Source organism: Calypte anna, unplaced genomic scaffold, assembly GCF_003957555.1.
Source record: "Calypte anna isolate BGI_N300 unplaced genomic scaffold, bCalAnn1_v1.p scaffold_183_arrow_ctg1, whole genome shotgun sequence".
NCBI classification, from domain to species: Eukaryota; Metazoa; Chordata; class Aves; order Apodiformes; family Trochilidae; genus Calypte; species Calypte anna.
This window is the reverse complement of record NW_022045469.1, coordinates 87,536-157,901: the sequence shown is the minus strand read 5'-3', so window position 1 is coordinate 157,901 and position 70,366 is coordinate 87,536. Positions and strand designations below refer to the sequence as shown.

Genomic DNA, 70,366 nt, shown 5'->3' with positions numbered 1-70,366 from the left:
AATCTTCTGGGCATCAGCTGGAGCTCTGAGCAGCCCTGAGCAATTCACCCCTCTCTCACCAGCACCTGGAGCCTGCCCTGTGCTCCCTGTCTCCTGCCAGCCACAGCTTCTGCCAGCACCAAGGAGCTCCCCGGGCAGGCTGAGAGCTGCCCCTGGCAGGCAGGCAGGCAGCAGAGTCCCTGCCCCAGCACACAGCCCCTGGGCTGCAGGACCCTGCTCTGAAGGACAGCCCTGGGCACCCCTGCCTGCACACACCCCCTCACTCCTCTTCACAATTCCCCTTCCACCTCCAGCCCCTTCCCCCCTTCCAGCTCCCAGCAGCTCTGGCTCTGCAGCTTTAGGAGATGCCTCCAGGAACTGCACCAGCTTCACTGCCCTGCACCAGCCACTCACCATGTCAGAAGCTGGGAAGGTTCTCCTCCACTCAGCTGGCACTTATCCCCTCCCATCTTCACCTCCTTGAAGCTCTCTCTGCCTTGCTCATCTCCCCCAGATACCCTGGCAGTGCCCTCAGCCCTGCTGCGCTCTGCAGAGGAGCTGCTCCTGCCCAGAGCTCTCTCTCTGCAGCACTGCCCACTTGCCAGCAGCTCCCTCCATCCCAGTAGCCCAGCTCACAGCTGTAATGGGCCCTCTGGGGGGTTGATGCTGAGCCCATGACAATTGCTCAAGAGGTAAGGAGAAGCTGCAGAAGCTTCTTTCTCCACAAGAAAGTCCAAGGCAGACTCCAAGTCCAAAGTTTCCAAAGTTTCTTGGCATGTGCCTGGGTCCCCCTGAGGGACAGCCCTGAGAAAGCAACATCCCCTGCAGGGTGTGGGGGGGTCAGGAAGAAGGAGGCAGTGATGGCAGGTGGGGAAAAGGAAGGTGCAGGTGGCTCTGGTGCTGAGGAAGCCTGGCTGTGTGTCAGGACTGCAAAGGGCCCAGCCCTGAGCCCATTCCCCAAAGGTGCCAGCCCTGAGCCCCAGCCCCTGGCAAGGGAGGGAGATCCTGTCCCTCCCTCAGCCCTCAGGGCTCTCCTGGCAGCACTGGCATGTGGAGATGGGCAATGCCAAGGGCAGGACTATGGCACAGCACCTCCCAGCCTCGTGCACGTGGACAAGGAGGCCCTGAGCCCCAGTGCTGCTGGAAGCTCCACTTGTTTCCCCATGGCCATCAGGGACAGAGACAAGAGCCATCAGCAAAGGCATGGAGAGCTTGGCTCTGCCAAGTGTGCCTCCAGCTTTTCCACAGCTTTTCCCTCTCTCCTCTCCAGCACAGTCTGTCCTGGGCTGTCCCATCCCCTGTGCCTCTTGCCCTGCAGGCTCTGCTCCTTCACCCGCCTGCCCCACCTTGCTGTCCCCTTCCTCTCCTGACATCTCTGTGTCCTCCCTGCCTCTGCCTTGGCACACAGAGCCTTGGGCTGATCCAGGCTCCCCCTGGGGGATGTGGTGTTCCCCAGCATGGCCCTTGCACTGACATTTCTTTCTTCTGCTCTCCACTCCAGGCATCCTCAGCTGCACCTTGGGCCATTCTTTCATGCCCAAGCTGTTTCCCACTCTGAAGAAAAGCTCCACTATACCCAAACCCACCCTTCAGGCACTCCCAGGATCCTTCTGTACTGCCCACAGAGTCCACAGCACTGAGCCTTGACCCATCAACTTCTGCAGACTGGGCATCTCTTGGGTTCTCCAGACCCCATCTTGGGAGAGCTCTGGGAATTCCCCATGGTAACTGAGATGGCTGAAGGTCGTATCATCAGAGAATCACAGAATTTTTTTGTTTGGAAGGGACCTCACATGCTCATCCATTCCAACCCCCTTCAGTAATCAGGGACACCCTCAACTAGATCAGGTTGCTTAGAGCCGCCTCATGCCTAACCTGGAATATTTCCAGGGATGAGACCTCAACCACCTCACTGGTCAACATGTGCCATTTTTTCCACTACTCTCATGATGAAGAACTTTTCCCTAACATCCAATTCAAATCCACTCTTTTCTAACTTCAACCCATTGCCTTTCATCCTATCAGTCCAGGCCCTTGCAGGCAGCTCCTCCTCAGGCTTCCACTAGGAATCCTACTGGAATGTCCATTGTGCTACAGTCAGTACCACACAGGAGGATGAAAGAGGGGAAGGAGAAAACTTGTGTTGAAACTGAGGGGATTTCACATCTCTGCAGTGGTAGATGTAGCTCTCAATACTGAGTAGGAAAGGAGAAGTCTTCCTCATAGAATATTCAGTACTCTGAGTGTGCAAGCACAAAGAAGGTTCTCAGGAGCAGCCAACATTGATTTACTAAGGAGAAATAGTGCTTGACTAGCCTGACATCCTTCTACAGAGGGATGACCAAATGGGCAGATGAAGGGAGAGCAGTGGATGTCATATACCTTGACTTCAGTAAAGCTTTAGACACTGTCTCCCAAAACATCCTCATAACACAACTCAAGAAATGAGGAACAGATGATTGGACTGTCAGGTGGATTGGTAACTTGCTCAGCAACAGAGTTCAGAGAGTTGGGATGAGTGGCAGAGTCAAGTTGGAGGCCTGTGACCAGTGGTGTTCCCCAGGGATCACTACTGGGTCCAGTTTTGTTCAATCTCTTCATCAATGACCTGAATGAGGGGATGGAGTGTATCCTCAGCAAGTTCACTGATGATCCAAAGCTGGGAGAGGTGGCTGAGGCACCAGAAGCTCTCCATGAGATCTGGAAAGCCTGCAGAGCTGGGCAAAGGTGAACTTCATCAAGTTCAATAAGGACAAGTGTAGAGTCCTGCATCTGGGAAGGAAAAACACCAACCACCAGTGCAGATTACGGGGCATCCTGCTTGAAAAGAGCTCCACAGAGAAAAATCTGGAGTCCCAGTAGACAGGAAATTCTCCAGGGGTCAACAATGGGTCCTTGTGGCCAAGAGGGCAAGGGGTGTCCTGGGGTGCATCAGGAAAAGTGTGTCCAGCAGATCTCGGGAGGTTTTCCTACCCCTCCACTCTGTACTGTGGGACCACACCTGAAATACTGGATCCAGTTGTTCAAGGGACAGGAATCTACTGGAGAGTGGGCAGGGCAAAAAAAGGCGTAAGGTGTACCTGGCCTTTAGCAAGCCCTTTTCCATGCTCTACCATTGTCCTGTTGTAGCCAGACTGGGGATGTCTGGATTGAAGAGGTGGGTGATGTGGTGGGTGGGAAGTTCACGAGATGATGAGGGTCACAGTGCCATCAGTGATTCAAAGTCCTCCTGGCAAGCAGTGATGGTGCCTCAGTGTCCAGAAGTTGTGCCAACACTGTTTCCTGTCTTTATAATCCCCCTGTGGGGTGGGACAAAAGGCACTTTCACTCCCTTAGTGGATGAAGCCACGCTGGGAAAGCCCTTGAGCAGCCTCATCTGGTTCATCCTGCCTTGAGCAGGGCACTCAGACAAGGAGATGCTCAGGGGTCTTTTCCAGCCTGAGGTATTCTGTGATTCAGAATGATCTGGAGGGTCATGGGAATGATCTGTAAACCCCATGGGAAAACATAAACCCCAAGGGGAAACATAAACCCCATGTTCAAAAAGGGAAAGAAGGAAGATCCAGGGAACTCCAGGTTGGTCAGTTACACCTCTGTATCCCGTAAGGTCATGGAGCAGATCCTCCTGGAGGCACTGCTGGAGCAGAAGAAAAATGAAGAGGTGATTTGGTATAATCAACACAGCTTCCCCAGGGGGAAACCGTGCCTGACAAACCTTGTGGCCCTTCTATGGGAATATCACAGCATCAATAGATAAGGGAAGAGACACCAAGGTCAGCTACCTGGACATGAGCAAAGCCTTTGACACTGTCCCACACAAGACCCTGGTCTCCAACCTGGTAAAAGACGGGTTTGATGCATCTGATGATGGACAGACCACTGGGTAGATAAAGAACTGCCTTGATGGCTGCACCCGAAGTGTGGCCACAAGGATGATCAGAGGGCTGGAGCACCTCTCCTATGAAGACAGACGGAGAGACTTGGGGTTATTTGATCTGGAGAGGAGAAGGCTCAGAGCAGACCTCAGCCTTCCAATACCTGAAGAGGGCTACAAGAAAGCTGATTAGGGACTTTAGGATGTCAGGTAGTGATAGGACAGGGGGGGACGGATTCAGATTAGAGGAGAGTAGATTTAGATCAGATATAAGGAAGAAGTTCTTCACCATGAGGGTAGTGTAGTGAGCCCCTGGTGCAGGGTGCCCAGAGAGGTGGTGGAAGCCCCATCCATCCCTGGAAGTTTTTAAGGTCAGGCTGTATGGGGCTCTGAGCAACCTGATCTAGTGGCGGTGGGAGGTGTCTCTGCCCATGGCAGGGGGGTTGGATAGATAAAACTGGGCTTACTAGAGAGGAGCCTGGAAGCGGCACGTCAGTACCCACTGGTCAGCTTGGGGAGGGGGGCTTTAAATTGAAGGACCTGCAGGGAGGGATCCAAGATGGCAATGATCACCCCACCATCACCACTACAACTGAGCTGGGATGAAACCAGGCCAGCCAGAGGAGTGTAAAATGTTCCTTGGCTGTCTCCTTAAATAGGAACCAGAAGATCAGCCTCCTGAAGTGTATGGATACAAATACAAGCAGCCTGGGAAATCAAATCAAGAGGAGGAGCTGGAGCTCCATGCCCAGTCAGGTAGTTCTGATATCATAGGAACAACAACTGAAACATGGTGGGAACGGTCACAGGACTGGAGGATCATGACAGAAGTCTATGGGCTGATCTGTAAAGACACAGTGTAGCGGGAGGAGCCTTTCTTGCTCCTGAGGCTCGACAAGCTGCTGGTCTCTCCATGGCCTCACACAAGAGTGAGCTTCTCACTGTGGGTGTGTGTCCCACCTTTATTGGCCCCCTGGTAATAGGGGGCCTGCCCTAACCAGGCACAGGTGGACTCACACCCACTCTTTGGCAACTTGAGGCACCTGGTTTATCTTGTTTCTCTACAACACAGAAAAGAGAAAAGCCTCAGAATCAGCTCCTCAAACACCAGAGCTTTTGCCGGCTGTGCTACTCGAGCATTTCAAGCACATAAAATTCAAACACAGCTCTCACAGCAGCCACAGTGCCTCTGCCATCAACATCTTCAAGCAGGGGAAAGGAACCGCTCTGAGAGCTGCAGGGCAGAGGAGAGGGGCAGCTGAGAGCAGTCCCCGAGGGGAGAGCAGTGCTGGAGCAGAGACACCTTCCCCTCTGGGGAAAGGAGAGAGAAGAAGGGAGAGAGACTGAGGGGCTGGAAACTCAACTGCACAGCTGGCATGGAACAGCACTCCTGGAAAGGAAAATAAGGAAATCTAGACACAGAGAGACAAAAGCCATCTCACTTTCCTGCCCCTTGCCCCAGCTTTGCTCACGTTGCTCAAATGTGACTTTTTTCTAAAATTTTCTTTATTTTAATTAATAACTGATCTCACCGTGATACAGAGTGCTCCTCCATGAGCTGCAGATGCACATCTGCCCCTCCATGCTCCTCCATGGGCTGCAGGGGACAGCTGCCCTCTCCCCACAGCCTGCAGGGGAACTTCTGGACTGGCCCTTCCCTCATTCACTGACCTTGGGGTCTTGTGGAGGGCTGGCAGCAGGCTTCCACCTCCTTCTCCAGGGACATCTTGGGCATTTTCTGCCACAGACATTCCATGATCACCCAGGGCAGCTGCTGACTCCTGAGGGAGGTGCTCTCCCAGATATGGGCACCCCAGGTCTCCAGACCCCTTCTATACACACAGGGTCACCACGGAGACCCCCATGACAATGGTGTCCAGGCACCAGACCCTGCATCACAAAGCCCTGGTGGTGGCTGTGGAGACTCCTATCATAGAATCCTAGGGGTTAGAAGGGACCTCGAAAGATCATCTAGTCCAACCCCCTCTGCCATAGCAGGGCCACCTAGAGTACATCGTGCAGGAACGTGTCCAAGCGGGTTTTGAATGTCTCCAGTGAAGGAGACTCCACGACCCCCCTGGGCAGCCTGTTCCAGGGCTCTGTCACCCTTACAGGAAAAAATTTTTTTCGAATATTCAACTTGAACCTCCTATGCTCCAATTTACACCCATTACCCCTTGTCCTATCACTGGTCATCACTGAGAAAAGCCTAACTCCATCTCCCTGACACTCACCCCTTACATATTTGAAAACATTGATGAGGTCACCCCTCAGTCTCCTTTTCTCCAAACTAAAGAGACCCAGCTCCCTCAGCCTTTCCTCAGAAGGGAGATGTTCCACTCCCTTAATCATCTTAGTAGCTCTGCGCTGGACTCTTTCAAGCACTTCCCTGTCCTTCTTGAACTGAGGGGCCCAGAACTGGACACAATACTCCAGGTGCGGCCTCACCAATGCAGAATAGAGGGGGAGGAGAACCTCTCTTGACCTACTAACCACCCCCTTTCTAATGCACCCCAGGATGCCATTGGCCTTCTTGGCCACAAGGGCACATTGCTGGCTCATGGTCATCCTCTTGTCTACCAGGACCCCCAGGTCTCTTTCACCTACACTGCTCTCCAGCAGGTCAGCCCCCAACCTATACTGGGACATTGTGTTGTTCTTCCCCAAATGCAAAACTCTACACTTCCCCTTGTTGAACTTCATCATGTTTCTCTCTGCCCAACTCTCCAGCCTGTCTAAGTCTCTGAATGGCAGCACGGCCTTCCAGTGTGTCAGCCACTCCTCCCAGCTTAGTGTCATCAGCAAACTTGCTGAGGGTACACTCTATACCCTCATCCAAATCGTTGATGAAGATATTGAACAACACCGGTCCCAGTACCAACCCCTGAGGGACTCCACTAGTCACACACCTCCAACCAGATTCTGCCCCATTGACTACAACTCTCTGACTCCTTCCTTTCAACCAGTTCCTGATCCACCTCACTACCTGATCACCAAACCCATACTTGGTCAACTTATCTACAAGAATGCTGTGAGAGACGGTGTCAAATGCCTTACTGAAATCAAGATAAACCACATCTACCGCTCTTCCATCATCTATCCACCTAGTAATTTCCTCATAGAAGGCTATGAGGTTAGTCAAACATGATTTACCCTTGATAAAACCATGCTGACTGCTCTTGATGACCCCCATGTCCTTGATATGCCTGGAGATAGTGACAAGAACAAGTTGTTCCATCACCTTTCCAGGGATGGAGGTGAGGCTGACCGGTCTATAGTTACCCCGGTCCTCCTTCTTGCCCTTCTTGTAGACTGGGGTGACATTTGCTATTCTCCAGTCCTCAGGCACCTCTCCTGTTACCCATGACTTACTGAAGATGATGGAGAGTGGCCTAGCAATGACCTCCGCCAGCTCCCTCAGCACCCTTGGATGCATTCCATCTGGACCCATCGACTTATGGATGTCCAGATTACTCAGCTGATCTCCTAGGCCTGGAACTGCCTGGGACTGTGTCACAGAATGATGGAATCATGGAATGGGGTGGGTTGGAAGGGTTAAAGATCATCTAGTTCCAACCCAACCCATTCCATGATTCCATGATCCCACCCAACTGAAGCCAACCCTGCCCCTGTCCCCAGGGAACTCACTTCTTAATCCCATCCACAGCATCAGCCTCACTCAGCAGTAGTGTCTCTTGGAGCTGCTCCAGGATAAGCTCCCCTTGCTCATCCTGCTCCATGATCCTACAGATCATTCCCATGACCCTCCAGATCATTCTGAATCCCAGAATACCTCAGGCTGGAAGAGACCCCTGAGCATCTCCTTCTCTGAGTGCCCTGCTCAAGGCGGGATGAACCAGATAAGGTTGCTCAAGGGCTTTCCCAGCGTGGCTTCATCCACAAAGGGGCTGAAAGAGCCTTTTGTCCCATCCCACACAAGGGGGTTATAAAGACAGGAATCAGTGTTGGCACAAGTTTTGGACACTGAGACACCATCACTTCTTGCCTGGAGGACTTTGGATCCCTGATGCCCTTGTCTGTGGGGGGGAGAAGTGGCTGCAGAGGCAGAAGTGGGGTTGCTCTCTGTGCCAAGGGCAGCTCTGCATCTCCCAAGAAGAGTGCTCATCCTCACCAGTGTGGTTTCTGTCTTACTCCTCATTAATATATGAGGAAAATTAACAACACCCATCAGGAGATTCAGAAATGAAATTCTATTGCTATTTAAATCTGGTGGAGTCAGCTTGAAATAAGATGGAGTGCTGGATACTTCAGTCGACTTATCCTGGAACAGACTTGCAACTGCAACGGTGGTTCAATTGTTTGATGCGATGATCTCTGAGGTCCCTTCCAACCCAGCCAATTCTATGATTCTATGATTCTATGATAAAAGTGATTATCTGTCTTGTCATTTTGCTTTCAGCTAAGTCTCTCCTAAGCAGCTGCACTTGCTGAAATTAACAGCCAGTTTCTCAGTCAGTGTCTGCTTCAGGGACTGAACCAAGGACACTGCTCAGTGTTTCATTCTATGTTCATTCAGTGTTTCATTCTATGAATGAAACAGAGCACTATCATTTTCCAAATTAAAACTGAATATGTAATTACCAACCAAATTCTTTATCTCTGTGTGAAACACCACTGTACCATGTACCACACTGTGTATCAGTATTGAAACCATATCACAACTGCAGTTCTTGAGCAGTTCTCACCTAGAATGAACCACAGAGCAAAACTAATCCCAGATTAAAAGCCACAGATCACACACCCTGAATACCAAAGATACAGCGTGATTGGTTTAATTTCCAACCCTGTGAAATTTCCAAAGGCAAGGGTCTGATTCCTTCTCGGAGGAGCCATCTGGGTATCCTCGCACTGGAGTTGGAGTTAAAACTATTCAGGTAAATTAGTCAAAATTTTGATTGGGCTCAAGCCAAATAGCTTAAGCCCCACGTTGAGCACCAAAAATCTGTCACAGTTTAATGCAGGGCCAGCATTGGGGGATTTTGGGGTGGAGATAATGGGGGTTGGAGGGATTTTGGGGGGTTTAGGAGGGAGAGAATGGGGGTTGGAGGGATCTTGGGGGATTTTGGGGTGGGGATAATGGGGGCTGAAGGCATCTTGTGGGGTTCAGGGTGGAGGGAATGGGGGTTGGAGGGATCATGGGGCCTTTGGGGGGAAAATAATGGGGGTTGGAGGGATCTGGAGGGATTTTGGGGTGGAAATAATGGGGGTTGGAGGGATTTCGGGGTGTTTAGGGGGGAGGGAATAGGAGTCGAGGGATCTTGGGGCCTTTGGGGTGGAAATAATGGGGGTTGGAGGGATCTGGAGGGATTTGGGGTGGAAATAAGGAGGGTTGGAAGCATCTGAAGAGTTTTTGGGGTGGAAATAAGGGGGGTTGGAGGCATCGTGTGGGGTTCAGGGTAGGGGGAAAGGGGGGTTGGAGGGATCTTGAGGGGGGAATACTGGGGGTTGGAGGGATTTTGGGGGCTCTAGGGGGGAGGGAATAGGGGTTGGAGAGATCATGGGGCCTTTGGGGTGGGGATAATGGGGGTTGGAGGGATCCGGGGGTTTTTTGGGTGGGGATAACGGGGGTTGGAACCCTCCGGAGGGTTTTTGGGGTGGAAATAAGGGGAAGGCTTTTGGCACTGTCTCTCATAGCATCTTCCTGGATAAAATGTCCATCATACAGCTGGACAACCCTGCTATGTGATGGGTGAGCAACTGGCTCACAGGTGGAGCACAAAGAGTGCCAGTGAATGGGGTCACATCAGACTGGTGACTGTTCACTAGTGGGGTCCTGCAGGGCTCCATCCTTGGCCCAGTCCTCTTCAACATCTTCAGCAGTGACGTGGGTGCAGGGCTGGAAGGAATCTGAAGCAAGTTTGTGGATGAGAGACCTCAGAAGGTTAGAGAGCTGGGCAATCAGCGGGCACAGGAAGGACAAGTGCTGAACCACAAGTTCAGCAAGTGCTGAATCACCAACCACAAGGGCAAGTGCTGAATTCTGCACCTGGGATGGGGCAACCCTGGGGGCAAGTACAGACTGGGGAACGAGTGGCTGGAGAGCAGAGAGGGACCTGGGGGTCCTGGCTGATGGCAAACTGGAGATGTGCCAGCAGTGTGTCCCGGCAGCCAGGAGGGCCAACCGTGTCCTGGGGTGCATCAAGCACAGTGTCACCAGCCAGCCCAGGCAGGTGACTGTCCTGGTCTGCTCTGCACTGGTACGGCCTCACTGTGAGTACTGTGTGCAGTTTGGGCACCCCAGGATAAAAAAGGCCTCAAGGTGTTGGAGAGTGTCCAAAGGAGAGCAACAAGAATGGTGAAGGGTCTGGTAGGGATGACTTATGAGGAGCAGCTGTGGTCACTTGGATTGTTCATCTGGGAGAAAAGGAGGCTGTGGGGAGACCCCATTGCAATCTATGGATCCTCACGAGGGGAAGAGATGGGGCTGGTTCTGATTTCTTCACTCATACGACCAATGAGGGTACTTGGGAGAATGATAGGAATCTGAATTATGGAAGGTTTAGGTTAGATATCAGGGAAAGGTTCTTCCCCAAGGGCAATTGAGCGATGGAACAACTTCATTGCTTCCAAGCAATGGCAACTCCCCTAGAGAAGTGGTCAGAGCACCAATCCTGACTGAGTCCATGAAGATTTCTAATGATGCTCTCAGGCTCATGGTGTGATCCCGGGGATACCCTTCACAGGACAGAGACAGACTTGATCATCCTGATGGGTCCCTTCCAACTCTGAATATTCTATAGTTATATGATAACTCATATGGTATCAGAAAGAAATGGAGACCCATCGTTCTTGGTTGTTCAAAATGGGAGGGTGAGGACCAATGGGCATCAGCTGAAGCAATGGAGGAAGACCTTTAAATTTTGCTCCTCATCAAGACATTCAAGCAGGTCTCCCACAGACCTTTTGTCATCTTCATCCCTGCATTTTTTCAAGCCCCAAATTAATAAATCCTGAGCAACCTTCCCTTGACCCAAACCAACCCTGATAAGACCAGGAGGTTGGCCCAGAAACCTCCTGATGATCAGCACTCTGATAACCTTTGTGGCCTTCTCTGGACTTGTTCTAACAGCTCCAAGTCCCTTTTGTGCTTGGGGCTCCAGAAATGGACCTAGCACTGCAGTGGGGTCTCACCAGAGTGGAGCAGAGGAGCAGAATCTCCTCCCCTGACCTGCTGGCCATGCTGCTTTTTGTGTAGCCCAGGACATGCTTGGCTTCCTGGGCTGCCAGCACACCTTGCCAGCTGGTGCTGAGCTTCTCACCAACCAGCACCCCCAAGTCCTCCTCTTCCTCAGGGCTGCTCTCAATCCATGCTCTGCCCAACCTGTGTTTGTGCTGGGGATTGCCCCAACCCAGGTGCAGGATCTTGTGCTTGTCCTTCTTGAACCTCATGAAGCTTGCATGGGCCCAACTCTCCAGCCTATCCCTTTGCCTGGACAGTCTCTGTCTGGAAAGGTGACTTTAGAAATGGTCACTGTATCACCACCACCACCAGGAAAAACTCTTTCTTGAGGCTTTGAACTTGGTATGCTCCTCATCTCATCTCATCTCATCTCATCTCGGGGTAGCCATGAGGTGGTGTCCATTTTCTGACATTACTGATCTTCTCACCCCACTATCCTCAGGAAGAATCCTAGAGGGATGGGCTCTGCCTTCTCATTGCCTGGGGTTAAGAAAAAGGCCTCACTGCTTAATAAAACATAAATAAAAGCCACCTCTACAGAGCCTGTGCCTCTTTGCAGTCATCACCTCCAGTGATCTGGTCTAACAAGACCAAGGGAGTCTCTGGCAGCAATGATCCTCAGTAGGGAAAATCAATGCTTCAAGGTACTTTCAGGTTCCATTCTGACTTCTGGAGCAGTTTGTTCATTCATCTCTCAGCACCTGAGGATCATGGGCTCAGCACCAAACACACCCCGGGGCTTATTGGAATACCGAGAGCACTAAAGGGCCATGGCTCTCCATGGGATATTCTTCACATCTTCAAGACTTGTACAGCTAATTGGAGAGGTTTTCTGAGTGTAGATAAGGAGGAACATTTCCTACTGTGATTAATGAAAACTGATTCTGAGGTTTTTTTGTTTCTTGTTTTGTTCTCTTTTAATATTTTTACAGATCATCCAATGATCTTCATTTTAGAGAGCAGGTAATAGAAGTTCCCTGAGGTCTGAGACTGTGTGGGCAATTTTACTTGTCACCTCGCCAGCCCCACCATTCCTTTCATGTCCCACCTGGGACTTCCATCCCTGCTCCTTGCATCAGACTTCTCCTCTCCTCTCTGTAGCTGGAGGTTACAGCTCCACTGTACCACCTCCCACCTGCTCTCCTTAGAGAACTGACTGCACACGGGCAAAGCAGGGGTTTTCCTTTGTGCCAGCCAAGAAAAGTCAAACAGAGAAAGTGAAGAAGAATCTGAGGAGAAATAGTTTAGAGAGACAGATGGGAAAAGAGAGATGCGATCATCGTGACAGAGGTGGCTAAAGAGACAATCAGGCTGCTGAAAGACAGGCGAGCTTTGAACAACCTGCTGCTCAAAGCAGCACCCAGGGGAGAGGCATCTGAATGAACCAAGAGTAGGAGAAGGGGACAATTGGAGAGGAATGGGAATGGCCTTTGTCTGGAGAGTCTGAGTCTGGAAAGGTGACTTTAGAAATGGTCACTGTATCACCACCACCAGGCAGAAGTTTCTGTTGAGGGTCTGCACTTGTTGTGCTCCTTGACCCTTCTTGGGGTACTTGGGTGTTGCCTCCGACGAGGCGTGGCAACCTGGTTCAAGAACGACTCAGCAACCAACCCCAGGTTATCCGGGCCATCAGCTCACAGACATCAATATGATGGATGGCAAATGGCGTTTATTGTTTATGTTACACCCACATTTTATAGCCTAGGTTCACACCGTCATTTCCGTCTGCTTGCGTTAGGGACCCGTACCTATTGGTTGTCAGGAGGGAAGCCTTATCTTAACTTTCCGTACAGCACGAGATCTTCCGGCCGCCAAACCTTAACTGTCACATTTCAAACCTAAACTACCACACTGCAAACCTTAACTACCACATTTCCCCCCCTCCCTATGCTTAACTAAATGGGGAGAAATATAGAAAACTTAAAACATTAAAAATATTAAAAGTATAAGGCACACCGGGTTATAAGGCACATCTAAAGGTCCATGCAACTAAATTAGTAAAGGATTGTATAAAAGGCTTGTATAAAACATAAGGCACACCAAACAAAAGTGTTAGTAAAGGGTAACCGTTAATCATGGGGTACACTTATCTATAAGGGAGGTAACTAACGATTGGATTATGTAACTAAAACCGTTTTCTTAAACCAGCTGTCTACGTTTCACTAACATTTTATTATCTTTTTCTAAGCGGTCTTTAACAAACAACACAAGCTTATTTAATATACAGGGTCCAAAGACCAGTGCTACGATGAGCAGTATAAACGGTCCCATTAGTGTGGAAATGAGGGTGGTTAGCCATGGTGTGTGGTTAAACCATGACTCAAACCATTCTTGCTGGACTTCATTGTCTCGTCTTCTTTTTTCCAAACCTTCTCTGAACTTGGCCATGGTATCACGGACAACATCGGTGTTGTCTGCATATACGCAACACTCTTCTCCTAGCGCAGCGCAATGTCCTTTTTGTTGTAAAAACAAGAGATCTAGTGCCCTACGATTTTGGAGGACCACTTTGGACAATGAAGTCAGGGATTGTTCTAAGGCGCTGATTGATTTCTCAATTCGAGCTAGATCCTCATCCACTGTTATTTTAAGGGAATGAAACTTTTGATTTTGCTCAACTGTTGGGGCTATTTCGGTACCGGTGGGGGTCACGTGTCTGGCAGTAGTTGTGGTGCTGGTGGGAATTACAGTACAAGCTTCGATCTCGTATAGTAAAGACTCAGCTGTCGGGGGGTTAAGGGGTGAGTTGGATTCGACAGCTTTGGGTGCTTGTGGTATGGACTTAATAATTTGCATTGGCGCCCCTCTATCTTTGTAATTTCCCTGAAGGAATGGGTACCACATCTTACCTTTGAGCCATCCTGCATCACCTGGGTTTAAAATTTCCAGGACCAAATAGGAATGATTTGGTCCCCCAGCTTACTTGTAGGAATTCATCCTCTATCTCTGGTATCCAGCTCTTGCCTGTCACAATGGTCTCACAATCCATATATCCACAAACTGGATGGTTACAATAATCTTTAGTTGGGTGTGAGCTGGGGCACCAATATAGTTCCCTATATGACTGACTGAGTGCCTGAATGCTTGGTTCTATCTCCTCAGGCTGTGGTACTCCGGGGAATAGAACATCAAATGTAATCTTAAAAGCTGGGGCTCCTGCTGTTATGCATTCTTTTATCACTATCCCACGTTTTGGGTTCCACAGCATCCACCTGAATAGCTGGTGTTGATTGCAATTTGCCTCTCCTGCACTTACAAACCCTAAAACCAGGATCACAGAAAGATATAGTAGATTTTTTCTGCACGGGTTGTTCTGCCGGTGTCTGGGTGCTGTTGATGCAGGATTCTCTGGTTCTGTCAGGATGTTCGCTGTTCCGTCCTTGCTGCCCACCGGGCCATGTAGGTTAGAAGGGTGCCCGACGAGTTGGTCCTGTGAACAGAAACTTAGAGTTTTTGTTAGTTTAACTCCGCTACTATTATTGTTATTATTATTACTGTTGCTATCGTCACTAATCTAGAGGTCTGGTCCCTGGTCTAAAGGTCCCTGGTTCATTCCCGGGTTTCGGCACCAATTTGTTGCCTCCGACGAGGCGTGGCGACCTGGTTCAAGAACGACTCAGCAACCAACCCCAGGTTGCCCGGGCCATCAGCTCACAGACATCAATATGATGGATGGCAAATGGCGTTTATTGTTTATGTTACACCACATTTTATAGCCTAGGTTCACACCGTCATTTCCGTCTGCTTGCGTTAGGGACCCGTACCTATTGGTTGTCAGGAGGGAAGCCTTATCTTAACTTTCCGTACAACACGATATCTTCCGGCTGCCAAACCTTAACTGTCACATTTCAAACCTAAACTACCACACTGCAAACCTTAACTACCACAGATAACAAATACTAACATATGATAAATATAATACATAAAAATAAATTTAAAATTACTAAAAATTCAATAATAATAAAATAATAATTACTATTATATAATAATAAACACCTATTATATAATATATATTAATATTATAGAATATATTATATATTATATATTGTATGTGATATTATACATAATATTACATAATTTATATATAATAATATGTATTAATAATTATCAATAAAAATATAAGTATAAATAAGTATTAAAAAATCTGAAATAAATAATGGTATACAATATAGAATAAATAATCAATAGATTAATAATATAATAAATATAATACCATATAATAAATATAATGAAATAAATAATAATGAATAATAATACATAATTATTAATAAGAATAAATATTATGTAATAATAAGTAATATTAAAATATAGTAATAATGATTTTTATTATTTATATTATTATTTATAATATTATTTTATTATATAGTATATAATGTATTAATATATATAATTATAAATTCTAATATATTATGATTTATATTATATATTTGTATTATTATACATTATATATTAAATATTTACTATATATAACATCATATTATTATTATTAAGAAGAATATTAGTATATTAATAATTATTATTAAATATATGTCATATTGTAATATACAGTATATAATAAGAAATATATTAAATACAGTATAGACCAGTATGGACCAGTGTGGATCAGTATAAACCAATGTAACCAGTATATACCAGTATAAAGTAGTATAAACCAGTAAAAACCAGTATAGACCATTACAGACCAGTAAAAACCAGTATAAATCAATATAACCAGTATAGACCTGTATAGAGCAGTATAAAACAGTATTACCAGTATAAACCAGTACAGACCTTTATAGAACAATATAAACCAGTATATACCAGTCTAAACCAGTATAACCAGTATCAACCAGTATAACCACAAAAGACCAGTATTACCAGTATAACCAAGATAAACCAATACAGACCAGTATAAACAAGTATAAGCAGTATAAACCAGTATAACCAGTATAGACCAGTATCGACCAATATAACTAGTACAGACCAGGATAGATGAGTATAAATCAGTAAAACCAGTATAGACCAGTACAAACCAGAATAGAGCATTACAGACCAATATAAACCAGTATAAACCAGCATAACCAGGATAGCTCAGTATAAACCTGTATAAACCAGTATAAGCCAGTATGGACCAGTATAGACCAGTATAAGCCAGTATAGACCAATATAGACCAGTATAGACCAGTTTAAACCAGTATAAACCCGTTCAACCAGTATAAACCAATACAGACCTTTATAGACTAGTATAAACCAGTATATACCAGTATAAAGCAGTATAACCAGTATTGGCCAGTATAAACCTGTATAAACCAGAATAGACCAGTATAACCAGTATAAGCCATTACGGACCAGTATAGACCAGTATAACCAGTATAGACTACTATAAACTGGTATAAACTGGTATAGACCAGTAAAACCAGTATAATACTGTATAGACCAGTATAAACCAGTTTCACCAGTATTAACCAGTATAACCCAGTATAGACCTTTATAGACAAGTATAAACCAGTACAGACCAGTATAAAACAGTATAAACCAGTTTCACCAGGATAAGCCAGTATAACCAGTAGAAACCAGTATAGACCTTTATAGACTAATATAAACCAGTATTACCAGTATAAACCTGTACAGACCTTTTTAGATTACTATAAACCGGTATAACCAGCATAAACTAGTATAACCAGTAGAGACCAGTACAGACCAGTATAAACCAGTACAGATCAGTATAACCAGTATAGCCCAGTATAACCAGTATAACCAATATAGACCAGTACAGGCCAGTATAGACCAGTATAACCAGTATAAACGAATATAAGCTGTACAAACCAGTATAGACCAGTATAGGCCAGTATAAATCAGTATAAACCAGTGTAGACCTGTATTGACCACTATAACCAGTAAAAACCAGTATAGACCAGTAAAAACCAGTATAGACCACTATAAATCAAAAAACCAGTATAGACCAGTATAAACCAGTATAGACCAGTATAAACCAGTAAAGACTAGTATAGACCAGTTTAACGAGTATAGAGCAGTATAGAGCAGCACAGACTGGTGTAGACCAGTATAAACCAGTATAGACCAGTATAACCAGTATAACTGGTATACCCAATATAGACCAGTACAGACCAGTATAGACCAGTATAAACCAGTATAGACCAGTATAACCAGTATAACTGGTATAACCAATATAGACCAGTACAGACCAGTATAGACCGATATAACCATTATTACCAGTAGAAGCCTGTATAGACCACTATAACCAGTATAGAGCAGTATAGGCCAGTACAAACCAGTATAGACCACTATAAACCAGTAAACCAGTAGGGACCAGTATAAAGCAGTATATGCCAGTATAACCAGTATAAACCAGTATAGACCAGTATAGACCAGTATAGACCAATACAGTCCTGTATAGACCAGTATAGACCAGTATAGACCAGTACAGACCACTATAGCCACTACAGATCAGTGTAAACCGGTACAGACCAGTATAGGCCCCTATAGGCCAGTATAAACCAGTATAAGTACTATACACCACTACGGGCCAGTTTAACCAGTACAGGCCAGTGTAGACCAGTATAAACCAGTCCCTCCCAGTCCATCCCAGTTGCTCCCAGTTGAATTCCAATGGGTCCCAGTCCCTCCAAGTTGACACCAATCCCCTCCCAGTAGCTCCCAATCGCTCCCAGTCCCTCCCAGTTGACTCCAAATCCCTCCCAGTTGCTCCCAGTTGGCTCCAAATCACTCCCATTTCCTCCCAGTTCCGTCCCAGTCCCATCCCAATCCTTCCCAGTTCCCTCCCAATCCCCTGCCAATCCCCTCCCTGGCCCTCCCAACCCCTCCCAGTCCCTCCCAGTTCCCTCCCATTTCCTCCCATTTCCTCCCATTTCCTCATAATCCCCTCCCAATCCCTCCCAGTTCCCTCCAATCCCCTCCCAGTCCCTCCCAATCCCTCACAGTTCCCTCCCAGTCCCTCTCAGTTCCACACAATCCCCGACCAATCCCTCCCAGTTCCCTCCCATTTCCTCCATATCCCCTCCCAATCCCCTCCCAGTTCCCTCCGAGCCCCTCCCAGATCCCTCCCAATGCCCTCCCAATCCCTCCCAGTCCCTCCCAGTTCCCTCCCAGTCCCTCCCAGTTCCTCCCAGTTCCCCCCAATCCCCTCCCAATCCTTCCCAGTTCCCTCCCAAACCCTCCCAGTTCCCTCCCAGTTCCCTCCCAGCCCTCCCAGTACCCTCCAAATCCCCTCCCAGTCCATCCCAGTTCCCTCCCAGTCCCTCCCAGTCCCTGGGAGGTTACAAGTTCTGTATCTTTGTTGTTCCTTTTTCTTTCTACCTGAGGACATTCTGTCCGTGCTGGGTGATGCCAAGAACGACCATTCCCTTTCTTAGGGGGAAATGCAAAGTGCAGCCTGCAGGGCGTTCTTGATGGCAGTGCAGAAAGCAGCTGCCGTAGGAAAGAGAGGCTGCTGCGGGCTTTTGGAAAGGGACACTTGTCATGCATTGCTCCTCCTGCCCCTAAGGGAAGGTGTCCTGCAGGCAGGGCAGGAACGGGCTCGCTGCCGCTGCCCCCATCCCCTCAGTGTGGGACAGGACAATCGCTGCCAGCGCTCGGGGCTCCCCGCAGAGACCCCGATGATGCTGGTGCCATGCGGGGTGGGTGGGTGGGGATGAAGTGGCAGCGTGGGGACAGGAGTGAGCTGAACGAGCAGCACCTGCTGGATGGAGGGTACATGTGGTGGCATTAACACATAGGGGGATGAAAAAGTTATGGTAACAAGGTTCTGGAGGCATATTCTCCCCGACCCTTCCCAGGTAGCCAATGAGAGCAATGTTGTGTTTTGGGGAGGTGAGAAGCAATGTTCTAAATGAAGTGCTGGACCTCAAAGGTTTTTCTTCACTTTCCAGGCCTTTGAAGTGTCATTCTGCACCAATAGTAGTAGAATTTATATTTCTAAATTGAAAACCAGTAAAACAGAACTTTTCAATAATTTTTAATAGATGCTCTTTTTATCTTTCTTCCTCACTGAACCTCTCCAATTAGCTGTGCAACTCTTGAGCACTAAAAACACCACAGGGTGACTCATGGCTGCTCAGTACTGTCATGGGCCCCCTAGTGCCAGAGGGACTGAGTCCGTGGTCCTCAGGTACTGACAGGAGACTGAAAAAAAACATGTTTAGAAGTTCAAGCCAAAACAAAAATACAAATTATCTTGAAGTATTGATTGGTCTCACTGCATCCTGTTATTGACAAAGCTTTCAAAGAAGCTTATTAGAGAAGGTCACTGGAGGACATGATTGGAGGGAGGCAAAGATTCTGTAAAGGTGGCTCCGAAGTAACAGATATTTATTTAGTTAGTTGTTTGCTTGTTTATGTATTTATTTATTTTATCTATCAGTCAGGACACACTGTGAACCCCAGGCAATGGGAAATCAGAGCCCATCCCTAACCTGTGGGTCAGGACTCTTCCTGGGCACCGTGGGGCACGACGATGAGCAATAGAAACTATGAGAAAAATGCACAACACCTCCCAAGTACCCCAAGAAGGGGCAAGGAGCACACCAAGTGCAGAGCCTCAACAGAAACTTCTGCCTGGTGGTGGTGATCCAGTGACCATTTCTAAAGTCACCTTTCCAGACACAGACTGTCCAGACAAAGGCCATTCCTATTCTTCTCCAATTGTCCCCTTCTCCTACTCTTGGTTCATTCAGATGCCTCTCCCCTGGGTGCTGCTTTGAGCAGCAGGTTGTTCAAAGCTCCCCTGTCTTTCAGCAGCCTGATTGTCTCTTTAGCCACCTCTGTCATGATGATCACATCTCTCTTTTCCCATCTGTCTCTCTAAACTATTTCTCCTCAGATTCTTCTTCACTTTCTCTGTTTGACTTTTCTTGGCTGGCACAAAGGAAAACCCCTGCTTTGCCCGTGTGCAGTCAGTTCTCTAAGGAGAGCAGGTGGGAGGTGGTGCAGTGGAGCTGTAACCTCCAGCTGCAGAGAGGAGAGGAGAAGTCTGATGCAAGGAGCAGGGATGGAAGTCCCAGGTGGGACATGAAAGGAATGGTGGGGCTGGGGAGGTGAGAAGTAAAGTTGTCCACACAGTGTCAGACCTCAGGGATCTTCTATCACCTCTTCTCCAAAATGAAAATCATGAGATCATCTCTTAAAATATTAAAGGAGAACAAAACAAGAAACAAAAAAATCTCAGATTCAGTTTTCATTTATCACAGTATGAATTTTTTCTCCTTAACTACAATGGGAAAACCTCTCCAATTAGCTGTACAAGTCTTGAAGATGTGAAGAATATCCCATGGAGAGCCATGGCCCTTTAGTGCTCTCTGTATTCCAATGAGCCCCAGGGTGTGTTTGGTGCTGAGCCCATGATCCTCAGGTGCTGCGAGATGAATGAACGAACTGCTCCAGAAGTCAGAATGGAACCTGAAAGTACCTTGAAGCAGTGAGTGGCCCCACTGAGGGCCATTTCTGCCAGAGCTTCCCCATGGCCTTAGTAGAGCAGAGCCAAACATTCTGTAAAGGTGGCTCTGAAGCCACGAGTTTTATTTTTTATTATTTTTATGAAGCAGTGAGGCCACTCTCTGAACCCCAGGCAATGAGAAGGCAGAGCCCATCCCTCACTTGTGGGTTAAGATTCTTCCTGGGCACAGTGGGGTGTGAAGACCAAGACTGTCAGAAAACATACACCACCTCCTGGCTACCCAAGGATGGGATGAGGAACAAACCAAGTTCAAAGCCTCAAGAAAGAGTTTTTCCTGCTGGAGGTGGTGGTGATACAGTGATCATTTCTAAAGTCACCTTTCCAGACAGAGACTGTCCAGACAAAGGGATAGGCTGGAGAGTTGGGCCCATGCAAGCTTCATGAGGTTCAACAAGGACAAGCACCTGGGTTGGGCAATCCCCAGCACAAACACAGGTTGGGCAGAGCATGGATTGAGAGCAGCCCTGAGGAGGAGGAGGACTTGGGGGTGCTGGTTATTGAGAAGCTCAACACCAGCTGGCAAGGTGTGCTGGCAACCCAGGAAGCCAAGCATGTCCTGAGCTACACAAAAAGCAGCGTGTCCAGCAGGTCAGGGGAGGAGATTCTGCTCCTCTGCTCCACTCTGGTGAGACCCCACTGCAGTGCTGGGTCTAGTTCTGGAGCACAAAGCACAAAAGGGACTTGGAGCTGTTAGAACAAGTCCAGAGGAGGCCACAAAGATGATCAGAGGGCTAATCATCAGGAGGTCTCTAAGCCAACCTTCTGCTCTCATTGAGGTTGGTTTGGGGTAAGGGAAGGTTTCTCAGGATTTGGTCTTGAAAAGCTGCAGGGATGGAGATGAAAAAAAAGCTCTGTGGGTCATTGCTTGGGAGGAATGAAGTTGTTTTGTTGCTCAACTGCCCTCTGGGTGAAAAGCCTTTCCCTGATATCTAACCTAAACCTCCCATTATTCAGCTTCCTATCTTTTCCCAAAGTCATTGGTCACAGGAGTGAAGAAATCAGACCCTTCACCATCCTTGTTGCTCTCCTTTGGACACTCTCCATCACCTTGATGCCTTTTCTATCCTGGGGTGCCCAAACTGCACACAGTACTCACAGTGAGGCCGTACCAGTGCAGAGCAGAGCAGGACAGTCACCTCCCTGGGCTGGCTGGTGACACTGTGCTTGATGCACCCCAGGACACGGTTGGCCCTCCTGGCTGCCAGGATACACTGTTGGCACATCTCTAGTTTTCCATCAACCAGGACCCCCAGGTCCCTCTCTGCTCTCCAGCCACTCGTTCCCCAGTCTGTACTTGCCCCCAGGGTTGCCCCAGCCCAGGTGCAGAATTCAGCACTTGCCCTTGTGGTTGGTGATTCAGCACTTGCTGAACTTGTGGTTCAGCACTTGTCCTTCCTGTGCCTGCTGATTGCCCAGCTCTCTAACCTTCTGAGTTCTCTCATCCACAAACTTGCTTCAGTTTCCTTCCAGTCCTGCACCCACATCACTGATGAAGATGTTGAAGAGGACTGGGCCAAGGATGGAGCTCTGCAGGACCCCACTAGTGACCGGTCACCAGCTTGATGTGACCCCATTCACTGTCACTCTTTGTGCTCCACCTGTAAGCCACCTGCTCACCCATCACATAGCAGGGTTGTCCAGCTGTATGATGGACATTTTATCCAGGAGGATGCTATGAGAGACAGTACCAAAAGCCTTCCTGAAGCCCAGAAATATTACACCCTCTGCCTTCCCTTGATCAGGTAGGTGGGTTTCCCTGTCATAAAAGATTCGACCTACTGGGATTCCCAAGTCGTTCTCTGCAGGGCTGCTCTCAATCATTCATCTCCTAGTCTTTACTGACAGTGGGGATTTCCTCCTCTCAGGTACAGGACCTTTCATGTGGCCTTGATGAAGAACATGAGGATTGCACAGACCTACTACTGAAATCTGTCCAGGTCCCTCTGGTTGTCATCTGTACCCTCAAGTGAATCACCTGTGCCACTGAGCTTGGTGTCATCTCCTAACTTTCTGAGGAATCACTTGATCCCACAGTCCCTGTCACTGATGAAGACATCAATTAGTACTGGAGACATCCACTACTATTTAGAAGGTACCTTTATGTCCAGAAGGGACATCATTATTGGTTTCCCTTGGACATCGAGCCATTGACCATAACTGTCTGCCTGAAGTCATCCAGTCATTTTCTTGTCCATCCAACTGGCCATCCATCAAACACATCCCCCTCTAATTCAGCAATGAGAATGGTTTAGAGGATCATATCAAGTCTTGGTAGATGATATCTGCACCTCTTTACTTTTCCACTGCCGCAATTAGCAGAAGGCCAGGAGGTTGGTGAGGCCTATTTGGCCCTTTGTGAAGCTGTATTCCTTTCCTTAGATCACCACTCTCTTTCCTAAATTACCATAAAAGGTGATTTTAATATGGAAGGTGTGACTTAATAGGATCTAATGTAAAGGATTTGTCTGTTAATATGTGAAAGGGACATATAGGGGTTAAAATTGGAGTAGCTGAGATGGAGACCTGAGGCGATGATTTATAGAGGACAGTGGAAATGGAGCCAGGATCAGGTTGGAGTGATTTGTTCAGGAATCAGGGAACACAATGAGGAGGCCACTCCTATTGAGTCACAAGGACCAGTGTGCACCCCCTTCCTTTCTGAACTCCTCAGAGTGTGAGTGGACCCAACCATAACACCAGAGGAAGTCTAAGAAAGAGAACATCAGGTAAAGAAATCACTTCTGAGTCCTTTATTTTTTTTAAGAAAAGAACACATATTATTTCAAAAATCTTTCAAGACAGTTCTGGTTAACAGTGGAAATGAAGGTGCAAGAACTGGAAATTTAACAATGGGATTCCTTGTGCACAAAAAAAGTATAAAGAGAACAGAATTAGAAAACACCATCAAAAGCTTCCAGAATGCTGGCTGGGACTGTAATGAGACACATTAAAAATTATGTTAGATATATTATAAGTAATAAAAAGTAATAAATAGGGAATTTTATTACTTATGAAAACAATCCTGTCATCAGTTTACACAAAGCACCCTTGAGCTCCTGGTTCCTCATGCTGTAGATGAGGGGGTTCACTGCTGGAGGAACCACCGAGTACAGAAATGACAACACCAGGTCCAGGGATGGGGAGGAGATGGAGGCGGGCTTCAGGTAAGCAAAGATGCCAGTGCTGATGAACAGGGAGACCACAGCCAGGTGAGGGAGGCACGTGGAAAAGGCTTTGTGCCTTCCCTGCTCAGAGGGGATCCTCAGCACAGCCCTGAAGATCTCCACATAGGACACCACTATAAAGACAAAACACCCAAATGATAAAGAGGCACTGACCACGATAACGCCAATTTCCCTGAGGAAGGAATGTGAGCAGGAGAGCTTGAGGATCTGGGGGATTTCACAGAAGAACTGGTCCAGGGTATTGCCCTGGCAGAGGGGCAGGGAAAATGTATTGGCTGTGAGCAGCAGAGCAGTGAGAAACCCAGTGCCCCAGGCAGCTGCTGCCATGTGGACACAAGCTCTGCTGCCCAGGAGGGTCCCGTAGTGCAGGGGTTTGCAGATGGCCACGTAGCGGTCGTAGGACATGATGGTCAGGAGATAAAACTCCCCAGCACTCAAAAAGAGAAAGAAGAAGGTCTGTGCAGCACATCCCTTGTAGGAGATGTCTGTGTTGTCCCAGAGGGAATTGGCCATGGCTTTGGGCAGAGTGGTGGAGATGGATCCCAGGTCGAGGAGGGAGAGGTTGAGGAGGAAGAAGTACATGGGGGTGTGGAGGTGGTGGTCACAGGCGATGGTGGTGATGATGAGGCCGTTGCCCAGGAGGGCAGCCAGGTAGATGCCCAGGAAGAGCCAGAAGTGCAAGAGCTGCAGCTCCCGCCTGTCTGCAAATGCCAGGAGGAGGAACTGCCTGATGGAGCTGCTGTTGGACATCTGATGCCACTACGGATACAGAACTTTTAGTCCTAAAAAAAATAAAAAAGGGAGACGTTAGGGCAGTGTTAATTCAAAAAACATTTAAAAAAATTCTGCTGGAGAAACACAAACAGCTTCTCCCATTTCATGAACATCTTTGGAATGTCCCTTTCAAATATCCTGGCTTATCCTGGCTGAAAGTCCAGAAAAGAGGGGGAGGAGGCATCTGTGCTGACCTACAGGAATTGGTAAAAAGCAACAGAGAGGGATCTCAGATTAAATCCACCCTTGACATTCAAGATCTGAACATCATTCTCACCCCAATGCACCACAAGCCTGCAGAGAAGAGCTGAACAGATTCAGCATGGTTTGCTCTGGAAAAATTTCTAAAAAAACACATCAGGAAAATTATAATGCAATAGCCCCTGGTCTTTCTGCTGCTCCGCAAGTGAAACCTTCAGGATGCTGAGAGGCAAAGGGACTGTCCTTTAGTGCAGAGTGAGGACAGCTGCTCTCTCCATCAGTCCTGCTCTCAGGTGCACAAAGAGGCAAAGACCCTAAAGATGGGGTATCCTGATGGAAGGGTGGGCTGAACCAAAGCAGTCTTAAAAATTCAGGTATTTTAGATCCTTCTTCCACATGGACACATCAGCAGGACAGGACCTTCAGTATCAATGTCTGCACCTGAAACCTCACTCCCCAGCCCAGCAAAAAGAAGGGGAAGAACAAGGGTAGCAGCAGCAGGGGCAAGAGGGGAACCTGCCAAAGTTCTGCTGCCAAGAGAGTCGGGACAGGGAGACACAGGCAGAGACTCCAGCATGTCCCCTCTCTGGTTGGTAGGGGGGCTGCTGGAAGGATCGTCAGAATTCAGTGCCCATGATCTGAAGGGCTGGGGGACTGTGCTGTGTGACAGATAGTAGGGTTTAGCTCTAGGGAGGGCAGCAGCTCTGCAGGGGATGGCTGGGAGGTGCAGGAATCCTCCTTGCCATCATCTTCTGGGCAGCAGCTCCCTCTCCATCCCTGCTCATCTCTGCTGCCTGCAGCTCTTTCTCTGTCCCCAGCTCTCTTCCCTGGCAGTGCTCACAGCCCCCATCCCACCCACTGAGTGCTCAGCTCTGCCCTGCAGACCCCTCCTGGCAGCAGCAGGACCTGTCCATAGGTAGCTCTGGCTGTGCTAGGGCTCAGGAGCAGCTCAGACAACGGCTGAGGAGAACTGGGGTCTGTGAGACTTCTGCAGAGTGCAGAAAGAGCTTTCCATATCCTGGAGAGACAAGTGGAAGCAGAGCCTGAGGAGAGATCAGACTGGAAATGGAAAACTATGCCCCAAATGGAATCCTAAAAAGTCCCCTCAGAAATCTTCTGGGCATCAGCTGGAGCTGTGAGCAGCCCTGAGCAATTCCTCCCTCTCTCACCAGCACCAGGAGCCTGCCCTGTGCTCCCTGTCTCCTGCCAGCCACAGCTTCTGCCAGCACCAGGGAGCTCCCCGGGCAGTCTGAGAGCTGCCCCTGGCAGGCAGGCAGGCAGGCAGGCAGGCAGGCAGGCAGCAGAGTCCCTGCCCCAGCACACAGCCCCTGGGCTGCAGGACCCTGCTCTGAAGGACAGCCCTGGGCACCCCTGCCTGCACACACACCCTCAGCCCCTGCAGCCATCCCCAGCAGAAGGCAGCCCCATGGCTTCTCCCTCTGACGCTGTTCCAGGACAGCCCTGCTCTGCCAAACCTTTGCCTCCTGCCCACCAAAATCCTCCGCAAGGATCCCAGCAGCTGTGGCACAGGCTGCCAGCTGGAGAAGGAAGACCCCCTGCAGGAAGCCCAGCTTCACTGCCCTGCAGCCAGAGACTCACCATGGCAGAGGCTGGGAAGATTTCTCTCTCCCCCAGCCCAGGCAGCTCTCAGCTCTCCTCCCAGCCCAGGCTGCCTTTCTCCTCTCTCTCCCTCCTCTCTCTGCCCTGCCCTGCTGCCTGCAGGCAGTGCCCTCAGCCCTGCTGCGCTCTGCAGAGGAGCTGCTCCTGCCCAGAGCTCTCTCTCTGCAGCACTCTCTGCTTGCCAGCAGCTCTCTCAGGCTCAAGAGCCCGGCCCAGCAGCACAGGACCAGCGCCAGACTTTGCCACTTGACCAACTCTCTTGGGGCTCCCTTCAGTTCCCCCTGGGGCTCCCCAGGAACCCAATGGGACACACACTGAAGTCATCGCTCGTGTCCCCTCCCTCCCTCCTTTCCAGCACAGCCAGTTCCCCTCTAGAGACACAACCTCTGCTTCTCCCACTCTCCCACTGGACACCCAGGCAGTGCCAGGGGGAATCTCCTTTCCCTCCTCTGCACCCACGCAAGCCTCAGGTGAAACTGGAGGTGCCAGTGGTGGTCCCAGACATGTGTGGGTCCCCACCTCCAGCCCCTCAATGTCCTTCTTGTTGTGAGGGGCCCAGGACTGACCCCTGATTTGAGGTGCAGCCTCACCATTGATGAGTAAAGGGGAACAATCAGCTCCCTGCTCCTGCTGCCCACACTATTTCTGATGCAACCCAGGATGCTGGTGGCTTTCTTGGACACCTGGGGACATTTTGATTTACGTTCAATCGTCTGTCAACCAGCAGCCCCAGGTCCTTCTCTGCCAGACAGCTTTCCAGCAACCCCTCCCCTTTTCTGTGGCATTTCATGGGGTTGTTTTGTCCAAAATGCAGGACCTGGCACGTGGTCTGGTACTGCCTCTAAGAGTTCACCTCAGTCCATTGACCCTGCCTGTCCAGGTCCCTCGGCAGAACTTTTCTAGTCTCTGGCAGATCCACACTCCCACTCAGCTTGGTGTCATCTGCAAAGTGCCTGAGGGTGCACTCACCCCCTTGTCCAGATCATTGATAAAGAGATTGAAGCAGAGCAGTCCCAGCACCCTGGGGAACACCACTGGTGAGCGGCCACCAGCTGGACTGACCTCCACTCACCACAACTCTTTGGGCCCAGATATAAGCCAGGGTTTGAGCCAATGAAGAGGCCACTGCTCCAGGCCAGATAGAGCCAGTTTCTCCAGAAGGATTTTGTGGACAAAGCCACTGAAACCTTTACTGAAGTCAAGGCAGTCAACGTCCTCCACCTTTCCCTCATTCAATCAGTGGTCACGTTGTCACAGAAGATCAGGTTGGTCAAGCAGTCCCTGCCTTTCATAAACCCATGCTGTTTGGCCCCCATCTCCTGGCTGTCCTGCACATGCAGTGTAATTGCACTCAGAGCATCTGCTCCATCCCCTTCTCCAGCACTGATCAAGCTGACAGGCCTGTATCTCCCTGGATCCTCCTTTTGGCCCGTCTTGCAGGTGATGATGACAGCTGTCAATCTCCAGTCTACTGAAACCTCCCCAGTCAGCCAGGACTGCTGATAAATGATGACAAGAGGCTATTTAGCACTTCTGCCAGTTCTTTCACTACCTTTGTTTGGGTCCCATCTGGCCCCATAGACTTGTGTGTCTCTGGGTGGTGCAGGGGGTCACTGACCATCTCCCCTTGGATCATGGGGGCTCCATTCTGCTCCCTGTCCCTGTGTGCCAGCTCAAGGGACTGAGGAAAAGGAACAGGACTGAGGTACCCAAGGAAAAACTGCTCCTACTGCTGAAGGCTGGGACAAAGAAGTACCTCAGCCTTCTCCTAACCCTTGGCAACTATTCTTTCTGGCATCCTTCTTGATCAGTTTCCAGTTTTCCTGGAATCCCTTGCACTTCAGGACTGCCTTCCAAAAAATTATCTCAACCAGGCTCTGAAAGAGGCCAAAATTTGCCTGCCAAACCTCCAAGGTGACAGTTCTGATGACCTTCCTCCTTACTTCTCCAGGGATCAGTTTTTTGACCAAGGCTGGATTTAAAGGAAAGCAGGCTTCCTAACAAGGGTTGGGAAAAGCTTATCCCACAGAGGTAAAAGGTGTTTAGGACAGGAGATAGCAGGGCTAATTAGCAGAGCTTTGCACTAGGTATGAAGGGGGCCAGGGGTGATAGTGGGGTCACTGGAGAGGAGCCTGAATGTGACATACCAGTACCTGGAGGAGAAGGGTGTGCAAGCAAGGGCTCCCAGTCCTGTGTCTTGGTGAAGGAGGAGAAGGGCACTGCATATTGCTGGGGGAAGACAGGAGTTGGTGTGAGGTTGGGGGCTATGGGAATATTGGAGTATGATCAGGAGGTGATTTGGGCTTCTCCCAGAGAAAAGGAGGCCCAGCTGAGGTGCATCTACACCAATGCACAGAGCATGGGCAACAAACAGGATGAGCTGGAAGCCATTGCACAGCAGGACAGCTGTGATGTAGTTGTCATCACAGAAATATGGTGGGATGACTGTCACAGCTGGAACACTGCAGTGAATGGATAGAAGCTCTTCAGAAGGAATAGGAAAGGAAGGAGAGGTGGTGGTGTGGCGCTGTCTGTTAGGGAATGTTTTAACTGCACAGAGCTTGATTCCAGGGATGAAAAAGTTCAGTGTTTATGGGTAAGGAAGAAGGGGAAGGCAGTATTGTATTTGAAGTCTGTTTCAGATTCCTCAACCAGGACAAGGAGGCAGATGACCCCCCATTACCTGATGTAGGAGGGAAAATGATAACAAAAGATGAGGGAATGGCAGAACTTCTTTCCCTCAGTCTTTAGTAGCAGGGACAGTTATATTCAGGGAATTCAACTCCCTGGGCTAGGGGACAGGGACCAAGAGCAGGGAGATCCCCCCATAATCCAGAAGGAGATGGTCAGTGTCCTGCTGCACCATGAGGATGTGCATAAATCTGTGTGACCGGATGGGATGCACCCAAGAGTGCTGAAAGAACTGGTGGCAGTGCTTGCCAAGCCACTTTCCATCACTGATCAGCAGTCCTGGATCACTGGAGAGACATCAGAAGGCTGGAAATCTGCTGATGTAATCCCCATACATAAGAAGGGACAGAAGGAGGATCCAGGAAACTATAGATCTCTCATTTTGACCTCAGTCCCAGGGAGGTTGATGGAGCAGATCATCCAGGCTGGATGTCCAGGCGCAAAGAGTGTGTGTCAATGGAGTTAAATCCAGCTTGGGGGGGTCATGAGTGGTGTCCCTCAGGGCTCAGGGCTGGGACTGCTCCTGTTGAACATCTTTATCAAGGACCTAGCTGAGGGGATAGAGTGCACCCTGAGTAAATCTGCAGGTGACACTAAGCTGGGTGGAAGTGTTGATGTGCCTGAGGGTAGGGAGGCTCTGCAGAGGGATCTGGACAGGCTTGAGGGATGGGCCAAGGCCAAGTACATGAGTTTCACTAAGGCCAAATGTCGGGTCCTGCACTTGGGCCACACCAACCCCCAGCAGCACTACAGGCTTGGGGAGGAGTGGCTGGAGAGGTTTCCAGCAGAGAGGGACCTGGGGGTGGTTACTGACAGGTGTATGAACATAAGCCAGCAGTGTGCCCAGGTGGCCTTCTTGGCCACCACTTTTGTGACCAGTGACAGGACAAGAATAAACAGGTTAAAGCTTAACCAGGGGAGTTTCAGGTGAGATAATAGGAAAAACATCTTCACAGAAAGAGTGTTGGAGCATTGGATCAGGCTGCCCAGGGAGGTGGTAGGGGCACCATCCCTGGAGGTGTTCAAAAGACAGGTAGAGGAAGAGCTGCAGTGGGTGGTTTAGTAGTTAGGGGTTGTAGGGTGGACAGCTGGACACGACGATCTTACAGGTCTTTCCAACCTTGGTGATTCTGTGATTCTAGGGAGGGAGATCTCTATTATTTCATCATCACTGTGCCCAAGATGGCCTCCAACCATCACATCAACAACAAGTCCTTCACCAGGTTCATTGCGGTGTCTTCTCTGATTGGTTGCCACACAAGATGTGTCAGGAAGGTCTCTTCCACACACTCCAGGAATCTCCAGAACTGTTCCCTCTCTGCTGTGCTGTATTTCCAGCACACATGTGGGGAGGTGAAGTGAGAACAAGGTCTCAGCTACAACAGTTATACTTCATCTGCCTCTTCATCTTTGATGGGTCCTCTAGAGCCATGTTGGTTCCTACTAATAGGACTGTACATGCTTTGACATCCCAAAGACAGAAGAAATTTTTGAAAAATCAACTACTTACACCTAGGAGATACACATTTCATAGATATAAGAAATAGCCCTATAAAGAGGAAATAGACTGCCCACAGGTCAAAGCAGCCACACGTGGAAAAGCTCTCAGATATATGAAAGAATTGGCTGTACGAGATGTGATCTATACCATGATGAGACTGTAGATCCTTATCACATGCCATGCCTAAGCCTGTGAGGCAAAGGTTTGTGCATGCTGCACCATCCCCATTTAACCCTACACTGTCAGTAATGCTATGGGTTCCTGGAGAAATGGAACCAACTGTGGGTGATGGGATTAAAACAGCACGAGAATATGAAGATGCTGTCATGGTTCTTCATGGGGCCTGGGAACAGCTGAGAAACTGCGTCTACCCCATCACAAAGCGCTGCTGGTGCCCAGGCCTGGAACTATCTGGGACCATGACAAAGAGTCATAGAATCATGGGATGGGTTGGCTTGGAAGGGTTCAAGATCATCTTGTTCCAACCCCCTGCATGCATGGGTATGGACACCTCCCACCCAACTGAAGCCAACCCTGTCCCTGTCCCCATGGAACTCACTAGAAATCTAGACACAGAGAGACAAAAGCCATCTCACCCTCTTGTCCCTTTCCCCAGCCATGCTCACATTGCTCAAATGTGACTTTTTTGAAAATTTTAAATGTTTCATTTAGTAACAGATGTCACCCTGGTACAGAGTGCTCCTCCATGGGCTTCAGATCCACATCTGCCCCTCCGTGCTCCTCCATGGGCTGCAAGGGACAGCTGCCCTTTCCCCACAGCCTGCAGGGGAACTTCTGGTTTGGCCCTTCCTTCATTCACTGACCCTGGGGTCTTGTGGAGCACTGGCAGCAGGCTTTTACCTCCTTCTCCATGGACATCTTGGGCATTTTCTGCCACAGACATTCCACGATCACCCAGGGCAGCTTCTCACTCCTGAGGGAGGTGCTCTCCCAGATATGGGCACCCCAGGTCTCCACACCCCTTATATACCCCCATGGTCACCACGGAGACCCCCATGCCAATGGTGTCCAGGCAGCAGACCCTGCATCACAAAGCCCTGGTGGTGGCTGTATAGACTCCCAGGCCTGGAACTGGCTTGGACTGTGTCACAAAAAAATGGAATCATGGAAAGGGTTGGGTTGGAAGGGTTAAAGATTATCAAGTTCCAATCCAACCCATTCCATGATTCCAAGATCCCACCCAACTGAAGCCAGCCATTCCCCTTTCCATATGGAACTCCCTTCTTAATCCCATCCACAGCATCAGCCTCACTCAGCAGTAGTATCTCTTGGAGCTGCTCCAGGATGAGCTTCCCGTGCTCCTCCTGCTCCATGATCCTACAGATCATTCCCATGACCCTCCAGATCATTCTGAATCACAGAATACCTCAGGCCGGAAGAGACCCCTGAACATCTCCTTGTCTGAGTGCCCTGCTCAAGGCAGGATGAACCAGATGAGGTTGCTCAAGGGCTTCCCCAGCGTGGCTTCATCTACAAAGGGGCTGAAAGCGCCTCCTGTCCCACCCTATAGGGAGATTAGAAAGACAGCAAACAGTGTTGGCACAAGTACTGGACACTGAGGCACCGTCACTGCTTTCCAGGAGGACTTTGAATCCCTGATGGCACTGTGACCCTCATCATCTCGTGAACTTCCCACCCACTACATCACCCACCTCTTCAATCCAGACATCCCCAGTCTGGCTACAACAGGACAATGGTAGAGCATGGCAAAGGGCTTGTTAAAGGCCAGGTGCACCCCATGCCTTTCTGTCCCCTGCCCACTCTGCTTCATCAACCCCCTCTTTGTCCTTCACCTGCCTGGAGCAGGATGGACCCCATCACTTTCCCAGGGACTGAGGTCATAGAATTGTAGAATATTATGAGTTGGAAGGGACCTCTAGAGATCATCCAGTCCAACCCCTCTGCCAAAGCAGGAACACCTAGGGCATGCCACACAGGAACACACCCAGGTATGTGTTAAAAGTCTTCAGAAAAGGAGAATACAAAACCTCTCTGGGCTGCCTGTTCCACTGTTCCCACAACCTCACAGTCAAGAAGTTTCTCCTCATGTTGAGGTGGAACTTCCTATGTTCTAGCTTAAAACCATTTTTCCACTGAAAAGAGATTGTCGCCTTCCATTTGACACTTAGATATTTATAAACACTCATAAAATCCCCGAAATCTTCTTTTCTCAGGGCTAAGCAGACCAAATTCTCTCACTCTTTCTTCAGAGGAGAGATGCTCAAGTTCCTTCATCATCCTCCTAGCTCTCCCTGGGACCCTTTCCAGTAGATCCCTGTCCCACTAGAACTGGGGGCCCAAAATAGCATCCAGTATTCTATATGTGGTCTCAGAAGGGCAGAGTAGAGGGGTAGGAAAACCAAGCTAGATCTGCTAGATCACTTTTGCTGATTCACCCCAGGAAACCATTGGCCCTCTAGACTACGCATTTGTTCATCCCTTTGTAGAAGGATGTCAGGTTAGTCAAGACTTCTATTTAGTAAATCAATGTTGGCTGCTCCTGAGAACCTTCTTTGTGTTTGCACAATCGGAGTACTGAATATTCTGTAAGGCAGACTTCCCTTTCCCTACTCTGTACTGAGAGCTACATCTACCATTGCAGAGATGAGGAAGCCCCTCAGTTTCCAGAGAAGTTTTCTCCTTCCCCTCTTTCATCCCCCAGTATGGTACTGACTGTAGCACAATGGACCTTCCAGTACCTGTGGGGAGCCTAGTGGAACACTGAAAAGGGACTTTTTGCAAGGGCCTGGACTCATAGGATGAGGAGCATTGGGTTAAAGCTAGAAAGGAGTTTATTTGGACTGGATGTGAAGAAAAAGTTCTTTTCCATGAGGGCACTTGAAAAAATGTCACACGTTGCCCATAAGGGTTGTTTAGGCGTCATCCCTGGAGGTATTCATGGTGAGGCTTGAGGAGGTTCTGAAGAATCTGATCTAGTTTAGGGTGTCCCTGATTACTGCAGTGGGGTTTGAATGGATGACCTTTAGAGGTCCAGTGCAATCCAAAAAATTCACTGATTCTAAGATTGTAAGACCTTTGGCCACCTCAGTTAGTCTGGAGAATGCCCAGAGTTCTCCTAAGACAGTGTTAGGAGGACCCAAGACCATGGGCTGTTTAAACAGACTAATGAGCCAAGCCCTAGTGCTGTGCTAACTGCGGGCAGTAGAGGAGGATCCTGGGAGTGCCTGAAGGGTGGGTTTGGGCATGGTGGAGCTTTTCTTCAGAGTGGGAAACAGCTTGGGAAAGAAAGAATGGCCCAAAGTGCAGCTGGGGATGCCTGGAGTGGAGAGCAGAAGAAAGAAATGTCAGTGCAAGGGCCATGCTGGGGAACACCACATCCCCCAGAAGGAGCCTGGATCAGCTCAAGGCTCTGTGTGCCAAGGCAGAGGCAGGGAGGACACAGAGATGTCAGGAGAGGAAGGGGACAGCAAGGTGGGGCAGGCGGGTGAAGGAGCAGAGCCTGCAGGGCAAGAGGCACAGGGGATGGGACAGCCTAGGACAGACTGTGCTGGAGATGGGAGAGGGAAAAGCTGGAGGCAGACTTGGCAGAGCCAAGCTCTCCATGCCTTTGCTGATGGCTCTTGTCTCTGTCCCTGATGGCCATGGGGAGATAAGTGGAGCTTCCAGCAGCACTGGGGCTCAGGGCCTCCTTGTCCATGTGCAGGAGGCTGGGAGGTGCTGTGCCATAGTCCTGCCCTTGGCATTGCCCATCTCCACATGCCAGTGCTGCCAGGAGAGCCCTGAGGGCTGAGGCAGGGACAGGATCTCCCTCCCTTGCCAGGGGCTGGGGCTCAAGGCCAGCACCTTTGGGGAATGGGCTCAGGGCTGGGCCCTTTGCAGTCCTGACACACAGCCAGGCTTCCTCAGCACCAGAGCCACCTGCACCTTCCTTTTCCCCACCTGCCATCACTGCCTCCTGCTTCCTGCTCCCCCCACACCCTGCAGGGGACGCTGCTTTCTCAGGGCTGTCCCTCAGGGGGACCCAGGCACACGCCAAGAAACTTTGGAAACTTGGGACTTGGACTGTGCCTTGGACTTTCTTGTGGAGAAAGAAGCTTCTGCAGCTTCCTCTCCTTGCCTCTTGAGCAATTGTCATGGGCTCAGCATCAATCCCCCAGAGGGCTCCTGACAGCTGTGAGCTGGGCTCCTGGGATGGAGGGAGCTGCTGGCAAGTGGGCAGTGCTGCAGAGAAAGAGCTCTGGGCAGGAGCAGCTCCTCTACAGAGTGCAGCAGGGCTGAGGGCACTGCCAGGGTATCTGGGGGAGATGAGCAAGGCAGAGAGAGCTTCAAGGGGGTGAAGATGGAGGGGATGAGTGCCAGTTGAGTGGAGGAGAACCTTCCCAGCGTCTGACATGGTGAGTGTCTGGTGCAGGGCACTGAAGCTGGTGCAGTTCCTGGAGGCTTCTCCTAAAGCTGCAGAGCCAGAGCTGCTGGGATCTGTAACAAGGGAAGGGGCTGGAGGTGGAAGGGGAACTGTGAAGAGGAGTGAGGGGGTGTGTGCAGGCAGAGGTGCCCAGGGCTGTCCTTCAGAGCAGGGTCCTGCAGCCCAGGGGCTGTGTGCTGGGGCAGGGACTCTGCTGCCTGCCTGCCTGCCTGCCAGGGGCAGCTCTCAGCCTGCCCGGGGAGCTCCCTGGTGCTGGCAGAAGCTGTGGCTGGTAGGAGACAGGGAGCAGAGGGCAGGCTCCTGGTGCTGGTGAGAGAGGGATGAATTGCTCAGGGCTGCTCACAGCTCCAGCTGATGCCCAGAAGATTTCTGAGGGGCCTTTTCAGGAGTCCCTTCAGGGCAGGGCTTTCCTGCTCCAGTCTGGGCTCTTCTGAGGCTCTGCTTCCACTTGTCTCTCCAGGATATGGAAAGCTCTTTCTGCACTCTGCAGAAGTCTCACAGACCCCAGTTCTCCTCAGCCCTTGTCTGAGCTGCTCCTGAGCCCCTGCACAGCCAGAGATGCCCCTGGACAGGTCCTGCTGCTGCCAGGAGGGGTCTGCAGGGCAGAGCTGAGCACTCAGTGGGTGGGATGGGGGCTGTGAGCACTGAGAGGGAGGAGAGCTGAGGACAGAGAAAGAGCTGCAGGCAGCAGAGATGGGCAGGGATGGAGAGGGAGCTGCTGCCTGGAAGATGATGGCAGGGGGGATTCCTGCACCTCCCAGCCATCGCCTGCAGAGCTGCTGCCCTCCCTAGAGCTAAACCCATGTGTCCATGGCAAGGAGGTGTCCATCTTCCCTCTGCCCTCTGGAGCTCTGGGCAAAGCCCTCTGTGATGCTGGGGAGGAGCTGACCCTCCCTTCATCAGAGCAGCTGCCTCTTCTCTGCACACAGCCACAGGCAATCCTCTTGCCTTGCTCTGTTCTCCTGAGCACAGCAGAAATGCTGAGGATTTGAGACATCCAGGAACATTCCCTGGGAGAGATGGGGGAAGCTGAATAAAAAAAACAAACCTCCCTTAAACTGCCTTCTGCATCCTGGTTCTTCAGCACTGACAATACAGATGCTGACAATCCCGTTTATTTAGCACTGCTTTCAGATGTACATTTCAGCACTAATAGTTGATCCTAAGAGATCCAAGCAGAGACCTGAAGGAAGGTCTCATAAAAAAGTGTGTGTGTTTATACCAGGAAAAGATGATAGGGAAATTGTCTTTGATTTTCTGTACAGGCTTTCCCTAACTTAATTTTTTTATTTGATCAGTGCTCCCTAGTGGCAAGCAGCAGATGTCCAACAGCAGCTCCATCAGGCAGCTCCTCCTCCTGGCATTTGCAGACAGGCGGGAGCTGCAGCTCTTGCACTTCTGGCTCTTCCTGGGCATCTACCTTGCTGCCCTCCTGGGCAACGGCCTCATCATCATCACCACCATTGCCTGTGACCACCACCTCCACACCCCCATGTACTTCTTCCTCCTCAACCTCTCCCTCCTCGACCTAGGGATAGAGAAAGAGTTTCAGGCAGCAGAGATGGGCAGGGATGGAGAGGGAGCTGCTGCCTGGAAGATGATGGCAGGGGGGATTCCTGCCCCTCCCAGCCATCCCCTGCAGAGCTGCTTCCTTCCCTAGAGCTAAACCCTGCTCTCTGTCACACAGCACAGTGCCCCAGCCCTTCAGATCATGGGCACTGAATTCTGAGCATCCTTCCAGCAGCCCCCCCACCAGAGAGGAAAAATGCTGTAGTCTCTGCCTCTGTCTCCCTGTCCTGACTGTCTTGGCAGGAGAACTTTGGCAGGTTTCCCTCTTGCCCCTGCTGCTGCTGCTGCCCTTGTTTTTCCTCTTCTTTTTGCTTTGCTAGCAGTAGAGAATTCAGGTTCAGCTCAGGCACTGATGCTGCAGCTCCTTTCCTGCTCTTGTCTCTGTGGTGGAAAAGCATGCAAATTTCCTGAGATTTGGGGCTGTGAAAATTGCAGGGTGTGGGCCTGGGGGCTCAGCCCACCTTCCCTTCAGGATACCCCATCTTTAGGGTCTTTCCCTCTTTGTGCAGCTGAGAGCAGGACTGATGGACAGAGCGGCTGTCCTCACTCTGCACTAAGGGACAGTCCCTTTGCCTCTCAGCATCCTGAAGGTTTCACTTGCAGAGCAACAAAAACACCAGAGGCTTCTGCATTAAAAGTTTTTCATTGTGTGGGGGAGTAACTGGAGCAGAAAACCAGTGGATGCTGCACTAAGGTTTACAATGCTGAAAGGCTCTTGGATTTCAAGATGTTAAGGATGTCAAAATGTCCTCAATGTCAAGAGTTGATTTGATCTGAGATTCCCCCTGTGTTCCCTTGTAGCTTTTGTTCTAAGGAGGGACTGACTCCTGCAGAGCCCAGAGTGCAGCCCCAGCTCCCAGGGAGAAACAGCTTGTGAATGAACAACTCACAGCTACTGAATGGAACCTGAAAATCTTGTTAGCTATTTGGGGATTTCTGTGAGAAACTCAGTTGATCCCTTTTATTTTTCTGACAGTGTACCATCCCAAGAGACAGCAGATGTCTAACAGCAGCTCCATCAGGCAGTTCCTCCTCCTGGCATTTGCAGACAGGCGGGAGCTGCAGCTCTTGCACTTCTGGCTCTTCCTGGGCATCTACCTGGCTGCCCTCCTGGGCAACGGCCTCATCATCACCACCATCGCCTGTGACCACCACCTCCACACCCCCATGTACTTCTTCCTCCTCAACCTCTCCCTCCTCGACCTGGGATCCATCTCCACCACTCTGCCCAAAGCCATGGCCAATTCCCTCTGGGACAACACGGACATCTCCTACAAGGGATGTGCTGCACAGCTCTTCTTCTTTGCCTTTTTCATCTCAGCTGAGTTTTATCTCCTAACCATCATGTCCTACGACCGCTACGTGGCCATCTGCAAACCCCTGCACTATGGGACCCTCCTGGGCAGCAGAGCTTGTGTCCACATGGCAGCAGCTGCCTGGGGCACTGGGTTTCTCAATGCTCTGCTGCACACAGCCAATACATTTTCCCTGCCCCTCTGCCAGGGCAATGCCCTGGACCAGTTCTTCTGTGAAATCCCCCAGATCCTCAAGCTCTCCTGCTCACACTCTGATTACAGCAGGGAAATTGGGCTTCTTGTATTAAGTTGTTTATTAGGTTTAGGTTGTTTTGGTTTCATTTTTTTATCCTATGTGGAGATCTTCAGGGCTGTTGTCAGGATCCCCTCTGAGCAGGGAAGGCACAAAGCCTTTTCCACGTGCCTCCCTCACCTGGCTGTGGTCTTCCTGTTCGTCAGCACTGGCAGCTTTGCTTACCTGAAGCCTCCCTCCATTTCCTCCCCATCCCTGGACTTGGTGGTGTCATTTCTGTACTCGGTGGTTCCTCCAGCAGTGAACCCCCTCATCTACAGCATGAGGAACCAGGAGCTCAAGAATTCCCTGAAGAAACTGATGTATGAATGATTTTTCAAAAGCATTAGAACGATTCACTTAATTTACAACTCTCTCGTAACATAACTCATTACAAACCCCTCCACTCTTCACTGTTTTTTATGGGGTTTGGTTGTAGATGGAAGTTATTTCATTGAAGTTTTTTCTCTTTTCCCTTTCCAATATTTGCCCATACATTAACACCATTATTTGTGCCCTTTTTTATCATGTGTCTCTCCATGTATTCTTTTTTCCCAGTGTCTGTTTGAATTAATAGCGGTTCTTTCTCTTTTTTTTTTTTTTATCAAAATAAAAACCCTTTTCCACTAGGATGCCCTTTTAAGGAAATTTAGACGCAGAAATTAGACTTTTCACTTAGGTATCCAGATATTGTGGCTTTAAAACTGGGTGGAGGTACACTAGCCTGAAGTTCAATGCTATTTGGAGGTTGTTTTTTATTAATAAGATACTCAATAAAATTTTACAAATGTGCAGTGGAGCAATCCCTTGTGGCTGTTGGGATGCAAAGGGTTGGAGAATGCTTTGGGTGTTTTGTGCTTGGGATCCTGTCCTCAAAATCTCTTTTTTTCACCCTGAGGTGGGCATAAAACAGTTTCCAGCACAGTGACTGGAGAGGTAAAAGATAGAGCTGATGGAGAAGAGAGAGACTGAGCTGTCCTGTTCAGCTGAAACCCTTGGCTCTGCAGACCATTCTCCAGCTCTAATTATAAACATGGAGTGTTATCAGTCCTAGAAGCAGACACTGACTGAGAAACTGGCTGTTCATTCCAGCAAGTGCAGATACTTGCAACAGACTGAGCTGAAAGCAAAAGTAGAAGACAGAAAATTAGCTTTATCTTGGCCCAAACCAGAACATTCCACCCCTTATTCCATACCATTTTTGTCCTGCTTCAGATATTACCATCACTTATCCCTAAATACACCTCTACACAAATTATTACTCTCTATTTATCTTAAAGCCCACTAAGTTAACTTAGTTTATGATTGCAGATGTTCATCTATTCTAGCAGAGTCTTAAAATAAGAAATTACTGTCCCAGTTTATGTCCATGGTCCACAAGGTGCAGATTGCAGATGTTAATTTGAGGAAGTTACTGGATGCCAGTCAGTGAACCCAGTTCTGGTTTCATCACCACAATATTATCCTGAAAAACACTCACAGAACATTGTTAATTTATGCAATAATTCACATAACAGCAATTCATGTGGGGCATGAATTCACACTCCCCAGATTTCCATGCTCTACTGATTGAGCTAGCCATTCAAAAATTATGTATTCTCACCTAGTGTTTGATTCCCTTGTGGTACACACTGTACTTCTCCATCTTCCATCATCACCCACCAAGTGTGTTCAGGCCCTTGAGCAAAAGCAACCTCACAAATGGGTTTGCCTTTGCCCAAGGCAGGAAAAACCCAGTTTTCCTCAGCAGATTCTTTTCATGCACCACAGGTACTTTGTCCCCATCTACTGTGTGTAGAAGATCTGACTGAGCAGGACCAGCTCAATTGATCATGGAACCCCTGGTGTTATCTAACCAGGTGGCTTTTGTCAAATGCTTGTCCCAGTTTTTAAAGGTTCCACCACCCATTGTCTTTAAGGTATTTTTTAACAGTCCATTGTACCTTACAATTTTCCCTGATGCTGGTGCATGATAGGGGATATGGTATCCCCACTCAATACCATGTTCTTTGGCCCAGTTACTTATAAGACTGTTTTTGAAATGAGTTCCATTATCTGACTCACTTCTTTCTGGTGTACCATGTCACCACAAGACTTGTTTCTCTAGGCCCAGGTGGGTCTGGACTGGCAAGATAAAGGTGAATTTTTTTATAGCTTTGTGGGCCCATCAAATCCATCCAGGAATAGATGAAACACACAGATGGGGTCATGAGGGTGGGGTGGACTGAGCATGGATGTTATTGCACAGCTGATCCATGAATGTGAAACATCTGCTGCAGTCAAGCACAGCAACTTGATGTCTAGGTACTATTCATGGAGTTGTTTAACCCTGAACAAGACATCAGCAACACCCAGGGTCGTGTTGGCTCCTGCTAATGGGACCACAAAGGTTTTCATATCCCGAGGACAGCAGAAATTTTCAATACTTAAACTACTGTAATTAGCAATATGGAGAATGAGAAGATAAAGAATTATGCCCTCTCAATAAAGGAGAAAAAGGGAAAAGCGAAATTATAACTGATTTCCAGATGACACTCAAAGTACAGAGATGGGTCTTGAAGCAGTTTCTCCTAAGAAAAAAAGTGAAAAATGTAAATAACAGTCTGTAGAAAGTGTCACATGAACTACGGAGGTGATTTCCATGGTGGCTGCAGGTACCGGCTCAGTGTCACCATCAGTGACACAAAGCCCAGTGATACTCTTTAGTAGATTGCAGAGCTGACATTCAGCTTAACAAGGAGTGAGGAAGCTCTAAGAACAGCTCTGAGACCAAACCAACCAACATGGTGACCAGTGACTGTGAAACCCATACAGGGAAAATTACAATGTAATGTTTCAACATGCTCTGATCAGATCTTTCTTTGTTGTTGAACCCCAGCCAGGCACTGAACACCACTCAGCTACTCACTCAGCTTTCCCAAAGAATTGAGGTGGAGGAATGGATTGAGACAAAAAAAGTTTATTGATTGATTAATGATTAAATACTCCTCTTTGCTCATTCCCATTCCTCTCACCTATGCTCCTACTCTCAGCTTCAGGCAGCCAACTCTGTCACTGTGTTCCTGTCCATCTTTCTGTGTCTCCTGACAAAAAGGATTTCTCATAAGATTATTCCTTATAGAAAGGTGACCTCATGAGGGGCAGCTAGTACTTAGCATATGGTTGAGGAGTGTGTTTGATTGGCCATGAAACTTTATCATGCTTTGTTTGCTTTGTTTGCAAGGAGGAAAACTCCTGCTGTGCCCCTGTGCAGCAGTTCTCTAAGGAAAAGAGGGGGGAGCTGGTGCAAAGGAGCTGAACCATCCAGCTGCAGAGACCAGGGGAGAAGTCTGATGGGAGGAGAAGTGATGCAAGTCCCAGGGACCAAGGAGAGCAGTGGTGGGGCTGGGGAGGTGAGGGGCAAGGGTGTCCATCCAGGGTCAGACGTCCAGGAACTGCTTCCTCCTCTGGTGCAGACCTCCTGAGGAGACCCTCTGGGTCATTATCACTTCGAGAATGATGCTAGAACCTCTACTCTGAAGTGCAAAGTAATGAAATATTCCCTTTCAATTAAGAGTGCAAATGTGCACTCCTCATCTTCCTCCTCATATCCACTAGGAAAAAATTTACAACTCCAAGGAGCTCTAGAGGTCTTGAAGACATGAAGGAAAAACCAGAAGATAAAGAGCTCCTTTGGGCTTTTGAGGCTCATTAAATGAGCCTCAAAGAAGAGGCTCAGATATTGAGAGAAGAATGGAAAAAATCTTTGACAAAGTCACAATACCTTAACACAAAATAGCTTCACACACTGATGGGCCCCCCTGAGCTTGCCAGAGCCTCCCCATGGCCTCCTTAGAGCAGATCCCTGGAGGCCATGATTGGAGAAGGGAAAAGGCCATATGCTGGTGGCTGGAATGCTGAGAAAACCCTTTGGTTTGTTGGATGCAGCAGAAAGGCCAAGCCCTGACCCCAGGCCCTGGGAAGGCAGATCCTGAGAGCCTCAAGAGAAAGTTTCCTCTGCCCAGCCTTGGTGGCCAAGGACACTGCTATGGCCAAGGGGACAATGACCTCACTCCTTGACAGAGCCCTTGGTCACCTCTCCTTCAGGCTGTCCTACACTGTCCATGCCTGCAGCTCCTTGCCTTCAGGCTGTTGTCACCCTTCCTGCTTTCCCACCTAACTCTCACCCCAACATTTCCAGACCTCTGTTCTCTCTCTGCTCTCCCTGCCTTTGTCTTGAAAACAAAATCCTGGGTTGATACAAGACCACTATGGGTACACCTCTAACCCAATGATTCGCTGGGGGTGAGACTTCTTGTTCTTTCCCTACAGTATGAAGCTTCCAATGTGAAATTTGTGAAGATTTTTCTTTCGACTGCTCTTGCAGGCAGCAGCTCCAGGTGACCTTTGCCTGTGCCAAAGTCATTCCTGCAGAGTAGAGGAAAAGAAGATGAAGCCCCTGTGTGCAGCTGTCCTTACTGTCACCCCCTGGCAGTTTCTCTGTAGCCCCGGTCCTATGACAGCCCAGCCCTGCTGCCCCATACATGGTCCCAGGGCCCAAGCGTGCAGGCACAGGCCAGGACAGGGTGCACTCCTGCTGGAGACAGGTCTATCTGATGGGATGGCCTCAGCAGTCCCTGGGGCTGTGTTACCCCATGGCTGTCCACTTGGGTGGCATTTCCTGCTCCTGGAGAAACCATGTCAGCTGTGGGGCTTCAGCGACAGCTCTGCCCCAGGCTCTGCTGGGCTCGGGGCCAGGAGAGAGCCAGGGCAGGGCTGGGAGTTCCCCCCATGCAGGCACTGAGCCCAGCAGGAGGATGGAGATGCTCTAGCAGAAAGACTCAGCCTCAACTGAGGACACCCATGGCTTTCTCTGCCAGGGTTTCATTTGCCAGCCCAGAACAGCTCCTTCCAGGCTCTCCCACCTCCCCTCCCCTCTCTCCCAGCACAGCCCACTTGCTGCTGGCCCCACACCAGTGCCCAGCCCAGGCTGCTCTGGGCAGTCCCACCACAGCCCCAGCCCCTCTGAAGGGCACAGCAGCTCCTGGGGGGCAGAGAGAGCTCAGAGCCCCAGATGGGTGACCATGCATGGCACAAGGAGCAGGAGGCACCCTGTGTCCCCTGCTCTCCTCTCCAGGAGATCCGCAGAGCTCTGCAGCCCCTCGGGGCCATCCCCTCTGCCCAGCCCAGCACAACAGCCCTGGCCCTTGTGCTCCTCAAGAGCTCTGACTGCTCCAGGCACAGAGCAGCCTTCCCAGGGCTGCTGCAGCCAGGGAGGGGCTTTCACTTCCCTTTCATTCCTGATACACTGAGCAGGGACAGCAGACAAAAAATGTTCCAGGTACATTTATTTTACTTAAACCCAGTGAAGGCTCTCCAGGTACACAATTTTTCTTGGTCAAATAGGTGGGTGGATAACAAGGTAAGAAGGAAGAGAAAAATGATTACTTTAATGAAATGAAAATCAAAGCTAAAGAAAAAGGAAAAAATGTAAAGAAAGACAGACTAAGAATGTCGTGCATTGTGTCATTTGCATGAAAAAGGAGGCAGCTTATGGCTGCTGAAAATCCCTAACTGTTTCCTCAGAGAACCCTTGAGCACCTGGTTCCTCATGCTGTAGATGAGGGGGTTCACTGCTGGAGGAACCACCGAGTACAGAAATGACAAAAGCAGGTCCAGGGATGGGGAGGAGATGGAAGGAGGCTTCAGGTAGGCAAAGATGGCAGTGCTGATGAACAGGGAGACCACGGCCAGGTGAGGGAGACACGTGGAAAAGGCTTTGTGCCTTCCTTGCTCAGAAGGGATCCTCAGCACAGCCCTGAAGATCTCCACATAGGACACCACCATGAAAACAAAACAGCAAGAGCCTAAAAACACACTGACCACAATAAGCCCAAGTTCCCTGAGGTAGGAGTATGAGCAGGAGAGCTTGAGGATCTGGGGGATTTCACAGAAGAACTGGTCCAGGGCATTGCCCTGGCAGAGGGGCAGGGAAAATGTATTGGCTGTGTGCAGCAGAGCAGTGAGAAACCCAGTGCCCCAGGCAGCTGCTGCCATGTGGACACAAGCTCTGCTGCCCAGGAGGGTCCCGTAGTGCAGGGGTTTGCAGATGGCCACGTAGCGGTCGTAGGACATGATTGTCAGGAGATAAAACTCAGCTGAGATGAAAAAGGCAAAGAAGAAGAGCTGTGCAGCACATTCCTTGTAGGAGATGTTGGTGTTGTCCCAGAGGGAATTGGCCATGGCTTTGGGCAGAGTGGTGGAGATGGATCCCAGGTCGAGGAGGGAGAGGTTGAGGAGGAAGAAGTACATGGGGGTGTGGAGGTGGTGGTCACAGGTGATGGTGGTGATGATGAGGCCGTTGCCCAGGAGGGCAGCCAGGTAGATGCCCAGGAAGAGCCAGAAGTGCAAGAGCTGCAGCTCCCGCCTGTCTGCAAATGCCAGGAGGAGGAACTGGATGATGGAGCTGCTGTTGGACATCTGATGCCACTACGGATACTGAACTTCTAGTCAAAAAAAAAAAAATTATGTCAAGACAGTGTGAATTCAAGAAACATTTTAAAATTTCTCCCAGAGACACACAAAGAGCTTCTCCCATTTCATGAACACCTTTTAAATGTACCTTTTAAACACCCTAGTTTATCCTGGCTGAATGTCCATAAAGGAGCAGGAGGGGTCTGTGCTGTCCTACAGCAATTGGTAAAAAGGAGCAGAAGGGGATCTCAGATTACATCCACTCTTGACATTCAAGAGCTTTACATCATTCTCACCCCAATGCATCACCAGCTTGCAGAGAAGAGCTGAACAGATTCAGCATGGTTTGCTCTGGTACAGTTTCTCAAACACATATGGAAAATTATAATGCAGAAGCCTCTGGGGTTTCTGTTGCTCTGCAAGTGAAACCTTGAGGGTGCTGAGAGGCAAAGGGACTGTCCCTTGGTGCAGAGTGAGGACAGCTGCTCTGTTCATCAGTCCTGCTCTCAGGTGCACAAAGAGGCAAAGACCCTAAAGATGGGGTATCCTGATGGAAGGGTGGGCTGACCCCCAGCCCCACACCCTGCATTACCCAAAGCCTCAAATCTCAGGTGGTTTAAATGCTTTTCCTCCATGGGGAAAGCAGCAGGACAAGACCTGCAGCATCAGTGTCTGAGCTGCACCGAAATCCTCACCCCCCAGCCCAGTGAAAAGAAGGGGAAGTACAAGGGCTGCAGCAGCAGGGTCAAGAGGGGAACCTGCCAAAGTTCTGCTGCCAAGAGAGTAAGACAGGGAGACACAGGCAGAGACTCCGGCATTTCTCCTCCTAGTGGGGGGGCTGCTGGAAGGCTCCTCAGAATTCAGTGAAGGGCTGGGGGAATGTGCCGTGTGACAGAGAGCAGGGATTAGCTCTAGGGAGGGCAGCAGCTCTGCAGGGGATGGCTGGGAGGTGCAGGAATCCCCCCTGCCATCATCCAGGCAGCAGCTCCCTCTCCATCCCTGCCCATCGCTGCTGCCTGCAGCTCTTTCTCTGTCCCCAGCTCTCCTCCCTGGCAGTGCTCACAGCGCCCATCCTACCCTCTGAGTGCTCAGCTCTGCCCTGCAGACCCCTCCTGGCAGCAGCAGGGCCTGTCCAGGGGCATCTCTGGCTGTGCAGGGGCTCAGGAGCAGCTCAGACAAGGGCTGAGGAGAACTGGGGTCTGTGAGACTTCTGCAGAGTGCAGAAAGAGCTTTCCATGCCCTGGAGAGACAAGTGGAAGCAGAGCCTCAGAAGAGCCCAGACTGGAGCAAGAAAACTATGCCATGAAGAGGCTCCTGAAAAGTCCCCTCAGAAATCTTCTGGGCATCAGCTGGAGCTGTGAGCAGCCCTGAGCAATTCACCCCTCTCTCACCAGCACCTGGAGCCTGCCCTGTGCTCCCTGTCTCCTGCCAGCCACAGCTTCTGCCAGCACCAAGGAGCTCCCCGGGCAGGCTGAGAGCTGCCCCTGGCAGGCAGGCAGGCAGCAGAGTCCCTGCCCCAGCACACAGCCCCTGGGCTGCAGGACCCTGCTCTGAAGGACAGCCCTGGGCACCCCTGCCTGCACACACCCCCTCACTCCTCTTCACAATTCCCCTTCCACCTCCAGCCCCTTCCCCCCTTCCAGCTCCCAGCAGCTCTGGCTCTGCAGCTTTAGGAGATGCCTCCAGGAACTGCACCAGCTTCACTGCCCTGCACCAGCCACTCACCATGTCAGAAGCTGGGAAGGTTCTCCTCCACTCAGCTGGCACTTATCCCCTCCATCTTCACCTCCTTGAAGCTCTCTCTGCCTTGCTCATCTCCCCCAGATACCCTGGCAGTGCCCTCAGCCCTGCTGCGCTCTGCAGAGGAGCTGCTCCTGCCCAGAGCTCTCTCTCTGCAGCACTGCCCACTTGTCATCAGCTCCCTCCATCCCAGGAGCCCAGCTCACAGCTGTAATGAGCCCTCTGGGGGATTGATGCTGAGCCCATGATAATTGCTCAAGAGGCAAGGAGAAGCTGCAGAAGCTTCTTTCTCCACAAGAAAGTCCAAGGCAGAGTCCAAGTCCAAAGTTTCCAAAGTTTCTTGGCGTGTGCCTGGGTCCCCCTGAGGGACAGCCCTGAGAAAGCAGCGTCCCCTGCAGGGTGTGGGGGGGTCAGGAAGAAGGAGGCAGTGATGGCAGGTGGGGAAAAGGAAGGTGCAGGTGGCTCTGGTGCTGAGGAAGCCTGGCTGTGTGTCAGGACTGCAAAGGGCCCAGCCCTGAGCCCATTCCCCAAAGGTGCCAGCCCTGAGCCCCAGCCCCTGGCAAGGGAGGGAGATCCTGTCCCTCCCTCAGCCCTCAGGGCTCTCCTGGCAGCACTGGCATGTGGAGATGGGCAATGCCAAGGGCAGGACTATGGCACAGCACCTCCCAGCCTCCTGCACGTGGACAAGGAGGCCCTGAGCCCCAGTGCTGCTGGAAGCTCCACTTGTCTCCCCATGGCCATCAGGGACAGAGACAAGAGCCATCAGCAAAGGCATGGAGAGCTTGGCTCTGCCAAGTGTGCCTCCAGCTTTTCCACAGCTTTTCCCTCTCTCATCTCCAGCACAGTCTGTCCTGGGCTGTCCCATCCCCTGTGCCTCTTGCCCTGCAGGCTCTGCTCCTTCACCCGCCTGCCCCACCTTGCTGTCCCCTTCCTCTCCTGACATCTCTGTGTCCTCCCTGCCTCTGCCTTGGCACACAGAGCCTTGGGCTGATCCAGGCTCCCCCTGGGGGATGTGGTGTTCCCCAGCATGGCCCTTGCACTGACATTTCTTTCTTCTGCTCTCCACTCCAGGCATCCTCAGCTGCACCTTGGGCCATTCTTTCATGCCCAAGCTGTTTCCCACTCTGAAGAAAAGCTCCACTATACCCAAACCCACCCTTCAGGCACTCCCAGGATCCTTCTGTACTGCCCACAGAGTCCACAGCACTGAGCCTTGACCCATCAACTTCTGCAGACTGGGCATCTCTTGGGTTCTCCAGACCCCATCTTGGGAGAGCTCTGGGAATTCCCCATGGTAACTGAGATGGCTGAAGGTCGTATCATCAGAGAATCACAGAATTTTTTTGTTTGGAAGGGACCTCACATGCTCATCCATTCCAACCCCCTTCAGTAATCAGGGACACCCTCAACTAGATCAGGTTGCTTAGAGCTGCCTCACGCCTGACCTGGAATATTTCCAGGGATGAGACCTCAACCACCTCACTGGTCAACATGTGCCATTTTTTCCACTACTCTCATGATGAAGAACTTTTCCCTAACATCCAATTCAAATCCACTCTTTTCTAACTTCAACCCATTGCCTTTCATCCTATCAGTCCAGGCCCTTGCAGGCAGTCCCTCCTCAGGCTTCCACTAGGAATCCTACTGGAATGTCCATTGTGCTACAGTCAGTACCACACAGGAGGATGAAAGAGGGGAAGGAGAAAACTTGTGTTGAAACTGAGGGGATTTCACATCTCTGCAGTGGTAGATGTAGCTCTCAATACTGAGTAGGAAAGGAGAAGTCTGCCTCATAGAATATTCAGTACTCTGAGTGTGCAAGCACAAAGAAGGTTCTCAGGAGCAGCCAACATTGATTTACTAAGGAGAAATAGTGCTTGACTAGCCTGATATCCTTCTACAGAGGGATGACCAAATGGGCAGATGAAGGGAGAGCAGTGGATGCCATAAACCTTGACTTCAGTAAAGCTTTAGACACTGTCTCCCAAAACATCCTCATAAGAAAACTGAAGAAATGAGGAACAGATGATTGGACAGTCAGGTGGATTGGTAACTGGCTCAACAACAGAGTTCAGAGGGTTGGGATGAGTGGCAGAGTCAAGTTGGAGGCCTGTGACCAGTGGTGTTCCCCAGGGATCACTACTGGGTCCAGTTTTGGTCAATCTCTTCATCAACGACCTGAATGAGGGGATGGAGTGTATCCTCAGCAAGTTCACTGATGATCCAAAGCTGGGAGAGGTGGCTGAGGCACCAGAAGCTCTCCATGAGATCTGGAAAGCCTGCAGAGCTGGGCAAAGGTGAACTTCATCAAGTTCAATAAGGACAAGTGTAGAGTCCTGCATCTGGGAAGGAAAAACACCAACCACCAGTGCAGATTACGGGGCATCCTGCTTGAAAAGAGCTCCACAGAGAAAAATCTGGAGTCCCAGTAGACAGGAAATTCTCCAGGGGTCAACAATGGGTCCTTGTGGCCAAGAGGGCAAGGGGTGTCCTGGGGTGCATCAGGAAAAGTGTGTCCAGCAGATCTCAGGAGGTTTTCCTACCCCTCCACTCTGTACTGTGGGACCACACCTGAAATACTGGATCCAGTTGTTCAAGGGACAGGAATCTACTGGAGAGTGGGCAGGGCAAAAAAAGGCATAAGGTGTACCTGGCCTTTAGCAAGCCCTTTTCCATACTCTACCATTGTCCTGTTGTAGCCAGACTGGGGATGTCTGGATTGAAGAGGTGGGTGATGTGGTGGGTGGGAAGTTCACGAGATGATGAGGGTCACAGTGCCATCAGTGATTCAAAGTCCTCCTGGCAAGCAGTGATGGTGCCTCAGTGTCCAGAAGTTGTGCCAACACTGTTTGCTGTCTTTATAATCCCCCTGTGGGGTGGGACAAAAGGCACTTTTACTCCCTTAGTGGATGAAGCCACGCTGGGAAAGCCCTTGAGCAGCCTCATCTGGTTCATCCTGCCTTGAGCAGGGCACTCAGACAAGGAGATGCTCAGGGGTCTCTTCCAGCCTGAGGTATTCTGTGATTCAGAATCATCTGGAGGGTCATGGGAATGATCTGTAAACCCCATGGGAAAACATAAACCCCAAGGGGAAACACAAACCCCATGTTCAAAAAGGGAAAGAAGGAAGATCCAGGGAACTCCAGGTTGGTCAGTTACACCTCTGTATCCCGTAAGGTCATGGAGCAGATCCTCCTGGAGGCACTGCTGGAGCAGAAGAAAAATGAAGAGGTGATTTGGTATAATCAACACAGCTTCCCCAGGGGGAAACCGTGCCTGACAAACCTTGTGGCCCTTCTATGGGAATATCACAGCATCAATAGATAAGGGAAGAGACACCAAGGTCAGCTACCTGGACATGAGCAAAGCCTTTGACACTGTCCCACACAAGACCCTGGTCTCCAACCTGGTAAAAGATGGTTTTGATGCATCTGATGATGGACAGACCACTGGGTAGATAAAGAACTGCCTTGATGGCTGCACCCAAAGTGTGGCCACAAGGATGATCAGAGGGCTGGAGCACCTCTCCTATGAAGACAGATGGAGAGACTTGGGGTTATTCGATCTGGAGAGGAGAAGGCTCCGAGCAGACCTCAGCCTTCCAGTACCTGAAGAGGGCTACAAGAAAGCTGATTAGGGACTTTAGGATGTCAGGTAGTGATAGGACAGGGGGGGACGGATTCAGATTAGAGGAGAGTAGATTTAGATCAGATATAAGGAAGAAGTTCTTCCCCATGAGGGTAGTGTAGTGAGCCCCTGGTGCAGAGTGCCCAGAGAGGTGGTGGAAGCCCCATCCATCCCTGGAAGTTTTAAAGGCCAGGCTGGATGGAGCTCTGAGTAACCTGATTTAGTGGGAGGTGTCTCTGCCCATGGCTGGGGGGTTGGATAGATAAAACTGGGCTTACTAGAGAGGAGCCTGGAAGTGGCATGTCAGTACCCACTGGTAAGCTTGGGGAGGGGGGCTTTAAACTGAAGGACCTGCAGGGAGGGATCCAAGATGGCAATGATCACCCCACCATCACCACTACAACTGATCTGGGATGAAACCAGGCCAGCCAGAGGAGTGTAAAATGTTCCTTGGCTGTCTCCTTAAATAGGAACCAGAAGATCAGCCTCCTGAAGTGTATGGATACAAATACAAGCAGCCTGGGAAATCAAATCAAGAGGAGGAACTGGAGCTCCATGTCCAGTCAGGTAGTTCTGATATCATAGGAACAACAGCTGAAACATGGTGGGAACGGTCACAAGACTGGAGGATCATGACAGAAGGCTAAGGGCTGATCTGTAAAGACACAGAAAAGAGAAAAGCCTCAGAATCAGCTCCTCAAACACCAGAGCTTTTGCCGGCTCTGCTACTTGAGCATTTCAAGCACACCCAATCCAAACACAGCTCTCCCAGCAGCCACAGTGCCTCTGCCATCAACATCTTCAAGCAGGGGAAAGGAACCACTCGGAGAGCTGCAGGGCAGAGGAGAGGGGCAGCTGAGAGCAGTCCCCGAGGGGAGAGCAGTGCTGGAGCAGAGACACCTTCCCCTCTGGGGAAAGGAGAGAGGAGAAGGGAGAGAGACTGAGGGGCTGGAAACTCAACTGCACAGCTGGCATGGAACAGCCCTGCTGGAAAGGAAAAAAAGGAAATCTAGAGACAGAGAGACAAAAGCCATCTCACCTTCCTGCCCCTTGCCCCAGCCATGCTCACATTGCTCAAATGTGACTTTTTTTCAAAAACTGTATGTATTTAAGTTAGTAACTAATGTCACCCTGGTATAGAGTGCTGCTCCATGGGCTGCAGATCCATATCTGCCCCTCTGTGCTCCTCCATGGGCTGCAGGGGACAGCTGCCCTCTCCCCACAGCCTGCAGGGGAACTTCTGGTCTGGCCCTTCCTTCAGTCACTGACCTTGGGGTCTTGTGGAGGGCTGGCAGCAGGCTTCCACCTCCTTCTCCAGGGACATCTTGGGCATTTTCTGCCACCGACATTCCATGGTCACCCAGGACAGCTGCTGACTCCTGAGGGAGGTGCTCTCCCAGATATGGGCACCCCATATCTCCACACCCCTTATATACCCCCAGGGTCACCACGGAGACCCCTATGACAATGGTGTCCAGGCACCAGACCCTGCATCACAAAGCCCTGGTGGCGGCTGTGGAGACTCCTAGGGCTAGAAATGGCTGGGACTGTGTCACAGAATCATGGAATCATGGAATGGGGTGGGTTGGAAGGATTAAAGATCATCTAGTTCCACCCAATGCATACGTGGTTAGGGACACCTGCCACCCAACTGGATCAAACCCTGCCCCTGACCCCATGGAACTCCCTTCTTAATCCCATCCACAGCATCAGCCTCACTCAGCAGTAGTGTCTCTTGGAGCTGCTCCAGGATGAGCTTCCCGTGCTCATCCTGCTCCATGATCCTACAGATCATTCCCATGACCCTCCAGATCTTTCTGAATTGCAGAACACTTCAGGCTGGAAGAAACTCCTGACCATCTCCTTGTCTGAGTGCCCTGCTCAAGGCAGGATGAACCAGATGAGGTTGCTCAAGGGCTTCCCCAGCGTGGCTTCATCCACAAAGGGGCTAGAAGTGCCTTTTGTCCCACCCAAAAGGGGGGGATTATAAAGACAGGAAACAGTGTTGGCACAAATTCTGGACATTGAGGCACCGTCACTGCTTGCCAGGAGGACTCTGGATCCCTGATGGCACTGTAACCCCCATCATCTCATGAACTTCCCACCCATCATATCACCCACCTCTTCAATCCAGACATCCCCAGTCTGGTTACAACAGGACAATGGTAGAGCATGGCAAAGGCCTTGCTAAAGGCCAGGTGCACCCCAGGCCTTTCTGTCCCCTGCCCACTCTGCTTCAGCAATCTCTTCTTGGTCCTTCACCTGACTGGAGCAGGATGGACCCCATCACTGTCCCAGGGACTGAGGTCATAGAATCCTAGAATCCTAGAATGTTAGGGGTTGGAAGGGACCTCTGGAGATCATCCAGTTCAACCCCTCTGCCAAAGCAGGATCACCTTGGGCAGACCACACAGGAATATATCTAGGTATGTGTTGAAAGTCTCCAGAAAAGGAGTCTCCACAACCTCTCTGGGCAGCCTGTTCCTGTGCTACCACAACCTCACAGACAAGAAGTTTCTCCTTATGTTGAGGTTGAACTTCCTATATTCCAGCTCAAACCCACTGTTCCACTGGAAAGAAATTGGCTGCTTCCTTTTAACACCCACTCCTCAGATATTTATGAACATTCATAACATACCCTCCTCAGCCTTGTTTTCTCAAAAAAAAACCAAAAACCAACTCTTACAGTAATTCTTCATATGAGAGATGTTCAAGAGTTGGATCAGATGTAAGGAAAAAGTTCTTGACATTGATAGCAGTGGATAAAAGAGAAGAGGATGCCCAGGAAGGTAGTTGAAGCCTCATCCCTGGAGATGTTCAAGGTGAAGCTTTAGAAGGTCTGAAAAAAACATATCTAACAGAGACTGGCACTCCTAACTGCAGAGGGGTTGGATTAGATGAACTTTAGGAGTCCCTTGAAACACAAATAAATTTTTGATTCAATGATTCTATGACGATACGAACTTGGACAACCTCATTAACCATGGAGAGTGCCCAGACTTCTCCCAAGATGGGGTTTGGAGGCCCCAAGCACATGGCCATTCTGCAGAGGTTGGTGAGACAAGGCTCAGTGCTGTGGAGACTGTGGGCAGTACAGGAGTAGCCAGGGAGTGCCTGAAGGGTGGGTTTGGGCATGGTGGAGCTTTTCTTCAGAGTGGGAAAAAGCTTGGGAAAGAAAGAATGGCCCAAAGTGCAGCTGGGGATGCCTGGAGGGGAGAGCAGAAGAAAGAAATGTCACTGCAAAGGTCATGCTGGGGAACACCACATCCCCCAGAAGGAGCCTGAATCAGCCCAAGGCTCTGTGTGCCAAGGCAGAGGCAGAGAGGACACAGAGATGTCAGGAGAGGAAGGGGACAGCAAGGTGGGGCAGGCGGGTGAAGGAGCAGAGCCTGCAGGGCAAGAGGCACAGGGGATGGGACAGCCCAGGACAGACTGTGCTGGAGATGGGAGAGGGAAAAGCTGTGGAAAAGCTGGAAGCACACTTGGCAGAGCCAAGCTCTCCATGCCTTTGCTGATGGCTCTTGTCTCTGTCCCTGGTGGCCATGGGGAAACAAGTGGAGCTTCCAGCAGCACTGGGGCTCAGGGCCTCCTTGTCCATGTGCAGGAGGCTGGGAGGTACTGTGCCATAGTCCTGCCCTTGGCATTGCCCATCTCCACATGCCAGTGCTGCCAGGAGAGCCCTGAGGGCTGGGGGAGGGACAGGATCTCCCTCCCTTGCCAGGGGCTGGGGCTCAGGGCCGGCACCTTTGGAGAATGGGCTCAGGGCTGGCCCCTTTGCAGTCCTGACACACAGCCAGGCTTCCTCAGCACCAGAGCCACCTGCACCTTCCTTTTCCCCACCTGCCATCACTGCCTCCTGCTTCCTGCTCCCCTCCAACACCTGCAGGGGACACTTACTCAGGGCTGTCCCTCGGGGGGACCCAGGCACACAGCAAGAAACTTTGGAAACTTGGGACTTGGACTCTGGCTTGGACGTTTTTGTTGACAAAGAAGCTTCTGCAGCTTCTTCTCCTTGCCTCTTGAGCAATTGTCATGGGCTCAGCATCAACCCCCTAGAGAGCTCATTACAGCTGTGAGCTGGGCTCCTGGGATGGAGGGAGCTGCTGGCAAGCAGAGAGTGCTGCAGAGAGACAGCCCTGGGCAGGAGCAGCTCCTCTGCAGAGCGCAGCAGGGCTGAGGGCACTGCCAGGCTATCTGGGGGAGATGAGCAAGGCAGAGAGAGCTTCAAGGGGGTGACGATGGAGGGGATGAGGTTCAGTGGAGGATCAGCTCCCAGCTTCTGACATGGTGAGTGTCTGGTGCAGGGCAGTGAAGCTGGTGCAGTTCCTGGAGGCATCTCCTAAAGCTGCAGAGCCAGAGCTGCTGGGAGCTGGAAGGGGGGAAGGGGCTGGAGGTGGAAGGGGAATTGTGAAGAGGAGTGAGGGGGTGTGTGCAGGCAGGGGTTCCCAGGGCTGTCCTTCAGAGCAGGGTCCTGCAGCCCAGGGGCTTTGTGCTGGGGCAGGGACTCTGCTGCCTGCCTGCCTGCCTGCCAGGGGCAGCTCTCAGCCTGCCCGGGGAGCTCCCTGGTGCTGGCAGAAGCTGTGGCTGGTAGGAGACAGGGAGCACAGGGCAGGCTCCTGGTGCTGGTGAGAGAGGGAGGAATTGCTCAGGGCTGCTCACAGCTCCAGCTGATGCCCAGAAGATTTCTGAGGGGACTTTTCAGGAGTCCCTTCATGGCAGGGCTTTCCTACTCCAGTCTGGGCTCTCCTCAGGCTCTGCTTCCACTTGTCTCTCCAGGACATGGAAAGCTCTTTCTGCACTCTGCAGAAGGCACACAGACCCCGGTTCTCCCCAGCCGTTGTCTGAGCTGCTCCTGAGCCCCAGCAAACTCAGAGATGCCCCTGGACAGGCCCTGCTGCTGCCAGGAGGGGTCTGCAGGGCAGAGCTGAGCACTCAGTGGGTGGGATGGGGGCTGTGAGCACTGACAGGGAGGAGAGCTGGGGACAGAGAAAGAGCTGCAGGCAGCAGAGATGGGCAGGGATGGAGAGGGAGCTGCTGCCTGGAAGATGATGGCAGGGGGGATTCCTGCCCCTCCCAGCCATCCCCTGCAGAGCTGCTGCCTTGAAGATGATGGCAGGGGGGATTCCTGCACCTCCCAGCCATCCCCTGCAGAGCTGCTGCCCTCCCTAGAGCTAAACCCTGCTCTCTGTCACACAGAACAGTCCCTCAGCCCTTCAGATCAGGGGCACTCAATTCTGGGGATCTTTCCAGCAGCCCTCCTCACTAGGGAGGAGAAATGCTGGAGTCTCTGCCTGTGTCTTCCAGTCCTGACTCTCTTGGCAGGAGAACTTTGGCAGGTTCCCCTCTTGCTCCTGCTGCTGCAGCCCTTGTTCTTCCTCTTCTTTTTGCTGGGCTGGGGGTTGAGGATTCAGGTGCAGCTCAGACACTGATGCTGCAGATCCTGTCGTGCTGCTGTGTCCATGGAGGAAAAGCATCCAAACTGACAAAGATTAAGGGCTGTGGGGACTGCAGGATGTGAGGCTGGAGCTCAGCCCACCCTCATGTCAGGATACCCCATCTTGAGGGTCTTTGCCTCTTTGTGCAGCTGAGAACAGGACTGATGGACAGAGCAGCTGTTCTCACTCTGCACCAAGGGACAGTCCCTTTGCCTCTCAGCACCCTCAGGGTTTCACTTGCAGAGCAGCAAAAACACCAGTGGCTCCTGCATTATAATTTTCATTAAGTGTTTTTGAGAAGTTTTTCCAGAGCAAATCATGCTGAATCAGTTCATCTCTGCTCTGCAGGCTGCTGATGCATTGGGGTGACAATGATGAACAGATCTCGAATGTCACGAGTGGAGTTAATCTGAGATCAACTACTGTTTGTTTTTACCAGTTCCTGTAGGGCAGCACAGTGTCCTCCTCCCCCTCCTTTCTTGACTTTCAACCAGAGGAAGCCAGGATGTTTGAAAGGGACATTATAAAGGTGTTCATGAAATGGGAGAAGCTTTGTGTTTCTCTAGCAGAAATTTTTAAATGTTTTTTGAATTCACACTGCCCTAATGTCTCCTCTTTTTTTTGGACGAAAATTCTGTATCCGTAGTGGCATCAGATGTCCAACAGCAGCTCCATCAGGCAGTTCCTCCTCCTGGCATTTGCAGAGAGGCGGGAGCTGCAGCTCTTACACTTCTGGCTCTTCATGGGCATCTACCTGGCTGCCCTCCTGGGCAACGGCCTCATCATCACCACCATCACCTGTGACCACCACCTCCACACCCCCATGTACTTCTTCCTCCTCAACCTCTCCCTCCTTGACCTGGGATCCATCTCCACCACTCTGCCCAAAGCCATGGCCAATTCCCTCTGGGACAACACGGACATCTCCTACAAGGAATGTGCTGCACAGATCTTTTTCTTTTTCGTTTTCATCACAGCTGAGTACTGTCTCCTGACCATCATGTCCTACGACCGCTACGTGGCCATCTGCAAACCCCTGCACTATGGGACCCTCCTGGGCAGCAGAGCTTGTGTCCACATGGCAGCAGCTGCCTGGGGCACTGGGTTTCTCAATGCTCTGCTGCACACAGCCAATACATTTTCCCTGCCCTTCTGCCAGGGCAATGTCCTGGACCAGTTCTTCTGTGAAATCCCCCAGATCCTCAAGCTCTCCTGCTCACACTCTGATTACAGGAGGGAAATTAAGGTTCTTGTATTTGGTTGTTTATTAGGTTTAGGTTGTTTTGTTTACATTGTGGTGTCCTATGTGGAGATCTTCAGGGCTGTTCTGAGGATCCCCTCTGAGCAGGGAAGGCACAAAGCCTTTTCCATGTGCCTCCCTCACCTGGCCGTGGTCTCCCTGTTCATCAGCACAGCCATCTTTGCCTACCTGAAGCCCCCCTCCATCTCCTCCCCATCCCTAGACCTGGTGGTGTCATTTCTGTACTCGGTGGTTCCTCCAGCAGTGAACCCCCTCATCTACAGCATGAGGAACCAGGAGCTCAAGGCTTCTCTGAGGAAACAGTTAGGGGTTTTCAGCAGCCATAGGCTGCCTCCTCTTATCTTCAAATGACTACCAGGACATGGCTATATTAGATTTTTTCATATTTATTCTTTCCCTTCCACTATGATTTTAATGTCTTCAAATTAAAATCATTATGCAGCCCTCGTCCTTTACTATGCACTCATCCTTTGAGACAAATAATGAAACTTTGTGTAAAAGGAAGGAATCCACTGAATTCAAGTTAAATAAATGTACCTGCAATAAATATTTTTTCTGCTTTCCCTGCTCAGTGTATCAGGAATGAATGGGAAGTGAAAGCCCCTCCTTGGCTGCAGCAGCCCTGGGAAGGCTGCTCTGTGCCTGGAGCAGTCAGAGCTCTTGAGGAGCACAAGGGCCAGGGCTGTTGTGCTGGGCTGGGCAGAGGGGATGGCCCCGAGGGGCTGCAGAGCTCTGCAGATCTCCTGGAGAGGAGAGCAGGGGACACAGGGTGCCTCCTGCTCCTTGTGCCATGCATGGTCACCCATCTGGGGCTCTGAGCTCTCTCTGCCCCCCAGGAGCTGCTGTGCCCTTCAGAGGGGCTGGAGCTGTGCTGGGACTGCCCAGAGCAGCCTGGGCTGGACACTGGTGTGGGGCCAGCAGCAACTGGGCTGTGCTGGGAGAGAGGGAAGGGGAGGTGGGAGAGCCTGGAGGGAGCTGTTCTGGGCTTGCAAGTGAAAGCCTGGCAGAGACAGCAATGGGTGTGTAACTGGCCCTGCATGGCCATGGAGGGGGACACTGCCAACAGGGGCTGTGATGGAAGTGCCGGGGCTGCTGAAGGGAGTGCAGAGATGGAGGTGCAGGGCAGACGAGGCTGCTCTGTTCCCTTGGTGGCAAGGAGAGAACAGGATTGTTTCCCAGGGCCTTGGACACCCTGCAGCCATTGTCCATCTCTCCCCAGCCATTTCCATCCCTGGCTGCTCTTTCCAGGTTTAAGGATGAGTCTTTCTGTACCCATCCCACAAAACTCCAGACTGTGCCATGGGAGAAGTTTCCACAAAGGTGGTATTGGCAGTCCCTTTCGAGTGATCATGAGAAATAAAAGTCTGCTCTGTCACATCCCTTCACACTCAAACAGTTTTATGACTTTATGATAGAACTTCTCTTGGTAGTCCAAAACCTTCACAAAGGTCACCTTGGGAGGTTCAGACTGTAGAAATAGAACAAGAAGTCTCACCCCATGGGTATCCTTGTGTTAGAGGTTTACCTAGAGGTGTTCTAGATCACCCAAGGGTTTTTTTTTTTCAAGTACAAAGCCAGTGAGAGCAAAGAGACATTAGAGAAAGTCTGGAAATGTTGGGGTGCAAATTAGGTGGGAAAGCAGAAAGGGTGACAACAGCCTGAAGGGAAGAAGCTGCAGGCATGGACAGTGTAGGACAGCCTGCAGGAGAGGTGGCCAAAGGGCTCTGTCAAAGAGTGAGGTCATTGTCCCCTTGGCCACAGCAGTGTCCTGAGCCACCAAGGCTGGGGAGGGGAAACCAGTATAGACCATTACAGACCAGTAGAAACCAGTATAAATCAGTATAACCAGTATAGACCAGTATAAACCTGTATAAACCAGTATAGACCAGTATAGACCAGTTTTACCAGTATAACCGGTACAATCAGTATAAGCCAGTATAGACCTTTATAGACCTGTATAAAACAGTATTACCAGTATAAACCAGTATAGGCCTTTATAGACAAGTATAAACCAGTATATACCAGTATAAACCAGTATAACCAGTATAAACCAGTAAAACCACTAAAGACCAGTATTACCAATATAATCAGTATAAACCAGTACAGACCAGTATAACAAGTATAACCCACTGTACAAGTCAGAATAAACTAGTATAGGCCAGTGTTACCAGTATAGACCAGTATAAACCAGTATAAACCAGTATAAACCAGTATAGAGCAGTACAAACTAGTACAAACCAGTATGGAGCATTACACATCAGTATAAACCAGTATAAGCAGTATAATCCAGTATACACCTGTATAAACCAGTATAAATCAGTATAGACCAGTATAGACCAGTATAGACCAGTATAGACCAGTATAGACCAGTATAGACCAGTATAACCAGTACAAACCAGAATAGGCCAATATATACCAGTATAGACCAGTTTTACCAGTATAAACCAGTATAATCAGTATAGCCCAGTATAAACCTGTATAAACCAGTATAAACCAGTATAAACAAGTTTTTCCAGTATAAACCAGTATAACCACTAAAGACCAGTATTACCAGTATAACTAGTACAGACCGGTACAGACCAGTATAACCAGTATAACCCGCTGTACAAGTCAGAATAAACTAGTATAGGCCAGTATCAACCAGTATCAACCAGTATAGACCAGTACAGACCAGTATAGATCAGTATAAACCAGTGTAACCAGTATAGACCAGTACAAACCAGTATAGAGCATTAAAGATCAGTATAAACCAGTATAAACCTGTATAAACCAGTATAGACCAGTATAGACCAGTATAGACCATTATAGACCATTATAGACCATTATAGACCATTATAGACCAGTTTTACCAGTATAAACCAGTATAACCAATATAAACCAATACAGACTTTTATAGGCCAGTATAGTATATATATACCAGTATAAAGCAGTATAACCAGTATCGACCAGTATAAACCTGTATAAACCAGTATAGACCAGTATAAACCAGTACAGACAAGTATAAACAAGTATAACCAGCATAGACCAGTATTGACCGGTACAGAGCAGTATAGACCACTATAATCCTGTATAGACCAGTATAAACCAGTTTCACCAGTATAAGCCAGTATAACCAGTATAGACCTGTATAGACCAGTATAAAGCAGTATTGCCAGTATAAACCAGTACAGACCTTTTTAGACCAATATAAACCAGTATAACCAGTATAAACCAGTATAACCAGTATAGGCTGGTATCGACCAGTATAGCCAGTACAGACCAGTATAACCAGTATAGATCAGTAAAACCAGTATAAATGAATATAAGCTGTACAAACCAGTAAAAACCAGTACATACCAGTATAGACCAGCATAACCAGCATAAACTAATATAAGCTGTACAAACCAGTATAAACCAGTAAAACCATTATTACCCGTATGGACCAGTACAAACAGTATGAGCAGTATAGACCAGTACAAACCATTATAGACCACTATAAACCAGTATAAACTAGTATAGACCAGTATAATCCAGAATAGACCAGTTTAACGAGTATAGACCAGTATAGAGAAGTACAGACTAGTATAGACCAGTATAAACCAGTTTAGACCAGTACAACATGTATATACCAGCATAACAGGTATAACCAATATAGACCAGTAAAGACCAGTATAGACCTGTATAACCAGTATAAATGAATATAAGAAGTACAAACCAGTATAGGTCAGTATAAACCAGTATAACCATTATTACCAATATAAGCCAGTATAAACCTGTATAGACCAGTAAAACCACTATAGAGCAGTATAGGCCAGTACAAAGCAGTATAGACCACTATAAACCAGTAAACCAGTATAAACCAGTAAAAACCAGTATATAACAGTATAGAGCAGTACCGACCAATACAGACCTCTATAGACCAGTATAGACCAGAACAGACCAGTATAACCACTACAGAACAGTGTAAACCGGTACAGACCAGTACAGACCAGTATAAACCAGTATAAATCAGTCCCTCCCAGTCCATCCCAGTTGCTCCCACTTGACTTCCAATGGGTCCCAGTCCCTCCCAGTTGACTCCAGATCCCTCTCAGTTGCTCCCAGTTGGCTCCCAATCACTCCCATTTGTCTCCCAGTCCCTCCCAGTCCCTTCCAATCCCCTCCCAGTCCCTCCCAGTCAGTCCCAATCCGTCCCAGTTCCCTCTCATTTCCCTCCCAATCGCTCCCAGTTGTCTCACAGTCCCTTCCAATCCCCTCCCAGTTTCCTCCCAGTTCCCCTCCCAGTTCCCCCCAATTCCCTCCGATTTCCCTCCCAATCGCTCCCAGTTGTCTCCCAGTCCCTTCCAATCCCCTCCCAGTTTCCTCCCAGTTCCCTCTCAGTCTCTCCCAGTCCGTCCCAGTTTCTCCCCCGTCCCCTCCCACGCCCCCCCCCAAGTTCACTCCCAGTTCCTGTCCCAATCCTTCCCAGTTCTCTCCCAGTTCCCCCCAATCCGCTGCCAATCCCCTACCAGTCCCTCCCAGTCAGTCCCAATCCCTCCCAGTTTCCTCCCAGTTCCCTCCCAGTTCCCTCCAATCCCCTCCCACTTCCTCCCAATCCCTCCCAATCCCCTCCCAGCTCCCTCCCAGTCCCTCCCAGTCCCTGGGAGGTTACAAGTTCTGTATCTTTGTTGTTCCTTTTTCTTTCTACCTGAGGACATTCTGTCCGTGCTGGGTGATGCCAAGAACGACCATTCCCTTTCTTAGGGGGAAATGCAAAGTGCAGCCTGCAGGGCGTTCTTGATGGCAGTGCAGAAAGCAGCTGCCGTAGGAAAGAGAGGCTGCTGCGGGCTTTTGGAAAGGGACACTTGTCATGCATTGCTCCTCCTGCCCCTAAGGGAAGGTGTCCTGCAGGCAGGGCAGGAACGGGCTCGCTGCCGCTGCCCCCATCCCCTCAGTGTGGGACAGGACAATCGCTGCCAGCGCTCGGGGCTCCCCGCAGAGACCCCGATGATGCTGGTGCCATGCGGGGTGGGTGGGTGGGGATGAAGTGGCAGCGTGGGGACAGGAGTGAGCTGAACGAGCAGCACCTGCTGCATGGAGGGTACATGTGGTGGCATTAACACATAGGGGGATGAAAAAGTTATGGTAACAAGGTTCTGGAGGCAAATTCTCCCCGACCCTTCCCAGGGAGCCAATGAGAGCAATGTTGTGTTTTGGGGAGGTGAGAAGCAATGATCTCAATGGAGTGCTGGCCCTCCAAGGCTTTTCTTTGCTTTCCAGGCCTTTGAAGTGTCACTCTGCACCACTAGTAGTAGAATTTAACTTTTCAAATTGAAAACCAGTAAAACAGAACTTTTCAAAAATTTTTAATAGATGCTCTTTTTACACTTCCTCCACAATGGTACCTCTCGAATTAGATGTGTGTGTCTTGAACACTAAAACACCACAGGGTGACTCATGGCTGCTCAGTACTGTAATGGGCCCCCTAGTGCCAGAGGGACTGAGTCCATGATCCTCAGGTACTGACAGGAGACTGAAAAAAAAACATGTTTAGAAGTTCAAGCCAAAACAAAAATACAAATTATCTTGAAGTATTGATTGGTCTCACTGCATCCTGTTATTGACAAAGTTTTCAAAGAACTTATTAGAGAAGGTCACTGGAGGACATGATTGGAGAGAGGCAAAGATTCTGTAAAGGTGGCTCCGAAGTAACAGATATTTATTTATTTATTTATTTGCTTGTTTATGTATTTTTTTATTTTATCTATCAGTCAGGACACACTGTGAACCCCAGGCAATGGGAAGGCAGAGGCCATCCCTCACCTGTGGGTCAGGACTCTTCCTGGGCACCGTGAGGCACGATGATGAGCAATAGAAACTATGAGAAAAATGCACACCACCTCCCAAGTACCCCAAGAAGGGGCAAGGAGCACACCAAGTGCAGAGCCTCAACATCAACTTCTGCCTGGTGGTGGTGATCCAGTGACCATTTCTAAAGTCACCTTTCCAGACTCAGACTCTCCAGACAAAGGCCATTCCTATTCTTCTCCAATTGTCCCCTTCTCCTACTCTTGGTTCATACAGATGCCTCTCCCCTGGGTGCTGCTTTGAGCAGCAGGTTGTTCAAAGCTCGCCTGTCTTTCAGCAGCCTGATTGTCTCTTTAGCCACCTCTGTCATGATGATCGCATCTCTCTTTTCCCATCTGTCTCTCTAAACTATTTCTCCTCAGATTCTTCTTCACTTTCTCTGTTTGACTTTTCTTGGCTGGCACAAAGGAAAACTCCTGCTGTGCCCGTGTGCAGTCAGTTCTCTAAGGAGAGCAGGTGGGAGGTGGTGCAGTGGAGCTGTAACCTCCAGCTGCAGAGAGGAGAGGAGAAGTCTGATGCAAGGAGCAGGGATGGAAGTCCCAGGTGGGACATGAAAGGAATGGTGGGGCTGGCGAGGTGAGAAGTAAAATTGCCCACACAGTGTCAGACCTCAGGGAACTTCTATCACCTCCTCTCTAAAATGAAGATCATTGGATGATCTGTAAAAATATTAAAAGAGAACAAAACAAGAAACAAAAAAACCTCAGAATCAGTTTTCATTAATCACAGTAGGAAATGTTCCTCCTTTACTACAGTGGGAAAACCTCTCCAATTAGCTGTACAAGTCTTGAGGACGTGAAGAATATCCCATGGAGAGCCATGGCCCTTTAGTGCTCTCTGTATTCCAATGAGCCCCAGGGTGTGTTTGGTGCTGAGCCCATGATCCTCAGGTGCTGAGAGATGAATGAAGGAACTGCTCCAGAAGTCAGAATGGAACCTGAAAGTTCCTTGAAGCATTGATTGGCCCCAGTGAGGACCATTGCTGCCAGAGCCTCCCCATGGCCTTGTTAGACCAGATCACTGGAGACCATGACTGCAAAGAGGCAAAGGCTCTGTAAAGGTGGCTTTTATTTATTTATGTTTTATTAAGCAGTGAGGCCTTTTTCTTAACCCCAGGCAATGAGAAGGCAGAGCCCATCCCTCTAGGATTCTTCCTGAGGATAGTGGGGTGAGAAGATCAATAATGTCAGAAAATGTACACCACCTCACGGCTACCCCGAGATGAGATGAGGAGTAAACCAAGTTCAAAGCCTCAAGAAAGAGTTTTTCCTGGTGGTGGTGGTGATACAGTGACCATTTCTAAAGTCACCTTTCCAGACAGAGACTGTCCAGACAAAGGGATAGGCTGGAGAGATGGGCCAATGAAAATTTCATGAGGTTCAACAAGGACAAGCACAAGGTCCTGCACCTGGGTTGGGGCAATCCCCAGCACAAATACAGGTTGGGCAGAGCATGGATTGAGAGCAGCCCTGAGGAGGAGGAGGACTTGGGGGTGCTGGTTGATGAGAAGCTCAGCACCAGCTGGCAAGGTGTGCTGGCAGCCCAGGAAGCCAAGCATGTCCTGAGCTACACAAAAAGCAGCGTGGCCAGCAGGTCAGGGGAGGAGATTCTGCTCCTCTGCTCCACTCTGGTAAGACCCCAGTGCAGTGCTGGGTCCATTTCTGGAGCCCCAGGCACAAAAAGGACCTGGATCTGTCAGAACAAATGCAGAGGAGGCCACAAAGATGATTAGAGGGCTGTCCATCAGTAGAAACATAGGAAAACCTAATCAGGTCTAATCAGGGATGGCTTTGAAGTAAGGAAAGGTTTCTCAGACCTTTATTAATTTTGGTCTTGAAAGGCTGCAGGTATGGAGATGACACAAGCTCTCTGGAAGATGCGCTTCAATGTCTTGATGAGCAGCAAGTTTTGAGTTTTACTTCCGTTTTTTCAGATGATGCCCCTTGGTTCTCACCCTCCCATCATGCACACCCAGAAAGCATCTGGCTCCATTTCTTTCTGATACCCAATGACTTATCACAGAATCATAGAATATTCAGAGTTGGAAGGGACCCATCAGGATGATCAAGTCCAAATCCTGTCCTGTGTAGGGTACCCCCAGTATCACACCATGAGCCTGAGAACATCATTCAAACACTTCTAGGACTTAGTCAGTATTGGTGCTCTGACCACTTCCCTGGGGGAGTTGTCATTGCTTGGAAGCAATGAAGTTGTTCCATTGCTCAACTAACTTCTGGGTGAAAAAATCAGAACCAGCCCCATCTCTTCCCCCCATGAGGATCCATAGACTGCAATGGGGTCTCCCCTCAACCTTCTTTTTTCCCAAATGAACACTGCAAGTGACCTCAGCTGCTCCTCATAAGTCATCCCTCCCAGACCCTTCACCATCCTTGTTGCTCTCCTTTGGACACTCTCCATCACCTTGATGCCTTTTCTATCCTGGGGTGCCCAAACTGCACACAGTACTCACAGTGAGGCTGTACCAGTGCAGAGCAGAGCAGGACAGTCACCTCCCTGGGCTGGCTGGTGACACTGTGCTTGATGCACCCCAGGACACGGTTGGCCCTCCTGGCTGCCAGGACACACTGCTGGCACATCTCCAGTTTGCCATCAACCAGGACCCCCAGGTCCCTCTCTGCTCTCCAGCCACTCATTCCCCAGTCTGTACTTGCCCCCAGGGTTGCCCCAGCCCAGGTGCAGAATTCAGCACTTGCCCTTGTGGTTGGTGATTCAGCACTTGCTGAACTTGTGGTTCAGCACTTGTCCTTCCTGTGCCTGCTGATTGCCCAGCTCTCTAACCTTCTGAGGTCTCTCATCCACAAACTTGCTTCAGATTCCTTCCAGTCCTGCACCCAAGTCACTGCTGAAGATGTTGAAGAGGACTGGGCCAAGGATGGAGCCCTGCAGGACCCCACTAGTGACCGGTCACCAGCCTGATGTGACCCCATTCACTGTCACTCTTTGTGCTCCACCTGTGAGCCAGTTGCTCACCCATCACATAGCAGGGTTGTCCAGCTGTATGATGGACATTTTATCCAGGAGGATGCTATGAGAGACAGTACCAAAAGCCTTCCTGAAGTCCAGAAATATTGCATCCACGTGCTTCCCTTGATCAGGTAGGTGGGTTACCCTGTCATAAAAGATTTGACCCACTGGGATCCCCAAGTTGTTCTCTGCAGGGCTGCTCTCAATCATTCATCTCCCAGTCTTTACTGACAGTGGGGATTTCCTCCTCCCAGGTACAGCACCTTGCATTTGGCCTTGATGAAGTACATGAGGTTTCCACAGACCTACTACTGAAATCTGTCCAGGTCCCTCTGGTTGTCATCCCTACCCTCAAGTGAATCACCTGTGCCACTGAGCTTGATGTCATCTGCAAACTTTCTGAGGAATCACTTGATCCCACAGTCCCTGTCACTGATGAAGACATTAATTAGTACTGGGGACATCCACAACTCTTTAGAAGGTACCTTTAATTCCAGAAGGGCAGCTCTTCATTATTGGTTTCCCTTGGACATTGAGCCATTGACCATAACTGTCTGCATGAGGTCATACAGCCATTTCCTTGTCCATCCAACTGTCCATCCATCAAACACATCCTCCTATAGTTTAACAATGAGAATGTTTTAGAGGTTTATATCAAGTCTTACATCAAGTCAAGGTAGATGGTGTCTGCTACTTATGCCCTGTTCACTGCTGCAATTAGTCCAAGGTAGAAGGTCAGGAGGTTGATGAGACACAGCTGGGCCTTTGTGAAGCTCTGTTCCTTTCCTCAGATCACCACTCTCTTTCCTAAATCACCATAAAAGGTGATTTTAATGTGGAAGGTGTGACTTAATAGGATCTAACGTAAAGGATTTGTCTGCTAATATGTGAAAGGGACATATAGAGGTTAAAACTGGAGTAGCTGAGATGAAGACCTGAGGCAATGATTTATAGAGGACAGTGGAAATGGAGCCAGGATCAGGTTGGAGTGATTTGTTCAGGAATCAGGAACACAATGAGGAGGCCACTCCTATTGAGTCATGAGGACCAGTGTGCACCCCCTTCCTTTCTAAACTCCTCAGAGTGTGACTGGACAAAATCATAACACCAGAGGAAGACTCAGAAAAAGAGTTAAAGAAATAACTTCTGAGTCCTTTATTTTTTTTAAAGAAAAGAATATAGATATTATTTCAAAGATCTTTCAAGAAGGTTCTGGTTAACAGTGGAAATGAAGGTGCAAGAACTAGAAATTTAACAATGGGATTCCTTGTGCACAAAAAAGTATAAAGAGAACAGAATTAGTAATCACCATCAAAAGCTTCCAGAATGCTGGCTGGGACTGTAATGAGACATATTAAAAATTATGCATTATATATTATAAGTGATATAAATAAGAAATAGGGAATTTTATTACTTATGAATCAATCCTGTCATCAGTTTACACAAAGCACCCTTGAGCTCCTGGTTCCTCATGCTGTAGATGAGGGGGTTCACTGCTGGAGGAACCACCGAGTACAGAACTGCCACGACCAGGTCCAGAGATGGGGAGGATATGGAGGGGGGCTTCAGGTGGGCAAAGACGCCAGTGCTGACGAACAGGGAGACCACAGCCAGGTGAGGGAGGCACGTGGAAAAGGCTTTGTGCCTTCCCTGCTCAGAGGGGATCCTCAGCACAGCCCTGAAGATCTCCACATAGGACACCACCATGAAAACAAAACAGCCAAATGCCAAACTGGCACTGACCACAAGAAGCCCAAGTTCCCTGAGGTAGGAGTGTGAGCAGGAGAGCTTGAGGATCTGGGGGATTTCACAGAAGAACTGGTCCAGGGCATTGCCCTGGCAGAGGGGCAGGGAAAATGTATTGGCTGTGTGCAGCAGAGCAGTGAGAAACCCAGTGCCCCAGGCAGCTCCTGCCATGTGGACACAAGCTCTGCTGCCCAGGAGGGTCCCGTAGTGCAGGGGTTTGCAGATGGCCACGTAGCGGTCGTAGGACATGATGGTCAGGAGATAAAACTCCCCACCAATGAAAAAGAGAAAGAAAAAGGTCTGTGCAGCACATCCTCTGTAGGAGATGTCCTTGTTGTCCCAGAGGGAATTGGCCACGGCTTTGGGCAGAGTGGTGGAGATGGATCCCAGGTCGAGGAGGGAGAGGTTGAGGAGGAAGAAGTACATGGGGGTGTGGAGGTGGTGGTCACAGGCGATGGTGGTGATGATGAGGGCGTTGCCCAGGAGGGCAGCCAGGTAGATGCCCAGGAAGAGCCAGAAGTGCAAGAGCTGCAGCTCCCGCCTGTCTGCAAATGCCAGGAGGAGGAACTGCCTGATGGAGCTGCTGTTAGACATCTGCTGCTTTTAAAAGGCATGGGGAGCTGTTTTAAGAGGAAACAAAATAATTAAAGAGAAAATTCTCTGAAAAATAAGACCCATCTCCCATGCACCATCTGCATCCTTCACACACACACTTTTCTAGGAGTTCTTCCTTGAATCCCGTGGCTGCAGCCCTGGTTGTTGATATTTCTTTTAGGAAGAGCAGTGACTCTGTTCACTGGCTGCCAAGGAGTTTTCCCAGCTCTGCAACAGGGGCTTCATGGGAATGATTGGGACAACGACCAATACCAGAATAGAAATGATACATGTTAAACCATTGGTGATGCCCAAGTCTTGCAGTTCCGGTGCTCCCTGCATAAAAGAGCCCTCAAAACAGAAGGCAGTTTGAGAGATTTGATTTTCTTTTCTTTATAGCTCCCCCCATCTCTTCTGGGGAGTGTTCCTGGGTATCAGAACCCCTCAGCACTGCTGCAGCACTCAGCAGAACACAGTGAGCAAAGAGCATTGCCTGCAGCTGCATGCAGAGAATGGGGAGCTGGGCTGTGTCTCTGTCTCTCCCTGCTGAGAGCAGAGCGTCTCAGCTCAGAGCACTCAGTGTCTGACCCTTTCTCAAGGTCTCAGCACCCCGTTTCCAGCCCAGGACACACCAGGCTCATTGTGCCCCCTGGAAGGCAGCTCCCAGCTTGGACAGACATCCCAAGGAGACAGCCCAGGGATGGAATCAGGGCATCTGATGAAGGGAGGTCAGCTCCCTGCCCAGCCTCACTCAGACTGCACTGCCCAGAGCTTCCCAGGGCAGAGCACAGCTGGACACCTCCTTGCCTGAAACCATCTGCATGGCAGGAGCCACAAGAGCTGTGCCTGCAGCTGAAACTCCTGCTCCCAGCCTGACGTCAACACCAAGAGCAGCTGAGGGGGTCATGGAGAGAGGCAGAGGAAAGGCACTCAGGAAAGCCTTTCCCTCCCCCAGCCTTGCACAACCCCTCCCATATGTTGATAATGCCTGTCAGGCAGCTCCAGCCCCTTGGCAGGGGGAGGTGGACACATGGCAGCACAGATGCACTTCAGCTCTCCTGTGAGCAGATGGAGGAGGAGGTGCCCAACACCCCAGACCCCATGGGCTGGCTGAGGGCTGTGCTGTCACACAGACTCTGATGAACCTGGGAAGGTGATGCTGGATGTATCTGTAGGGTAAAGGAGGGTGAAAGCACTGCCTGAGGTTCCTAGCACACAGGAGGGTGATGGGTGTAGGGACTCACAGCTCCTGATCTCACCTCCCCAGATGAGGTTCCACCCCACCCTAAAAGGACAGAGAAAAGTGTCAGTGCAGCCTAAGGAAAGCCAAGTTTCCCACCAGGAATCTATGCCCTGACTGTGCTTATGAAAATCCCCTCAGAAATATTCTGGATATGATCTGCATCCAAGAACAGTGCTTTTCCAACAGAACCCTCTCAAAAGCAGAAGGACCCTGCCCCGTGCTCCCTGTCTCCTGCCAGCACCAAGGAGCTCCCCGGGCAGGATGAGAGCTGCCCCTGGCAGGCAGGCAGGTAGCAGAGTCCCTGCCCCAACACACAGCCCCTGGGCTGCAGGACCCTGCTCTGAAGGACAGCCCTGGGCACCCCTGCCTGCACACACCCCCTCAGCCCCTGCAGCCATCCCCAGCAGAAGGCAGCCCCATGCCCTCTCCCTCTGAAGCTGCTCCAGGACAGCCCTGCTCTGCCAAACCTTTGCCTCCTGCCCACCAAAATCCTCCGCAAGGATCCCAGCAGCTGTGGCACAGGCTGCCAGCTGGAGGAGGAAAACCCCCTGCAGGAAGCCCAGCTTCACTGCCCTGCAGCCAGAGACTCACCATGGCAGAGGCTGGGAAGATTTCTCTCTCCCCCAGCCCAGGCAGCTCTCAGCTCTCCTCCCAGCCCAGGCTGCCTTTCTCCTCTCTCTCCCTCCTCTCTCTGCCCTGCCCTGCTGCCTGCAGGCAGTGCCCTCAGCCCTGCTGCGCTCTGCAGAGGAGCTGCTCCTGCCCAGAGCTCTCTCTCTGCAGCACTCTCTGCTTGCCAGCAGCTTTCTCAGGCTCAAGAGCCCGGCCCAGCAGCACAGGACCAGCGCCAGACTTTGCCACTAATCCAACTCTCTTGGGGCTCCCTCCAGCTCTCCCTGGGGCTCCCCAGGAACCCAATGGGACACACACTGAAGTCATCGCTCATGTCCCCTCCCTCCCTCCTTTCCAGACACAACCTCTGCTTCTCCCACTCTCCCACTGGACACCCAGGCAGTGCCAGGGAGAATCTCCTTTCCCTCCTCTTCCCACACAAGCCACGGGTGACACTGGAGGTGCCAGGGGTGGTCGCAGACATGTGTGGGTCCCCAGCTCCAGCCCCTCAATGTCCTTCTTATTGTGAGGGGCCCAGGACTGACCCCGGATTCGAGGTGCAGCCTCACCAGTGATGAGTACAGGGGAACAATCAGCTCCCTGCTCCTGCTGCACACACTATTTCTGATGCAGCTCAGGATGATGGTGGCCTTCTAGGACACCTGGGAACACGCTGATTTATGTTCAGTCAGCTGTCAACCAGCAACCCCTGGTCCTTCTCTGCCCGGCAGCTTTCCAGCTCTACCAGGTTCTTCACCCTTTAGTGCCCAGGTCCCTCTGTAGAATTT

General features: G+C 50.1%; 5 protein-coding genes across 5 annotated transcripts in view; 2 read left to right on the top strand and 3 right to left on the bottom strand.

Moving 5' to 3' along the window:
• Positions 1-23,413: 23,413 nt before the first annotated feature.
• LOC115600255 (olfactory receptor 14A16-like) lies at positions 23,414-24,461 on the bottom strand. The gene has a single exon (XM_030468589.1). It carries the CDS (start codon positions 24,459-24,461, stop codon positions 23,535-23,537), a length of 927 nt encoding a protein of 308 aa, XP_030324449.1. The 3' UTR covers positions 23,414-23,534.
• A 13,007-nt stretch (positions 24,462-37,468) lies between these two features.
• Positions 37,469-38,392, top strand: LOC115600267 (olfactory receptor 14C36-like). Its single transcript, XM_030468603.1, has one exon. It carries the CDS (start codon positions 37,472-37,474, stop codon positions 38,390-38,392), a length of 921 nt encoding a protein of 306 aa, XP_030324463.1. The 5' UTR covers positions 37,469-37,471.
• Positions 38,393-43,564: 5,172 nt separating this feature from the next.
• Positions 43,565-44,518, bottom strand: LOC115600266 (olfactory receptor 14J1-like). Its single transcript, XM_030468602.1, has one exon. It carries the CDS (start codon positions 44,516-44,518, stop codon positions 43,565-43,567), a length of 954 nt encoding a protein of 317 aa, XP_030324462.1.
• Positions 44,519-55,969: 11,451 nt separating this feature from the next.
• LOC115600265 (olfactory receptor 14J1-like) lies at positions 55,970-56,926 on the top strand. Its single transcript, XM_030468601.1, has one exon. It carries the CDS (start codon positions 55,970-55,972, stop codon positions 56,924-56,926), a length of 957 nt encoding a protein of 318 aa, XP_030324461.1.
• Positions 56,927-66,796: 9,870 nt separating this feature from the next.
• LOC115600264 overlaps positions 66,797-70,366 on the bottom strand; it is a 12,027-nt gene continuing 8,457 nt past the window's right edge. The window contains exon 2 of the mRNA XM_030468600.1: positions 66,797-67,729. Coding sequence (XP_030324460.1) covers positions 66,797-67,729 — 933 coding nt within the window. The remainder of the gene's footprint in view (positions 67,730-70,366) is intronic.

What these genes read in the sequence shown, in the direction of transcription:
- LOC115600255 (XM_030468589.1), bottom strand. Translation starts at nt 24,461, where the DNA reads ATGTCCAACAGCAGCTCCATCAGGCAGTTCCTCCTCCTGGCATTTGCA.
- LOC115600267 (XM_030468603.1), top strand. Translation starts at nt 37,472, where the DNA reads ATGTCTAACAGCAGCTCCATCAGGCAGTTCCTCCTCCTGGCATTTGCA.
- LOC115600266 (XM_030468602.1), bottom strand. Translation starts at nt 44,518, where the DNA reads ATGTCCAACAGCAGCTCCATCATCCAGTTCCTCCTCCTGGCATTTGCA.
- LOC115600265 (XM_030468601.1), top strand. Translation starts at nt 55,970, where the DNA reads ATGTCCAACAGCAGCTCCATCAGGCAGTTCCTCCTCCTGGCATTTGCA.